Genomic DNA, 72,089 nt, shown 5'->3' with positions numbered 1-72,089 from the left:
GGAGGTAACAGAGTTTAATAGTAGAGTGACCACTTCGTAACAAAACAATAACATAACTGACTAGAATGTAATATTTCAAACATAAGTGACTAAAATATAATCTAAGGTAAACAAATGTGACTATTTTATAGTTTACACATTAACTTATTTGCTTTAAAATTAAATATAAAAATAAAATAAACTATGTAATCTTAAAACTTATAACATAGGGACTGATAAAGTCACTTCACCGAAAAAGAAAGTTGATGAACAGTCAAAGCCTTGGCTCCTTACTATATGGAATGATAGCAGTTTTGGTCCCTCCCAACTTATCAATAATTTAATTTAATCTCTTTTAAAATTGAAAATTGAAAATTTTATTTCCATCCCCATACAAAATTCCCAAAGGTGAATCGAAAGGGATGGGAAGGGGCTTAGCCTCTTGAATAAAATGGTTATATTCCATTTTTAGACCCTCATAAAATCTAGTGATTCAATCTAATCTTTTTAGCATAAAATTATAAAGAATGGTGACAAAATGCTTTCTCTCACAGAGGGAGGGGATGTTTCCTTCTTCCTTTAATTTTTTTGTTGGAATCTTCCCTTTTTGTTGTTTTCCATTCCTTATTCTCACTTAAAATCAGATTAGACTAACTCCCATTTAAATCCACCATAATCCTTCCCACCTTTATAACCCTAAAGTACCACTACCCTAAACCCTTTCAATATTCTTCTTCCCCCCACACTTTTCTTTTTCCCTATTTCAGCCTTTAACCTCCTTTTTTTTTTTTTAAATTAAAATTCATATACCTTAGGATATTTTACCTCACTTCAAACTTTAAAATTTTCACATCGCTTTCGGGTTTGATTTTCAGATTTGAGTTTTTAGGCAAATTAGTTACATGCTCAGATAATTTCTCCACTTAAATTATTAAAAAAAATTAGATTATATTAAATCAAGTTTCGATTATATTTTCAAAATCTAATAAGAATATGCTGGTTTAAAAATGATTTAATTTTTCCACTTTGATGCAATATATTTAAAATTTTACTTTCAAAACCCAAAGTTTACAAATTCCAACCTATTTTGCATAAAAGAATTTAAAAAAAATACAAAATCATTTCTGAATATGGAAAAAGAAGAAGAAGAATTATATACATCAAAACTTTATATCAAAACTTTAATTAATTATTTCTTTTGGGAGGTTCCTTTAAAATAGAATCTTATTATATATATATATATATATAATCATTTTATAAGGGCGCAGAACAATTTTCTTTTACTTTTTCGCGTGTTGGAATGAATGGTAATATTTGAAGGCTTTGAATCTATAAAGATAGAGCATGCTTATCCACTTTTGATATACCAAAAATATAAAAATAATTGATCTATCAATCTACTTCTTTTCATTGTTAATTTTGTTTTTTTTCGATTCAGTCTTTAATTCGATTAGTATGAATATTATTATCAATATAGGATGATATGAATTGATTGCATTAAAGCATATTTTCTTCCTATTTACAAATTAGAAAGGGATTATGAGTAATTTTTAAGTATTGTATTTAAAAGAACAAGTATGATACTTCTGCTAATAAATTTCAAATATTTTATGAATGAAATATATATATTTTTTGTGTAACAAAATAAAAGTAAAACAAAGAAATTAAATTAGGCCCTCAAACAGGGTCTTTCAAAAGGCGTAATCATATTCTTTTGTCACGAATTTATTTAAATAATCTATCTGTCTAACTTGTTCTCATCTCAAGGGATATGTTAAATACTCTAATGGAAAAGTTTTGATAAAAACTAATAAATTTTCCTAATAAGAGCTTATTTAGAATTTTCTACTTATATTTTCTGAATCTGAATGGCATCAACAGCTTCACAACTGTTCATTTGAATTAAAATACATTAGAACCCTTAATCTAGTGCAAGATTTAACCCATGAATGAAATATTTTTTTATATGTAAAATGCGAAAATTAGATTTAAAACAGGATGTTGGGATGTTGGTGGCATTAAATGCAAAGGTAAAGAAAAAGTTAATAGTGCCACTTCATTTGCTTCAATTAATCATTTCTCTTGTTTCATTTAATATAGTAAAATGTAGATTGGTCTTACTTTTATACTTTATTTTCAACTCACCCATTAATATATTGTTTAAAGGAATAGAATTTAATTAACAAAATCAATAAAATAAATTGATATCCCTATGTATTAATTGCATATGTAGACTTTAAAATTACATTAAAATTGTTGAATGTTTTGTTGTGTATTTTCTAGGTGAGGAGAATCGAATATTTATAAAATACAATTATTGTTAATTGAAATGACGTCTTAGGTAAGCTCCATGCATGTCAATACGTACTTATTGAATTGCCCACTTGACTTTGCATCTTCTTCCTACGCGCACCTATGAACATGCAAGCCTAGCTCAAGAGCTCATCCCGCGAATCCCTAATGTCTCTACCTTGTGGGACCCCGATTCTTCTGCATTTATTCGGGTTGTGGATCGATAGCTCGAGATAATATTCGGGTTTTGGTCAATAACATGAAATACCATAAACAAAAATAAATCAATAAAAGCTTATTTTAAACATGATTACACGATAGTAGATTTGATCATGGCCCAAACCCGAAATGTGAGAGGGTTTGGGCAAAAAATATAGGCTTGAGAAATGGGCTTAGACAAAAAAATAAAGCCCGTTTAAAAAACGCGCCGAGCCTCGAGTAAGGCATTTTTGGCCCAGGCCCGGCCCGAATTCACTAAAGGACAAAAAAATTTATTTTTTAATATTATTTTCTTATTGTTTTCTCTCTGTTTTGCTACCATTTTACTATTATGTTGCTACTATTTTGTTGTTATTGTTTGGATATTGTATACAACTTATTTTATTGTTAATTTTGTTATTATTTTAAAGATTATTATTTTAGAGGCATTTGCTTGTTAAGTTGCATCTATCTTAGTGTTATTTAAGTATACATATTTTTTTAAATTTCATTTTCAATTTGTTGGGAAATATTTATTTTAATGATTTTAGTATTTTTGATGTATTATATATATTTTAAAACAATATAAAAAAATAATATGGGCGGGCCGGGTCAGGTCTGGATTTTAACATTTTTTATCCGGATCGAACTTGGGCAAAATTTTAAGCCCATTTTTCGGGCTGGACTGGGCCCAAACCTAGCAGACAGGCCTAAAATTTTAGTTGAACTTGGCCTGAACCTGACCTGGCCCGACCCATACACACCTCTACATGATAAGAACATAAAAATCTAAAATATAATATTACAACAATATTTTAAATATTAACATAATACAAATAACAACCCTTTATAAAAAGGTGGTTAAATGAAAAAGGAGGGGAATTTTGATATTGGAAGACAAAATCTTTGACATAATGAGAGATTGTGTTGGGGTGCTTTTCTTCTTCTATACTTTATGGTTGGTATATATATATATATATATAAATGTTTTTTGAGTTGAGGGTAAAGAATTCTATTTTCTTTAAAGAAAATTTCGGATTCTAATTTTGTGAAAGGAAAATACAATTTTGAGAGAATTTTATCCTTCGTTTAAGAATCTAATTTAACTTGATTTAAAATTTAATTAGTACCCTAAATGGTTTGCTCTTATATTTTATATATAGTAATTATATAACCATTGTTGCAATGATTTTATACCCTAAGAATTTATCTATATAAATATTAATATGACTATATATTTGTTTTTATCGTCTTATATTGAATAATACATTTTAATCTATTTAGAAAAATACATACTAAACATGTTTTCACTATTTTCATTATTGAAAACAAATTTCTATTTTCATTATTGAAAACAAATTTCTATTTTCATTTACCAAACATATTTTTCAGCTTTTAAAAATTATAAAATGAAAACTATTTACATTGTTAAATAAGAAAATAATGCGCTTCAACGCACTCAAATCACGTCTTCTTACACTAATAATAATGCGCATACCAATCAAATTAAGACTCAATTAGCGATTTTCATCCAATTTAAATGTGTTATCAATTGACCTACACCTTTCGACCTTATCTTAGGCCCTGACTTACCCTCCGTGGACGAAACTTGTAGAGGAACCCTTGGGTTTTCGGGGCATTGGATTCTCACCAATATTTGCGTTACTCAAGCCGACATTCTCACTTCTGCTTTGTCTACTTCTGCTCACGCAAGTGCTTCACCATAAGGCGGAACGTTTCCCTACCGATGTATTTTTACATCCCACAGCAAATTGCTTACTCTTTAAATGCATTTGAATATTAGAACACCACATATTCAAATTCAGTGAAAATTCATTAACAATGTTATCAATTAAAATTTAATTTATAAATCAAATAAGGAGCAAATCCTTGGAATTAAAAGCAGAGGGACTTAGGGTTGAACAAAAAAATTGAGAAAATCAAAAACCGATTTGAAATGTATTGTTCGGTTCTATTTATATTTAATTTGATTCGGTTTTTATCTAATTTTTACTTAAATATATTTAGTTTAGTTTAGTTTATTTTTGGTTCACAATATTAAAAAAATAATGAATCAAATTCTATTTTCATTTAATTTTAATTAATTTTAATTTTATATTGTTTATAATATAAAAAATATTTTATATAAAATTAACGGACAAATATTTAGAAAACTATATACATTTTTTTAAAAAATCATGAATTCAGTTAAGTTTAATTACCTCATATATTCAACTTAATTTTTAAAACCAAAATATTATTCAGTAACGCTTTAAAGGGATTAAACATAAAATGTATGAAGAGAATAAAAACCGAAACACGAAATCAAACCTTTTGGACCAAAAACCCTACACAATTCTCATGTAATTTCTCGTTCCATCTGGTGTGGTTTGTATATTTTAACTTTTTGCTAACCAGCTGTAAAGTTTAGAAGGACAACAAAAGGGATGACCATATATGAAGAAGCAGTGAAAATAAAGAAAAAAACATGGCTTACTTTTTTATACTACCTTCTTCTATCTGTTCTCCATTTTTGACTCCAATCTGAATCCCCAATACAAAAACCAATTAAAATGTTATCATCCCAACCTATCAATAATGCTTTTTTTTTTCTCAACACAACATACATTTCAACGTGAGTGAGCCGTAGGAATCAACTTTTTCTCCACTCATTTGTTTGTTTTCTCTTCACACTTGTAACCCCTAACCTATGATAAAAATCTTATATGCACACACACTTTTTTTTTTGTCATAACTCTTCGATATCGGTGGTTATATTAGGTTTTGTTTTAATTTAATCTTGAGTCAGGTTAGAAGATATTTTTTCTATCTACAAGATTTGGTTTATTTAACATATACAAATTTAAAATAGGGTGCGAAGTTTAATTTGTCATACATGATTAAGGGTTGGTTCCAATCGTATTATAATTACGGGTAACCAAATAATCTTAATTCATTTGGTTTTAGTTTGATTTTATCGAACTATATGCGGTTTTTATTGGAAAACTAGGTTTGTGGTTGGACCGGTATTGTCAACTGTTTAAAAAAATTATGAAAATACTTTTATTTTAATCTTAAAACTATTTTTATATAGTTTGATTATAATTTTTAAAAAGCTATTTTAAGATATTTTATTTAAATTTGTAACCGTGAATATAAATATAAATATAAAAGAGTATGTAATATTTTAATACAGAACGGGTTGAATTTGAGAAAATTTTCATTCTTCAATGTCGAATTCAAATGTTGCAATTTCGAATTTGAGAAGAAATCAAAATAAGATGATTAAAAAAAAAAAACTCGCCCTATTGTCATACCTAATATCAGTAACGAGCTTTAATCAAGAAGTGATAACTGGGAATGAATGTGGGGAATGGGAAACTCTGACCTTAATATGAAAGTCTACCATATGCCATTGTAACATTGATGGCCTACACACAAGTGAAGAAATATGTAAAAATAGACATGGAAGTCATAAGCAAATATATGGGGTAAGGGGGACCATACCATAGAGGGAGAGCAAATGGAGGAGGAAGCAATATTTGATGGAAATGGACCCAATGAAATCAGAAATGGAGGACACCCCAAGATCACTGTCAACTTGCCTTTGGCAATGCATATCAATTGCGTGAACCAAATAATTGTGCCAAACTCCTTATTTGTTACATCCCTTTGTGTTAAATAGTTAATGCCCGATAGTACCCAATCGGCATCCAATGTTTTGGCTGTGGCCACTATCTCCACCAAATGCCAAATTTGTATACCATGTCGCCCCCTCAACCCTTTGTAATGTAACCATATCTTCAATTTGTACAACCTGCTTCATTATGGTGCGAACATGTCATCCAACTCTTTTCACTTAATATCCTTTGGCATATCAGTAGTTTAAATATGAGAAGGGAATGTATAAAATTATGATTTTACGTTATTCATATCTCTTTCCAATAAGAGAATGACAAATCAGATTAATCATTCTGATTTTCAGCTTTTTTCTCATGACAAAAATTCAAATCCAATTAAAATTGTTAAAATTTAGAAAGAAAAATCTGATTTGTTATTCAACTATCGAAAAGAGATAAGGATAACATAGAATAACAATTTCATACAATCTTTTCTCCTTACCTAATTGTTAATAACATATTTACCACTTCGAGACATTGTATTTATTTAATTTCAAGTCCCTTGCTTAAAATATTATCCACTATCTACTTTACAAATCTTACTTTCCACTATTGGATTTTACAATGACAAACCCTTGTAATTTGGACCGGAGTCAATTGGGTTCGGATCATTCAAGTTTTCTAATAATATATTTTTTAATTGGGTCATCTTTGATTTAAATCATTTTAAGTTTTTTGAAGTTGGGATAATTTAGACTTTAGAACCTTTCTAGTTTAGATCACTTTTAGATTCGAGCCGCTAACATTTATAATCAAATTGAGATTAGAAGAAGCTGTATCTTTTTTGAACAATCTCAGTATTCGTTTTAATAATATCTATTCGTTTTGACATAATGTTTAGAATTATCCATAGCCCTTCCCCAACTCATAAATAAAAGAATAATACGATTCAACATACTCAAATCTATATTGACAACAATATTCATACTAATCAAATTAAGATTAAATCGATAAAATAAGCTGCTATCATCTGATTGTGGAAATATATATAATAAAATTGAAAGAAAAAAAGAAAAAGAAAATGGGTTTATAATCAAAGAAAGGGTTGTAAATTGAGCGAGGACAGAGGAAAGGACATTGAAACTGTGTGATAAAAGCTGAGCAAGAACAGCTCATCGATTAGCTTGACTTGTCTAATTAATAAACAACCCTATCTAACACACTAAATGAACTGACGCGACTGCTTGGTTGGTTACCCATATTAGGACACCTTTGTCCTGGAATAATGCAATCCCTCCTTCATTTTCATCTAAAACTTACCCAAAATCACATTCCAAAATCTAATAATCACATTAAATTTTGATTAAATTCAAAATCTGACCTCTAAATGGGATAAAAAGTTCCCATTATAACTCAATGTAGAAAAAAAAAAGTAAAGTGGGTTATGGGGGTGGGTGGGAGCTTCTCCCTGGGTTAATGGCACTGCGTTATTACATTTTTTTATTATTAAAAAAATTCACTTCTTAAAGCAGTAAAAGATTTATTGCAATGCCAATGGCTCCTTGTAGGGTTGGCTTTTGGGCCTCAAGAGTCCCTTTTCATGGTCAGAGAAAAGGACAATTGAACTATTGGAGGTTTTTATGTCTTCCAGGGTCACCCAGACATCCACAATAACTTTGCACCTCAAATTTCACTTTGCTACCATCTACTAAGAATAATTAAGCTTTTTATACATTTCATATTAAAGGTGTGTTTGGCTTTTAAAATTTTAGCTACTTTTCTTGCAAAACATAAAATACTAAAGGAAATTTTGTTTTGTTGAAAAATTAAAATTGATTCTTGGAAAATAAAAAAGAAATTTGGTGAAGAGAAAAAAGGGTTTCGTTGTTTTACTAAAAATATTTTTTATAAAATTGGAAAAAATTAGAAACAAAGATTTTTTTTAATTTTATCAGTTTAAGTCTACAAAAATATTTTTTAGTAGTTTTAAATATCAAACCTTTGAACATAGTTTAAATCATATAAATTTAATTTTTTTATTTTATTTCTTTGGCTTTAATAGTAAATTGCTCTTAAATTTTATTCTAATTCATATATTTATCTTTAAAGTCGTGGTGGATCTAGGGAACAAGAGCGGTCGCCCCATTGGAATTTTTAATTTTTTTTAATTATATATATAAATTATTATGTATTTTAGATTTAGTGTCTACATTGTATAACATTCACTCCCCATCGACCAATTTGTAGTTCATATAATTCGCCCCTTAAGTCATAAGTTTATACTTTATATTAACAATGTATTTTTTAGTTTTTAATTATATAACTTTAATAATAATAATATAGAAAAGTTGCACATGAAGATTCAATTGGAGCATTTTCATCGTGATGCTCATCAAAGCACGGAGTAATAGAAAGCTTCAAAAGCTGTCGAGTTGTGTCAAGTGCTAGCTAAGACAAATAAGTTAAGTATTTATCCTCTTCTTGATAGAATTATTCGTCTCGTGCTAACTCTTCCCATGTCTACTACAACAATCGAATGAGCATTTTTAGTCATGAAAATTGTGAAGACAAGGCTTCTCAACAGAATGAAGTATGATTTTCTTTCAACTTACTTGGTGTCATACATAAAAGGAGAGATATCTTGAGAATTTTCAACAGATTCTATCATTGATGAATTCGATCTTATGAAAAAACAAATGGTGTAATTTAGGATGCCTAATATTGAGAAATAAGATTAAAACTAATTTTTTCAATTTAATTTTTAGAATTATAAGGATATTTATGAAAATTTTAGTATAGTATTAGTTATTCTTTTTTACATATTAGAAAGAAATATTTAATTTTATATAGTGTGATTTTTTTTAATCTTTTTACAGTTAAATTATTCATGCTTTTTAAAAAATTAAATTGATTTATATGATAAGAAAAAAAGTATCCGAGAATAATTGATACTTTTTTACTCGTTCAGATTTAAAAGTTTCACTCCTTAGAGTAAAATTTTGAATCCGTCCCTGTTTAATGTTATTTATTAAAATGGTACTTAAATGTACAACGAACTTTCAAATTTACATGTCATGTTCTTATTGACTAAGGGTGAGTTTGGATGGGTGATTAGGTGCGATGTGTTTAACTTACTTTTTGTCTTACGTTATGGTATAATTACAATAACTAATCTCACTACCACAATTGTTTTTATACTATCGCAACTAAACACATTGCTCATCTAAACCCACTTTAATATTTTTTTCGGATACAAGAAGAAAAAGCTAATAATTTTAAGATTATAAGATTCAACATGTGATATTAAAAAGTATAATTCTTGTAAACTCAGTTAATTAATAACTCGGTAGGTCATTTTAATTTTAAGACAAAATAATCCCCTCTTGAAAATTAAATTTTATAATGGCTATAAACGGTGAATATTCTCACTCCAATGTACGGAAGTGGAATTTCCCAACTTTTGAAACTTGTCTGATCTGTCCCCACCTGCATATATCTATGTATGTCTGGTTCTCAGACAAAGATTTTGAGTATCTTTTTGCAGGCAAGAGGCTACAGAATTTCAAACAGGGTCTTTGTTTGTGCAATAAAAGTTTTTTAAGTGATTGCCCCAAGTCCCAAACCCAACTTTTCGTACTGTAAGTATAGCCATTTTCATCATATTAGACCCACTCCCTCTCTTTTAATAGATATACATATACATCCTTTGCTTTTAGGCTTCAGTAAATTTGAGAGAATGGAGTTGGTTAGAATCGAACATAAATTTTATGTTTATATAATATAGAAAAATTAATTTCACTCTTTTTTAATATAATTCAGATTTTAAATTGGTTCAAACTTTTAAAAATATTTTAAAAAAAATAAATGTCTCAATTTGTAAATATATATTTACCTATTATATGAATAATTTATATTGATATACTTTTTAACATGTTAGATTCGTTTGTTATAATAGACGTCAATAATGAAATAGAATAATTGCAAAAAAAAAGAAAATATAGATTTTACGTGAAAATCTTTTTGAAAAAAAAAACTCAGGTAGAGGAGAAGAAATTCACTAATGTTGAAAAATGAAGTTTCAATTAGATCTATTTAAGAGTTGAAAAACCTTATTTTAATTAATGTTTAATAGAAGAAGTGTAGTTTTATACGGATTTTACTTGCGCGGCATGATCTATACCGCGAGGGTCTGTTACAACCCCAGTCTGGTATTATTCTTAATGGGGATCTATGGCGGGTTTCGGCTCTCGACCTTTCGCCCCCACAGACCCTTTTATTTTGTCACTGTATTTTATTTCTTTAACAATTGATGAGATTTGGGTCTAAGATATATCATTCATGCAATAAATATATATTAAATACGCTTTATGGAATACCATTTTACCTAAGGCTGGTAAAAAAGGCAAAGGCATTTGAGATGGTAATCTTCTGGTTAAAAAGGAATTGCAGTAAATAAGTATGGTAAGAAATAGAATTACCCCTAGTTTCATTGAGTTCACTGCAGTATAAGCGTCCTTTTGCTGTCCTTGCACTATTAAATCTGCAGTAGCACCGTGGTGATTGTCACACTCACAACAATCTATTAGTAGTTCATCACCACTATACTAAATTAGTTAGAATGTCAAAATCCCAACTGACCCACAATATTACAAAATAGGGTTTTGAAAGTTTTCGCCATTGTTTCAGCACAAAACCTCTCACACAGACACAAATTTGATGCTCCCAATGAAAGGAACCAACAAATAAGCCCACTCACAACACATAGTGACATACAATTGCTGCCAATACTGATGTGAACAAACCATCCAAAAAGTGGTTTAGCAATGTAGTTGGGAGACGATGGGGACATCACGTTCCTCGTTTTGTTTTATATTATTTACACTTTTGGCTATATATATGTTCCTATCTGGTTTCACAGTGAGGATGCAGCGAATCATTTTACATCCGCTAATCACATCGGGTTGCAACTAAATTTGGAGTTAAACTACAAGGTCAAAGCTCAAACTCAGTAACTCAGTAACTTCTTACCATTGGATTTGCTGACGCCATTGTTTTATCCAATACAAAGTAGATGAGCCTTTGGGCATGCCAGATTTCTAGAATGAGAAGTATCGTGGACCACTTTTTCAATTTTTCTTTTTTCTTACTAAGTTGAAGGCAAAACCCGTGACTGTGTTCCATGCTGCATAAAGAATTAATCACAGCAGGATAAACATAGTATTTGCATGGTAAGGAAAGTGATGGAAATTACTGTAATATTTCAACCGCACCATTTCACCATTCTTGAGAGAAACTCAATCATATATTTAGTTTAATTTTGTAAAAATTAATATATAAAATTTCGAGCGGTAAAAATGAAAAAAAAAAAATTCGCCCTAACCTCAATGTTGCCATTCCTTTTGACATTGGGACTTGTTCTGGCTGAGTTATAGTTGTTCATTTTCGAAGCCCAGATGCATATAAACAGCCGGTGGTTCTTGTGAACAAAATTAAACCCCCAAAAAGGAAGCTGGCCTATTATTGGAACAGCACCCATGAGCCCAACACCATACTCAATTTGGTCCAAACTTGCACTTCTTTGTTACGTTTTCTATATTGATGCTGCAAAAAGACGTGATCATATTTTCTTTGATTGCAGCTTTTCAAGGAAGGTGTGACAGTCAATTTTGCTCCTTTGCTCCATTCATAGGGTTATGGGAACTTGGAGACAAGAGTTAACTTAGGCGATATTGAAACTTAAAAGGAAAATTCTTGCTTGTTGCTATATTCTAAGTTGCTTGGAGTGCATATTTATATGTGATATGGAGATAGAGGAACAAGAGGTATTTTGGTACATCTTTCTTAACTGAAGATGCAGATTAAAGAGATTGTGCGGGCTCGATTAGGAGGAAGACCAATCAATAGAATTGATCCTGTTAATGCTTCACTTTGTGCTTCTTGAGATATCATTGGTTAACTTGGATTAATGAATTTCATCTTTCATAAAAAAAAAAAAAAGTTAAATTCTTTTTTACTAAAATAGCTTGATTTAAAATTTTACCTTTGGGAAGGATCAAATATATATATTTCCATTTAACAATGAAACTTAAAGAGTTTAAATTGAATTATTAATATTTGTTAGGGACTAATGTTATAACTTTACCATTTAAGATGACACTCTTAAAATTTAGTGTAATGGAGGATCAAAAGCGCTCATAACATAGAGAACATTTTGATGAAAGCCTCTATTTATACTAAGTTTCAAATGTTAGGTGTGTTGTATGTAAAGTATGTAATTTTTTTAATTCATTAATTAATATATTTTCTATAATCTCAAAAAATAATTTTTATTAATTAAATGAGAATTTGTTTACTTTTTTCTTAAAAATAAATATAGAAAATAAGATATCTTTTAAAAGTAGTAAAATAGTAAGTCATTAGATAAAATAATTTAAGTTAAAATGAAATCAATATTTAACCAAAAAAATCAATTAAACATTTAATTAATACATAAATCTATTAATAATAATATACAATTTTGGAAATATAAAAAACAAATTGTAATATTAATTGGTAAAAAATAAAATAGTTAAGCAACATGCACTAATTATAAACATATTTAATAATAATTATTAAGAAATAATTATTAGAATTTGACTTCCTTTTCAAAACAAATCCACGAAATGGTTTTCACCTACATTAAATAAATAACGGATAAAAAAATAATTTTAGTGTAACAATTCATTATTCGTCGATGTTGAAAAACTTGATTTTGGAGCCCGATTTCATAAACCGAGTTGTTCCAGAAAATTAAATCGAGAAGTTTACAAGATGAATAGAGAATTAGAGAATAGAATTGATTACTTAGTAATTAATGCATAAGGACAGATTAGTAAAGTAGCAAACATTAGAAAGATTAAGTGAATAATTAAGCAAAGCCTTTGAGAGTAATTAAACCATGGCTTCATTTAGTTAGTGGGAAGCCTTGATTAGTTCCATTAACCTCCACTAACCATTTCACCATTAAATATTTGCCATTAGATTAATTATATTAAAACTTGTTTAAGTTAAAATTAAAGGAAACTAAGGCCATTTCTTCTCTAGTGTCGGCAAACAAAAGAAAAACAAAAATTTGAAGGTTTCTCTCATTTTCGATCAAGTGGAGAAGGAGGAAGAAGCTCCCCAAAACCTTAAGTCCCTCTAGAATTTCTTGTAGTTTGAGTAGTTACCATGGTTGAATATTTAGAAATTTTAGAGAGGGGAAGTAAAGAACTCGAATTTAGATAGTGTTTTTGGATAGTTAGTGGTCCTTCTAATATAATCAAGTTAATGTATATCATTTTTAATTTGAATGATTTATTATTTGAATGTGAGAATCTGATATTGTTTTCATGTTTAAATTATCAAATGTAGTTAAAGAAATGATCAAAAATTCAAAAGAGAAAAGACCGACGTGTTACAATTTGTGCTAGCCTAATTCAATTGGCTTACATAGCTTATTAAGTAGTTAAGCTTGATGACTTATGATATTAACTATCATGGTTTGATGATTTTGAAAGTGGTTGGTATGTTTTAAATAATAAAATGATTTTGGTTATGTTATTATCATGATATTTATGAATGGTTCATGTTTTGATCATCTTCAAAAGAGAAAATGTCCTATTAAACTAACAGAGATGTGGTTCGGGGTATAGTTGACATGTTTGTAGCGTGTTTGAAGGGCTCTACACTTCGTGCACGACGCCTTCTAGCCGTGTACTTGATGTGTTAGATGATTATGCTCTCATGAGATCATTGGTGCTATGGAGGAATCCCATGTATCTGATCATTGAGTACGCATTTGGTTCATAGAGACAAAAATATTATTATATGGATCTGTGTATCCGATCATTAGTGTGATGGAGGAAACTCATATGATGTGCTTTGCGGTAGAAAAGGGGGTTGGCAATGCTATGGAAAATCGAATTAAAGCTCAAGCTGAGTCGTACAGACATGGTGCAGCTTGAGGGTGATCAAGCTCTAGTTCAACTGATCCGCTTTGGTAGAGATACAGAGATTGTTGGACGTATCAATTCTAAAAATTTAATACGAAATTTAGCTCCACAATCAAACTTGCCATGACTATACCTCAGTGATTATAATAAATTATGAAGGGCATTATTTAGGGATGCTGCACAAGTTTCACTTGAAGGTATATAGCAGCTTGCATATCATATTTTGCATTTTTTTTCAAATTATTAGTCGAATCAAATTCTAAATACGAACACGATACATGCATTAAACATGTCGTAGTAATGCGTTTTTAAACATATCCTCTCATGTATTAGGAGCAAAGGCATGAAAATCAGTACAACATATATGTATTCCTTACCTATGGTTTGGCAAATATCTTACTAACTTGAAATCAGCATTATTGTTTTATGCAGTGAGAATGCATCTTGTTGGGCATCCATCTGCACCAACCATCCTCAAAGGTAGGCAATGAACCGTATACTTCCCCGGCTTGATTCCATCGAGGTTTAGACCTTCGACTATAACGATTTCCTGAAGAAAATCAATCAGTTTTAGTAATGCACTCCAACACTATTCTTTGTTCATATAACTAAAAATTAACATGAGAAACCTCTTTGTTCTTACCCGACTTTTCAGCAATATATGATGAGTAGGGGCAGCATCAACATAAGCAGAAATAGATAGGTAATCGATTCCTACAATTCATAAAGACAGATCAATGGTTACTAAACACGTTCTGTTGAGGCGAGTTTTAAACTGAAATAACGACCGGACCGACATTTATGCGCCATAATTAAAGCACAATTCTCAACCCCAACATGTCTCGTTGTTAACAAAGAGAGACTGAAGTCTTACCAACAAGTTTGATGTCGGTGTTATCAACCAACCATTGCGCCCCATCCTTCTTAAACCCTGTGAAGTCTGAAGCAAACTCTCTCCTATGCATCAACCTCCTAAACACCAAAGTTGACATGTATTTCCACGACGTTTCAGCATTACTAGGATTGCTTTATGAATAGGTAAAATGCGAACGTAAGTCCGTTTATGTTTACCTGTCTGTATTAAGTGTTTTGAAAAGCACACGATGAACTCCCCGGGGAATATTCAACGACTTCATAACTTCAGCTGTAGGTTGAAAATATTTTAGGTAGTGATTACTACAACTCAACACAAACAAAAGTTTATAAAGATGATGCACAGAGATCTATTTTGTGATGTTGCACTAGAGCATCCTTGGACTCATGACCTTGTATTAGAGCTTAAGGGGGCGAATTATATGAAATACAATTTGACCAGGAGGTGAATGTTATACAATGTGGACACTAAATCTAAAATAGATAATAATTTATATATAAAATACAAAAATCTGAAAATTCCATGAGGGGCAATCGCCCCTGCGCACCCCTGGATCCATCCCTGACCTCTTCAGCCTGTTCAGGCATGGAGAGGCGCCCCTGGGCTCTTTTCATGTTATCAACATGATTCTCTAACATGTTCAGTATTCAAAACTCCAAAGCATCCCTGACTATAACTAGCAGGCAAGGTTTTATGATTAAACTAGTTATAACTGCATACAAATCCCAGAAACAGGAATGATTGTAGAGTGAGCTGAAGTGAAATTTAGAACCCCAAAAGTTATAGCAAATAAAACATGTATGATCATCAATTAAAAAGGAAAGTCCATCATACCAGTAATGTTCTTGTTTCTTGGAACATCAACTACTAGAACAGGACCTACACAAACAATAAAACATGTATGATCATCAATTAAAAAGGAAAGTCCATCATACCAGTAATGTTCTTGTTTCTTGGAACATCAACTACTAGAACAGGACCTACACAAACAATAAAACATGTATGATCATCAATAATATCTCCAGCTCTAGCAAACCATAGAGATTAATGAGCTAAGTTGCAAAGAACTACCAAATTTCCAACAATGTAAACACCAAGCTAAAGGGAAAAAAAAAAAAAAAACCAGTTTACCAGTAAGTGTTTGCAGGCTAAGTGTGGAAACATCAAAGCCCTCCTCATAATACTTTTGAAAGAAGTGGCTAGGGGCATCAACGTGAGTTCCAGTGTGGGTTCCCAGCTTAAACTCGGATTCATTAGCCATGGACCCATTTTTAATGCTGGAAACAAGCCAAATGAAGTGACCAAGTCCCTTCTGGGAGTTAAAAGTGGGCAACTGGGAAGTGATTTTGTGAGTTATATCAAAGATTTTGGCATTACCATCACTGTAAACTACAGCAGAACTGGAAAGGATACAGAATAACAGCAGGAGCGTGTTATTATTGTTCATGGTAGTAAACTAGTTTCAGATTAAAGAAGCTTTGAGGAGTGTTAGTGTGTTACAGCTGGTGAGTTCTCTATAAATGACAGATAGGAAATAGATCTTGTCCTGGGAATAGATCATGGAAGGAGTTGAACTGAATAGAAAACGTAGAAAAGAGGCCCTCCTATTTAATTTCTTTTTTTTTTTCTTTTCCATTATTTTTTATTATATTTGTCAATTAATAGAGATCTAAATTGTCAAACATGTTGATTGAGTGATAATTTTAGCTTTTATCTTATCTTTAATTTATGAGAATGGTCTATGTCAACCCTATCCTTTTATAAATTAGATTTTTTTGTTAATTTTAATATTTTTAATTAGGTTTGAATTTTGTAGGAGAAAAAAGTTAAAAATAGGAGAAAAATTTGATTTGTTATTTTTTTGAACAAGATTTGTTATTCTCTTATTAAAAGGGATAGGACACAATTTCATATAATCACTTCTCTTAATTTTATATATATTGAAATCATCGATTTAATTAAGATGAGCATCAACCAAATCGAGTCGAATCAAATGAAAAAACTTAGATTTAATTAAGTTGATGAGTCTTATTTTATCAATTTAACTCGATTTGAGGATTTTTCAAATCGAGTGAAATGAAATTCAAGTCAAATCGAATCTAATAGAATTAAATCGAGTGAAATTATTCGAGTTAAATTAAAAAATTAAACATGTCAAAATAAAATTTTGTTACAATGTTAATTAATTTAATATTAGAGCACATAAATCTGAAATCATATTTATTTGAAAACTTTTTCAAAGAAAAAAAATATATTTTAGTAGAATAAACTTAAGTCATTAATTAATTAATTTAGGTCCACAAAATTATTATTTTAGAAAAATTTTAGAGTTTTAAAAATTTATAAAATTTGAAATTTTTATAAATATATTAAAATTTAAAAATTATTTTGATTTTTTCTTTGTAATTTTGTTTACAAAGAGAACATTCTGCCTATTTTTAAAAGATAGGGACCAAAAGGGTATTTATACTAATATGTTATTCGAATTATTTAAATTGTAAAATTTAACTTGACTCGAACTCGAAACTCGAATTACTTATTTGAATTGACTCAAGTAAATTAAGTAACTTAATTCGGTTAACTTGAATTTTTTTTATTTTTTCGAATCATATAATTTTACTCTTTTCTATTTTTATTGTTAATGAATTATGTCTCCAAAATACGAAAGAATTTTAATAAAATTATGAGACTTGAAAAAGCGAGTTTATTTTAGATTTGGATTTTATGAATTAACTTTTAGTGCTAGTGTTAATGCCATGGTTTTCTTTTAGCAACCTGGTGAGGTTTGTACTTTTCTCCTGTCTTATTTTTATAATAATAATAATAATAATAATAATAATAAATAAATAAATAAATAAATAAATAAATTATCAACATCTTTATAATAAATAAATAATAATTAAAAAAAAAACAATCACATCTCCTAAAATAAATTCAACACGTTACTACAAAATATCACTCAAATGGCTTCATTTTTGTTGACTTGTGTTTTGGGCTTTGTTGGCTTAAATTTTGGTATTGAAAATTTTATACATAACCGTCAAGGGCAAATATGCATTTTGATACTTGAATTTAGTTTCAATGTTTAAATTAGTACTTAAAGTTTTCTTTGGTCCAATTAGATGCTTGAACTTAGTTTTAAGGTTCAATTTGGTACTTAAAGTTTATTTTGGTCCAATTTAAGTACCTGAAATTGGTTCCTTGGTTCAAATTGGTATTTAAACTTAACTTTTTAATCCAAATTAGTACTTAATTATTTGATCCAATTTGAATTATAAAGCCAAGTTCACACTACAATCTTAGAAGCTCAATTTATGTGTCTAACTGAATATAAAAACTTTAAGTATCAATTTAAACCTAAAGACGAAGTTAGAGAGCTAATATATATTTACTCATACAAAAAAGTTTGCAAGTGCAATCATAGTTATAAGTATAATAGATGTTTCAATAATTATCAAATTGGTACAAACCACAATTGTAAATTAAAGTTAAAATAAATCTAACCATTTATTACATGGTGGGATTTATACTTAAAATAAATATAAAAATAACTTACATGTAATTGAGCTCAAACTTAGTAATTTTGGTTGCCAAAGTTTCATCTTGTCAAACTTGGTTCCAATAAAGTTCAAAACAAACTTTTACACTAATTATAAAATTTAATTTCATTCTTTTTTGAAAAATTAATTTCATAACATAGTTATATTTATTTTAATATTATTAATTATTCAATTACCATTAAAAGTAGCCTAATAATATTTTTTGAATATAATGATGATTCAAACTTGGGATATTCGATAAAAGTTTGGTCATAACTTTATGTTTTATAATTTTTAAAATAGTTTTACATTTTAATCTTATTATAAGATACTTCACAACTCGAAATCCAACTCATCTTGCAGGATGCCTCACCATCTCGCTAAGTGATCCCATTACACCTCAACACCTCATGAAGTTATCTCGTCACACCTCACCATATTACAAGGTGATCCCGTCATGTCTCACCATCTACCTAAGTGATCCTGTCACACTTCACGAGGTGGAGCATGAAGGACATGCGAGTACTACTTGCCTCTTATAGTGATACATGGGTGCGAATTCTACCAAAGAGACACATTTAAGGGTACATGTCGAGCCTAAGGAGGAGCACGTCATATGCATGGTGCCTAGCTATCCCTTAGCACATCACATCAAGAAACTATGCCTTATAAATATGAAAGAGTTGCTCTCAATGAGAAGAGGATGGAAAAATATTAACAAATTGGTGCAGTGAGCGTGGAGGCACTTCCGGCTTTTAGATTGAGTAAAGACCTATATGACTCACCCAAATGAGAGATCCTCCACCACAAATTTTTCACACCAAAATGTGAGAGGAGAGGCTAGTAATCATTCCAATGAACTCGACCTCTTTAAGTATCAACCCAAAAAATTGGGCAACTCAGACTAGTAGGAAGCCCACTATGCTCTCAACCTTAATTTTCTGTCAAACCAATAGATTTCCAACCCATCTAACTAGGAGACTCCCTAACAGCAGCTTGTAAGCTTAGAAGCACAAATACACATCTTAAAAGAGTAGATGTCCTAACAAAACACCAAATGTGAGTAGCAACAACTTTCTATTACAAGACAAGATGAAGAGAAAGTATGAAAGATGCAATTATCTCATTTAAACCATCATGATAGTGTTGTGCCTCTACAGGGGAGGGGATATGGAACACATGCAAGGCCATGATAGCATGAGATGGATGCTTTGCATTAGGATGTCCAAGCTTTACAGCCAGATGTCTAGGATATGGATTGGATTTTTTGTTCCAACAATCCTTTGGATCTAGAAATTACAACTGTAAGTTTACCTCCAAAATTTAATGTGCCAATGGAAGTCTTTGAGGGAAGAAGGGGCACACAAGCACATTTAATGCAGTACAATGACTATATGAATGTCCTGGGAGCTTCGAATGCTAGGAGGTGTAAGGCTTTTTATATGATTTTGAGAGGAAGCGTTAAGGATTGATATTTATCTTTGTCGTAGAGCTCTATTAAGGGCTTCACTCAGCTAGGTCAGATGTTTTTAGGAAGGCTCTGCGCTCACAAGACAACTATAAGCACACCAATAGGCTTAATATCAGTCAAGCAGAGGCTTTGCAGGAGTACATAAAACATTTTCATGCAACGATATTGAATGAAAAAAACCTGGAAGAATAGTGGGTCATTGATGCTTTTATCATTGGGGTGTTGAATGAGCATGTTTAGTATTCGTTCACAGATAACAAACCGCAAAATCTGACAAACCTCTATAAAAGGGATCACAAATTCGTAGAAGCGGAAGAAATAAAAAGGTCAACTTGTAGTTCTTTTCATTAGGAGGATAGGTAAGTTAGGCAAGCAACAAATACTCAATATACAACAAGAACAAACATGGATAACCCAAATTGGTAAGGAGAGAGTAGAGAAATGAGCAAAAAAGATGTAGCTAAAGCACAACAAAAAGCAGCCAAGTATTTCACAATTTCATTATGTGATATTCAGTCTATCTTTATCTTAGTTTCAGTTAGTTAAGTTTCTTGAATTCATTTCTTTTAGATACATCCTTGCACTTGGAACATCCGCCACTTAAAGAAATGCTATGTGTAAGCACACTAAATTAATTTAATGAATTAGGCTTATTTCCATCATTTATTATAGTTTCAAGTTAGCCGATAAGCACTAGTTTAACGCCCTAAATAATTTATTTCTGTTTCTGTAAATCTTGACACAAATATGTATTTGTTTCAATGGTTAAGTGTTCTAGGTGTGTGTATGAGGTCTTGGGTTCAAGTCTTACTTTTGGCAAATTTAGTTATTTTTTACATTAGCCTTATCCTTACTAGGTAAGCTTATGTTATATTATTTGTAAACTCATATTAGAATGAGCCTACTAGTTCGAGTGGTAAAGAGTTAGCTTGCTAGAGGTATTGTGTTCGAATCCTCGTGCAAGCGTGGATGTTAATTTTTATCTTGGTTGTCTGAGAGAGTTTGGATGGGTTTGGAAGTTTGTGTAAGTAGATGAAAGAGTGGGTAGCTGGGATTGGGTTAGTAGGAGATTATGCCTAAAATTAGGGTATCAAACCCAATACCAATAAAACCATTTTACCCTCTACACGTTAAGTAAATTAGAATTCTCATTCCTGAGAGCTACTAGCCACTATGAGTCATTTATATATATAAATAGATCTTATCCGTCTACTAATTCATTTAGTAATTGAATCGAACCGCCCTTTTAACTCAGTGGTAGAGTAACACCATGGTAAGGCGTAAGTCATCGGTTCAAATCCGATAAGGGGCTTTTGACTTTTTTTTTCATAAAACTCCTATGAAATGGTAGTATTCATATTGAAACATAGGGATGTTGTTTGACGTAAAGAAAAAAAAATCGATATGCTAAAATAAAATATGAAATGAAATTGAAACAAAGCTAATGAGATAGAAATAAGGAATCATAAATAGAGTTCGGGTTCGAATTCTATAGATAATATGGATGGTGTTGCCTATAATGATGGACAAATGAAATACTCTCCCAAAATTTTATTTATCCACTTCCCATTTTAAAAATAGGTTGGTTGAACTTAAAAATTCCTTCATTGAATAAGGAAACAATCCAATTGCATGCACTTGAATTGGATTGGACCAACGAAATCGAGCGCTAACCCCTATTTTTTATTAAATTAATCGATCAACCTCCTGTCGAAGATTTATTTTGTATTAGATAATTTTGGAAAAAAATTTGACATATTTCACTTTATTATGAAAATAAATCCTACTACTTCTGTTCCTGGAGTTTCCATACTTGAAAAAGAAAAGTGAATGTTAATTTTTTGTCACGGTTGTCTGAGAGAGTTTGGATGGGTTTGGAAGTTTGTGTAAGTAGATGAAAGAGTGGATAGTTGGGATTGGGTTAGTAGGAGATTCTGCCTAAAATTAGGGAATTGTGAGATTTTATTTGATTTTAATTTTTATTTTATTACTTTTCTCTTTCTTCTCAAATTCCCAAATTAGGGAAAGAGTGAGGAGTTTATCTTTTCCTTTTCTTTTCCCTTTCTGGCATTTTTCCCCTTCTCTGTAAATCTTTGCTTCTTTCTTCTTCAATGCTGTTCATGAACCTGTCGTTCAATCGTGCTACTGGCATTTTCAGGTTCTTTAATCGGCTTAATAAGTAAAATTTCGTTTGTTGTTAACTTTTGGTTTTTCATATGTTAGCGATGTTAAATGTTAGCCATTAATTGGTGATTAATTGATGAAATTTGTGATTAGGTAAAGGTTGTGAGGTGAAAAATTACACTTTAACGGCTTACTATGCGTTAGCGGAGGTTTATCGTCGGCGATGAGTTCTTAGGCATTGTTGAATTTCTATCGTGAATTTGTATTTTGGTTGTTAAATCGGTGTTTGGGGTACTGGTTTTTAGGTTTGGAAGGGCTCGGGATTGCTTTCGCATCAAAATCGTACCAAATGTGTACCTAAAACATGAGAAATCAAGGTTCGGTGAAAGCCAAAAAAGGGCACTGTCGACGCCACACGAGCGTGTGCTCGGTCGTGTGGCTGGTCGTGTGCAACACACAGTCGTGTGACTGTCGAGGTGTGGCCATGTGTGAGACACAGTTGTATGACACCGAATGTGTGGCCCAAGGCCAATTTGGGCACATGGCCACACGAACATGTGGGCCCAAAATTCTAAAATTTTTCTTAGGATTACACAGGTCATTTCGATCGACTGTAGGCCTACCGTAAGGTCAATAAGGGCTAACCAAACCCTATTTTATATGATCTAATATTTTGACAGTCTGATCTGAGTATGTATGTCTGACTGTACTGTTTAAGTATGTATGTTATCTGTATATAAGCATGTTAAGCATGTTAAATCTGTTATTTCTGTATCTATAATATGTATCTGTGTTTAGGGTGAGATTTGTATATGCGAAAAAAGTGATCTGTACGACGACCTTTCGCCTATATTATGGCAGCTTGAATGCATATTATTTGTTATGTATCGCATTGTCACTATATGGTGTGGATGGATAGGTGAGTGTTTTTAACCCCACATTGTGTGATGGATTAAACGGAGATGGTGTGTAGAGGATGGGGGTAGGATTCTGTACATCTGTCTGAATTATTTGATTCTGATATCTGTATCTATTAAGGACTTAGGTCCGTATTTGTATTTGTTCTACATATAAGAATACTGTATACATTTGCATGTCTATCTCTGTTGGGTTACACATTAAGTTTATGAAAACTCACATCTGTTTGTCTGTTCTGTATAGGTAACCTTCGGACATAAGCGGGTCGGTGCGACAAAGGTTCAGCAGTGACCACTAGTTAAAATTGCCTTTGAGTTTTTTATTTTTTTAAAATTCTGGATTTATTTGAGAGTTTGTAAGTTTTGAGACTCTCTGGACTGTATGGTTTTAACTGTTGGTTTTGGTTTTGATTGTTTACTATCTTGCGTTGTTTGTCGAAACGATTTACCAAAATGACAGTTTTATGCAAACAAAGATTTTTCTGGAAACACGAACTAGGTTACTTAAATATAATGACTTTTAAGATTTTCGCTGCAAATTATGTTTTGACGAATGAATAAACTCACGATGGTTTTGGTATTAAACAAGTAAATTAATATGTTTTGTAAATTTTGGACACTTTATAACAAGTAGCTTTATAAGGTTTTTGTCGAAATAAAAACAGTTTCAAAACCTTTCTTCGTAACACTCTCAGATTCGACCATAACGTTTAGGACGGGTTTGGGGTGTTATAACTAACATCCTACGGTTCACTGATTTACAATCGTAACCTCTCACTTACTACATTTTTAGAATCTTACGGGTTGTTGATTTACGATGGCGACCTCCTATTTACGATATTTTAAGAATTTTATAGTTCACTAATTTACGATTTTCACCTTCTACTTACAAGATTTTAAGAATATTGCGATTCACCCATTTACGATTGTGACCTTTTACTTACAAGATTTCAAGAATCTTATGGTTCGCTGATTTACAATCACAACCTTCTATTTACAAGATTTCAAAGATTTTACGGTTGGTTGATTTACGATCGTGACCTTCTACTTATAAGATTTTAAGAATCTTATGATTCATCGATTTACAATCGCAACCATCTACTTACAAGATTTTCAGAATCTTATAATTCTTCGATTTACGATCGCGACTTCCTACTTATAAGATCTTAGAATTTCGCAGTTCATTGATTTCAGATCGCAACCTTTTACTTACAATATTTTAAAAATCTCGCAGTTTGTCGATTTGAAATTGCGACCTTTTAACTTACAATATTTTTAGAGCCCAATTTGATGATTTCATATCGTAATTTTTTAACTTACAAGATTTCAAAGTCTTGCGGTTCGTCAATTTCAGATCACAACTTTTTAATTGACAAGATCCTTAAAATCTCATAGTTCACCGATTTTATATCACAACCTTTTAAATTACAATATTTTCATAATCTCACGGTTCACTAATTTTAGATCGCGACATTTTAACTTACAATATTTTCAGAATCTCGCAATTCACCGATTTTAAATTGTAAACTTTTAACTTACCAAGTTTTCATAATCTTGTGGTTCGTCAATTTCATATCGCAACTTTTAACTTACAAGATTTTCAAAATTTTGGGGTTCGTTGATTTCAAATCTCAACTTTTTAATTTATAATATTTTCAGGGTCTTGCAGTTTGTTAATTTTATATTGATTTTTTTATCTGCCAATTTTAAATCGGATCCTCCCCACCACTCGCAAATCCCATTACCAACCAATCTAGATCACTAATACATCTCACCACCTCTCCTAATGTTGCTTGCTAAACAAAGTTGCGATTTTTAAGTTATGTGATATCTAATGCTTTGCCATACTTTAGGCATATGCCTCATCGATATAGGCCACCAGTTCTCTTTTGACAAGTTAGGTTTCATATAGGTGTATGATACTAAATATGCTTTGCGAACTTGAAGTTAATAATAGTTCACCAATCACGCAATAAAGCTTACCCAATAAGTTTGCACTTAAAACTTATATAACAAGCACCTAATTACGCGATTCACAAGTGTAAGTTTATCTCAAAAAAGTCACTTTATAACTCTTATTCTACAAAACGGTAAACAAATTGTTATAGAATGTTTCACAACTCGAAATACGACTTGTCCTTGTGACCGAGAATCTGACCTACCTCGTGAGATGCCTTACCATTTAGCACACCTCACCATCTAGCAAAATGATCCCGTCACACCTCACCACCTTGCGAGGTGGAGCACAAGGGACATGCGAGCACTGCTTGCCTCCTATGGTGATATCTGGGTGCAAATTCTACCAAAGAGACACATTTAAGGGTACGAGTTGAGCCTAGGAACGTGTCATACGCATAATGCCTAGCTATCCCCTAACATGTTACATCCTTATAAATATGAAAGAGCTGCTCCCAAGGAGAGGAATATGAAAAAAACATCAACAAATCTCAATTAAAATTTTAGACTACAAATCATTCACAAATTATTTCAATTAATTTTTGTTGATGCAATGTTTTGTTGGTGGTGGAGTAAGATGATTTTGGTTGCCAAATCATGAAGAAAATGAGTTCTCTCATAGAGAGGATGGAAGAAAGATGAAGAGAAGAATACCCCTTTTTTTCTTTCCATGTCTTTTATATAAGCCTTTGGTAATAATATATGTATAAAAATTTCAAGAAATGTTAAGATTTGAGTGAATGTATATATATATATTTATGAGTTTGTGTTTGTGTATATATTTGATACAAGTGAATAATTCAATTACAATGTAAGGAATGAATTTTACAAACACAAAATTCGAACATTAAATCTCATGTCAATCAACTTGAAATCTACACAAATTCACTATTGAGTGACATGACTTGCATATATATATAATATAAATAAAATTGTTGAATTATATCTTAAAACTAAATACTAAAAGTATAATTTGATATTAAACAAACTCAATTTTCAAAAAAAAAAAACAAACCTATAAAATTAGGTCAAGTTGGAATTCAATGAGTTTTCCAGTTATTTCACCATCCAATAAACATTTTCAAAAAATTATGTTCAGTGACTAAATCTAACAATGATATTCAAAAGAACCATCAATAATTTTATGTTTGGTGACTAGTTAAATAATATAAGAAAAAAATATATTTAATGCATATGTTTTAAAATAGTTGGATATAAAATATAAAATATAAAATAATTAGTACAAATTTAATCATGTAACTAAAAAGATGGATAAAACTTTTGTAAAAAATAAAACCTCCTCAAAATAAGTAAAAATGTTCCTCTTTACCACAGACAAGTCACATGAGTGGTTAAAAATTACTAATTATGATTAGTTTATAGTCAATTAATAATTAAAATATGTGGAAAAACTAATACTCCAACCAACCAAAAACATGGCGTAAGTGTATTATTATTTATGAAATAAAAGGGAACTTAAAAGAAATATCATAATGATATATTATACGAAAAGTGTAGTTCACTGCAACCAAATTTCTATACTGAAGCTCCCTTCTAGGATTCCTAACAGCGTCAAGTTCTAACTCATAAACCCGTTATTTGCCTTGTTCCAATCAAACACCACTCGTAATGTCACCCGCCCATTTCCTCTTTCCAAACAACATGCCTAATAAGATGACGGTGTAAGATGACGGTGTGCCATTAGCATCATCATTGCCTTGAAAACGTACCCACTTATCTCAAGTCTTTTATGGTAACTAATAGAGAAAATAATGAAAAATACAAATAGTTTGTTTTAGCTGACAATAGCAACAATGCCACGCCTTGAGCAAGAATGCAGGACTTACCAAGGACAACAACATCATTTGATGAGAATGCATCTGGTTGGTGATCCTTCAGCACCAAGCAATCTTAATGGTAAGCAATGGACTGAATATATTCCAGGTTGAACGTTATCGAGTTTTAAACCTTCCACAAGAATGATATCCTGCGGTGGATGTCAAGTATTAGAAGTGCGCAGACGCTTGCTATTTATACGACATTTCTAGCCTTCAATAATATTACTCAAAGCAAAACAACTGAGGAGACTTGCTAAGTAAGGCACATTAGAGAACGAAGTAATCCAAACATACATGATAACAAGCATACACAACGATTCATGAACGTATGAAGCAGGATATCAAATTTGACACGGCGATCATACTGGAAAGCGATAAGTTCAGTGATGAATGAAATCGTTATAGTAACCAAAACACAGCAGCTAGATAACACAAAAGATGAAGATTTCTTACCCGGTCTTCTAGGAAAACTATATGAGATGGAATCAAATCATCAAAGGCAGCAACAGATAAGTAATCAATTCCTGAATTTCAGAAAACAAACATGTCATCTAAACTACTACCAGCAAGCAAGAACCAAATTTAAAGGCAAATTTTGGAAGGCAATCATCTCACCAATAAGTTTGATGTCAGTGTGTTTAACCAACCACTCTGCTCCATCCTTCATAAATCCAACGTAGCTTGTATCAAACTCTTTCTTGAACATTAGCCGCCTGAAAATCCACAAATTTAACCTCAAAATTTTCTTTCTTACAAGATTCCGTGGCGTATTTATGTAATTACCTGTCAGTATTTAATGTTCTGAAAAGAACTCTACGTACTCCCTTTGGTATTTTCAAAGACTCCATAACCTCGGCTATAAATTTAAGAAGAAGAAAAACATGATAATAAATTTCCAAATATATAAATATATGGTCGAATTATAAATTTCATCATTCTATTTTTCAAAAAGTCCGCTCTAATTAGTGAAATTAGTTCAATTAAGTAGTATTTCAACCTGAAAACTAGCCATTCAATAATTTATATACAAGCAAATTAACAAAAACCTGCAGTTAAGTTCAAGCATTTATCAACAACTTAATCAAATTCTTAGTTCCGAAAGAAATAGGTGAACCAAATTCTAACAAATTAATTTTCATAAAGGGATGACTTTATAGATACACCTAAATATAACCAACAAAATGAAAAAGAAAAGGCAAAGATATAGATACAGACCAGTAATGTTTCTATCCCTTGGAACATCTATCAACAGGGCAGGACCTATAAGGTGAAAATTTTACCCAAAATAAAGAAGAGAAATAGAAATAAATTATATCAAATAAGTGAATTTTGTTACTATTTTATTTAAATATTAGTTACCATTAAGTACTTCCAAATCTAGGGTATCGACATCGAAGCCGGCATCGAAGTACCGATCGATGACGTGTCCGGGAGCGTCAAGGTGGGTGCCGGTGTGAGTTGGGAGTTTCATCTCCGAATTATTAGCGAGGGAACCGTTCTTCATGCTTTTAGGCAACCATAGGAACTGTCCTACGCCGTCCTTGGATTCCCAAGACGGCATGTCGACGGTGTACCTATGGCTGATGTCGAATATCTTGCCGTTACCGTAGACTTCGCGACGGATGGGAACTGGATTCTCGTCCCCTCCGGATAGGCCACAATCAGTTGTGGAATCGGTGCCCGGGATGGAAGGATATGCGGTGGTGGCGGTGGCGGCGGCCGCGGAGATTAAAGCAGCTGACGAAAGGAGGAGGAGGAGGAAGAAGTGGAGGGGAGTCATCGTGGAAGACTAGCAAATGGGAAGTGAAGTTGGTTTTTTGCGTTTAAAATCTGCGCTCCACTCATTGGCTTGCTGTGCCGCTTTTAAGGGATCGTGATACCCTATGTTATTGGATTTTTCTTTAATAAATACTTAAAAAGATGAGAAATAATGTAGTGAAAAAACTATAAAGATATTCACTTTTATTTTATTTAAATTATATTTTAGTTATTTATATTTAAAATGTTATGTTTTAGTCAGTTATGTTATTATTTTATTATAAAATAATCATTCTACCGTTAAACTCTGTTACCTCCGTGACAATCTAAATAGATTTTAAATATTAACTTGAATGTCTAATTGTTAAGATAAAATATGTTTTTAATTAAATAAATTTAATTTGAATTGCCATGTAGGATATGTATGTTGGCATTTAAAACCTATTTGACCGCCATATAGGACCATCGTTAGAGAGGTAATAGAGCTTAATGGTAGAGTGACAACTTCGTAACAAAACAATAACGTAATCGACTAAAACGTAATATTTCAAACATAAATGACTAAATTGTAATCAAGCAAATAAAAGTGACTATTTTATAATTTACCTTAATTTAATTTTTTAAATAAACAGAGTAATTTAATCCCTTTATCTCTATCTATAAAACAAACTATTAATATAACTTTTGTTGTTATCTAGATTTATGGTTTTAATTTTTAATTTTTATAAAATTTATTAATTTTAATTTTATTAAAATAATTAGTTAAAAATAATTGATAACACAAATTTATTTTATATTTATAATAAGAATTTTAATTCTATTAAAAACCTTTTATTAAATAAATTCATATAATAAAATATTTAAATGATTAGGTTTGCATTAACCAAAAAAAATCATATTACCTTTTTAAACCATAAATTCTAATTATTTATATAATAATTGACTTTATATTCCTATACATAATTTTATAAATACTACATTTTTATAATATATTATATCCTGACAGTCTACAAATTATTATAGTTAATTTATTGACCGTTAAGAAAGATAAAAATTAAATAGTGAAAATTTTTCCAATATATCATTTTACTTTTCGAAAATAATATATATTTTTACCAAATGTTTTAATAATAATTAGAAATTTTTATTAACAATATATTTGAATTATCAAAATGATTGATATATTTTAATTATGTTATTTACTTATTATTTTGAATAATATTATTTTATATTAATTATATGAAATAAAATTTTATGTTGAAAATGTTTTATTTATTCTTTCGGGTTTTTTATTATAATATTAAAATTTTCAAATAAGTTCATATATATTATCTATATTCAACAATTTGAATAAGGAACATTATTTTACACAAATTACAATAATAAGAATAAAATTAAACATGTAAAATGACATATATCAAATTAAATTTTTTATTTAGAAAATGATCAAACATAGATCATTGATAAGAGTGTTAATTATTTTTTGTTAATAATTTATAGGATAATAAACAATTTAATTCCCATCAAAATAAGCGAAATAAATTAATCTATATAGTCCTTGAACGAAATTTATCTAATGCAATTTCTAATGGAATTGTTAAATTGTAAGGAAATTTATCTAATTTCACTCCAGATAAAAATTGTAATATCCTTCGTCCAACCCAATCGTTGAGTCCAATCTACAGGACGTCACATTCATTGTCGGAACAACTACAATTAAATATGCAGTAAATAATCATTCACGCATGTAATTAGGTGTTAATCACATCCAAATCATGTTAAACAATCAATTTTGAGTCTTACTTGAGCTTATGAAAGCACTTTTTGTCAACTCGAATACGAAATAGGACCAAATTGTAAAGTTTTAAAAGTTTAGGCCGACGTCGTGACATCATCTCTTCCACGTCGTGACGTCGCCAAACAGTATGTCACCTCACGACCTCAAGCCACTTGACTCGCAACATCACATACTGTTAACCGATGACAAGGGAGGATGGTCGTCGGTATGTGGACCCTATTTTTGGTAAAAATAAACCATTTGCTAGCTATTTATAGTTTCCAACAACAACCAATCAATATATTCAAAAATCATCACATTTACTTGATTCAAAACTTACCAAATCATGTTAAACAAGCTCAAATGTTCAAATTCAACATCTTAACAAGGCATTTGACAGTTATTCATCAATTAAACTTAAACATTTCAATGTCATTACAACCTAACCTGATGTAATTATCAAACCTTACCTATTGTAATTAAACTTTCTATTATTGATAGTGCTCCGTAACCCTAATCCAACTACAGAAACAGGTTAGGGGTGTTACAGGTAACCTGACACCTCTGTATATGTTTAGCTTGAATGAGCCTCTGATGTGAAGTGTACCTGTGTTTTGAACTATTTTACGACGTTCATCGGGTAATGTGAATCGTGTGAAATGTGACACTTTAAAAATTAAGAAATAAAAGAGAAATGGAATAATTGACTATTATAATTGAAGTTTGCAATAACGAAAGGTTGGATATAGAATTGACAGGAGGAGAGTCATTGTGTTATGATTTTCAATAAATTAGGTGCACCTACCTTATTGGCAAACTGTGTTGGTGGCTAAGTAAACAAATATATATATGCACATACCTTGCTAGTGAACTGTGTTGCCGACTAAGTAAACAAATATATATATATATATATATATATATATGCACCTACCTTGCTGGCGAACTGTGTTGGTGGATAGGTAAAATTTATTTGCGTATTAAGTTCTTATATAATTGTTTTGTGAGGCAAGTAGAATATTGAATTTGTATGAGCTTATTAATTATTTTAAATACTTACTTTTAGAATTACCTTGTAGATTTTGGAATGTTCAGAATGCGTGGATCAGATCAGCAAAGATCTCACACCATCCATCGTAAACCTTGTTCAATTACTGAATAAGCCTTTTATCAAATAAAAATCTATAGCGATTAATTTTTATGCTTTTTACAATTTAGTCCTTATACCTTAATTAACTATTAATTCAAGAAAATTCCTAGACCAAAATTCAATATAATACTATAATAGGCTCGTAAATATTATTATATAATATTTACAAACTAAATCATTAGAAAATCAGCTTTCGAAATTGCCATTTCTGATACCACTGAAAAATGAATTGTTACAACCTTTTCCAGCACTATTGAAAATCGAGCTATTACAAAAATGTGGAAGGTTATGGACCAAATTGAATAAAGGTGTAAATATTCAGATAAGTTTGTTAGTTTGTCTTTATACAAAGCATTTTGTAACATAAAGAACTAAAACAAGCATTTATGTACAAATTTGATGAATGGACTATTTTATTCCTTTTATAACATAAAAGGACCAATTTGCTCATTTTTTCAAGTAAAGAGACTAAAATGCAGTTTAAGATATAGTACATCGACTTATGTTGTAGCTTCTTAGCACTTCACGGGTTCGAGCCCTACCATTAACATGATTCTCTAATGGGATGTATCTTAAAATTATATATGAATATTGATCAAATGTGCAATGCGATACATGAACTTTCATTTGATGCAATTATACACTTGATTTTTTTATTTGAGTTCAATTGTATACATAAAACTTTGATTTTAATTCAATTGTATGCATTTAAAAAATAAATAGATCAATTTATTTTCATATTTGGTAAATATAATTGTTTAGTTATGTAATAGATAAACATAAAATAATTCTACGTCACCAATAATGTTAGTTATTTGTGCAAATTAAATCAAATCAAAATTACATATATGCAGTTGTCAAAACTAAAAGTTTATGTATCATATTGCACATTGAATTAAAGTTTATGTATAGTTTTAATATTTATCCCTTTTTATATATTTTTAAAATAATCTGAATTAAATTTAGTGTCACATATTAATTCAACATCAATTATACTTGATCATATCACATTAATTAAAATATATATATATGAATCCTAAGTCAGTAACCTATTAATCGAGTTATCACCTCCCGAAATAATTTGGGTTCAAATTATTATTGTACCAAAAAATATTTATGTATAATTTTTTGAAAATTACAATTTTGTAGAGAACGATGTTTTAGAAAACTTAAAAGTGGTAGTTTTTAATAAAGTTAGATATTAAAAATAGGCTTAATGGATAGTCTGGTACATGTGTTTGATATTTTTTAATGTGATACCTATATTGTTTTTTGGTCAAATGTAGTATTTGTATTTGACAAAAGTTATAGATTTTGATATCTAAAGTTAACAACGATAACTTTTTAGTGTTTAATTCAGGTTTTAGGGTTGGTTTGATGAAAGTTAATTGTTAATATTAGAAAGTTTAGCAATTAACTTTCATCAAATCAACCTTAAAATCGAAATTAAAACACATCCAATATTAACAAAATCATGAAAAATTCAAACCTAACAATATTAGCAATTAACTTTAATCAAATTAACCCTAAAACCCAAATTAAACAATAAAAAATTAATATTGTTATCTTTAAGTACAAAAATATATAACTATCAGTAAGTTGTGGATTTGACTCATGTTTTCCAATTTGATCATTTCAATCTTTATACTTTTCGGTTTTTGAAATTTATGTCTAGTGGTCGTAAAATCCGTTAACTAGAAAGACATTATTTTCTTAGCACTCTGTAAAAATAGCAAATTAGTATAACATTTCACATGTGATAATAAATTTGTTACATAAGATTTTGAAAATAGCAAAATTTTACTTAATGAATTTAACAACTATTATTTGCCTCAATATTGAAATTTCATATTTTAGAAAATATATAAAGTTAAAAAACCAAATTAGAGTTAAATTTGTAACATCATTAATTTCTTATCAACCATTTAAAATTAACATTGAAATATATAAAATTTTTTTGGTGAATTACAATAACAAAGCAAAGTCTGAATAACTAACGTGATTAGCACAACTTAAACACGAACACACTTGGAGCAGTGAACATTCTTAACCATCGTGCCATCACATAAAGTTCTATATTTTAAAATGTAATAGTTAAAAATATATATATTATTCATACCGCACATAGTAAGTATAGGTTAATATAATAAAATGATACTAAATTTAAAACAATTCATTATGTATTCTATTAGTTAAAAGAGAATATATTTGGTACATTATTAGTGAAATTTTAGATTTTATAAGTAAGATCAAGAGGTTGACAAGTTTCCTATAAGAGTATAGTAAAATATTTTTAAAATATTTAAAAATATGAGACATATGATAATTTTTAACACTACTTGTGAAATAAAAATTTATACGGTCAATGTACTAAATGCTAACCATTAATTAAATAAAATAAAAAATTAAAAGCATAATTATGGATGAATCATTTAATGGATCGAGTGATCTTTCTAACTTGATAAATTTGATTCAACTCGACTTGAACTTAAATTTTTATTTTAAATAGCTCAAAATTAAATTAAATAATTTTAAAATATTTTATTTTATATTTTATTATTTTTAAATAAAAAATTATTTTATAAATCAAAATAAATTAAACCCAATTCAAATCCAACTCCATCTATAATAAAAAGATCCAAAATTTATTTTGTGGCTGAAATGTGGCGAAACATGGAGAGTTGGATGTGGGAGAACTGTTGAAAATATCTCAATTACGGGCCCTGTATTATTTTATTGGCATTTAATAGAGTAAAAAAAATCACAAATAAATCTTTTTATTTTATTTTATTGTTGATGAAGAAAATAATAATCCATACAATCATTCAAATTTATTAGTATCAACGTTAGAACAAGTCACTTGCATGTTTTCATGTAAAAAATCTCAATTAAAATTAAATAATTAAATTTTAATTGATTAATATAAATATTATTATTAATATAAAAATATAAATTAAATTCGAGTACGTTGTAACGTACCATTTTTTATTTGTGAATATTAATATGTATTGTGACAACTAATTTCTTCATTTATTTAATGCTGATGGTCAGGTTGCTGCAATCTTATTTCATTATATTAATTTTTATCTCCTTTAAATTATTGGATTCTCGAGCAGCGTAATTCTTAATTATATTAAATGGATTAATTTCGTCAGACCTCCTCAAACTATAGATCAAATTCTAAATTGGTCATATTCAAAACATTTCAGTTGAATCCTTAAATTAAAATTTCATTCCAATTACATTATTCTGTCAATTATCGGATTATTACTATATTGACAACTTGTATCCAACATGTTAGTGTCACTAAATTTTAAAAGACTCTTTCTTTATTTTTTAATATATCGATTTAAACTACTCAAACGATAGGAACAAATGTATCTCTAACATGTTCTCAATATGCTTTGTATCATATTTGAGCTAACATTAAATTAATATGATACAAATGTTTTGAAATTTTAATAAAAATATTTTAAAAATTAAAGACTAAACTAAAATATATATATAATTTAAGAACAATCAACCTAAATTAAACATAGTGTGTAAATATAAATAGTACAAAATTTGAGTGGTGTACAGTCCAAACCACTAACTTCCAAAAACCACATGGAAATTTCAAACTCCATAAGTTTGCATCATCGATTCACTTTCATTAAGCTCTTTTCACTTGCATTCCCACCATCTTCTTTCTTTGGCAATGGAAAACAAAAATTACACATCAAGTAAAAAGCAATGCCCTGTCGCCATGTTCAACACCCTCTGTTATCTTCTTCTTCTTCTTCTCCACTTTTCTCTATCTCAGGGCCTGACTTTCCCGCAGGATATTTCAGCTCTTAAAGCCCTCAAGGCCTCTATCAAGCCAAACTCAATCCCTTCATGGTCTTGTCTCGCTTCATGGGACTTCGCCGCCGCCGACCCTTGCGCTCTCCCTCGCCGCACTCACTTCACCTGCGGCATTATTTGCTCCATTGACTCAACTCGAGTCACCCAAATCACCCTTGATCCTGCTGGTTACTCCGGCCAACTCACCCCTCTCCTTTCCCAACTCACCCAACTCACTATTCTTGATCTCTCTGATAACGGCTTCTTCGGGTCTATACCTTCTTCCATTTCTTCCCTACGTAGTCTCCAAACTCTGATTCTCAAGTCCAACTCCTTCTCTGGTTCAATCCCTGACTCTGTTACCACCCTGAAATCACTTGAATCCTTGGACATTTCTCATAATTCACTTTCCGGACCTTTGCCCACAACCTTCAACTCGCTTTCTGGTTTGAGGAGACTCGATCTCAGTTACAACCAACTCACCGGTTTTCTACCTAAACTGCCTTATAACTTATTGGAGCTTGCTTTAAAGGGTAATTCTTTATCCGGGTACATCTCGAAATCCTCTTTCGATGGGTTAACTCAGCTGGAAGTCGTTGAACTCAGTGAAAACTCGTTCACCGGCACACTCGGAGCCTGGTTCTTTCTCTTACCGGCATTGCAACAGGCAGATTTAGCTAACAACAGCTTAACACGTGTGGAGATCTCGAAGCCATCCGGCGGTAACAGCGACGTCGTGGCCGTCGATCTCGGGTTCAACCACATCGAGGGAAACGCCCCCACCGACTTCGCCAACTACCCACAGCTGTCCTCTTTGTCGTTGCGTTACAACCGCTTACGGGGCGCCATCCCATTGGAGTACAGCAAGAAGAAGTCGTTGCGACGGTTGTTTCTGGACGGGAATTTCTTGATCGGAAGACCACCGTCGGAGTTCTTCGGCGGCGACACGTGGGTTTCCGGTAGCTTGGGGAACAATTGTCTAGTGGGATGTCCAGGATCTTCGCAGCTGTGCAGTCCTTCGCAGAAACCTTACGAAGTTTGCAAGCAAGCTTATGGTCGGAAACCGATGGCTTAATGTGAGATTTGTCGGTTCATGTTTTCCCATCATTTTTAATTATTTTATCTTAATATAGTTTATCATGTAAAAACATATACAGATGAGCCTAACCTCAATAAAATTAAGGTAATTATTTTCTTCATTATCAATAATAAAAAAATATTACCACTACTCCGATTTCACATCTTTCCCTCAAGTGTGAAAAGGGTTTAGTTCTTCAAGAAATTGGACAATTTTCCTTCAGGGTCCATGAATTTTACATGTTTTACTTTTCTATTATTTAAACTGATTGAGTTAATATAATAAATTAATTTAACATCAATTTAATTATGAAATAGCTAAAATTATTATTTTTACAAAATACATTATATTATTATGATTTTTTTTATCTTTTACTATATATTTTATATAAAATTAATAATATGAGATTTAAATATAACACCATAATTTTAATATTCAATTTTATTATTTTAACTAAAATTTAATTTACTTATTTAGTATATCTTTTATATAATTTTTCACATCCATTGTATGTGCGCTGTAATGATTAAAATAGTAAATTAATTTTTTTTAAGATTTCCTTTTAATTAGATTTTTTCGATGAAGTTGATTTGAAAAGTAAGAGGATTTAGACAAAAATAAGTCTAAAAAATGAGTTTAAAGAAAAATAAGGTCCGTTTTCTAAATGAATCAGACCTCGGATAAGTCTTTTTGACTTGGGTCCAACTTGACCCGACCTGAATTTGTTAAAAAAACTGCTGCTATTTTTTACTTTTTTTTGCCATTATTTTTCATTATTTTGCTATCATTTCATTATTATATTGCTATTATTTTATTATTATTATTATTTGGATATTGTATAATTTTTATTTTATTATTAATTTTGCTACTATTTTATAGGTATTCGCTTGCTAAGTTGAATTTATCTTATTGTTATTTAAGTATATTTAAAAAATCATTTATTGAGAAATGTTTATTTTAATATTTTTAGTGTATTTGGTGTATTATATTTTTAAATTTATTTTATATAAAAATAATATAAAAAACTTAATACTGAGCGATCGAGCTTCGGTTTTAGTATTTTTATCTAGCTGAATTTGGACAAAATTTTAAGCTTATTTTTCGAGTTAAGCTAAGCCTAGAAAGCAAACCTAAATTCTTTACTTACTCCGGCTCGGTCCATGGGCAACTTTACTTTCAACATAAAAAAAAATATATAATTTATGTAAGCATGATAAGTTAAAAACAATATTGTTATTTCTTGGTTTTTAGTTTAGTTGGCAAATGCGAAGATCTTGAGTTTTGAGTATTTATATCCGAGTCTCTCCATAGTTAATTATTTCCATCAATTTTAAAATCTCATCAAATGTGATTGTTATGTGGATTTTTGTGCAATAATTGTTTGAAAATAAAAAGATAAAAATTCTAATTTAAGCATAATAGAAGGATGAAAACCAACATTTGACCTATTTAATTATTAGCGACAAAAGGATACAGGTTACTGACAGAACTGTCAGAGATAGTTTGGTGGATAATCTGGGGAAGTTAAACGATTAAATATATTTATATATATTTTATGGATCGAGTGTGTGTATATATAAAATGAAAAGCTTTAGCTTTGTGATTGCCAATGATGCATTTCTGATTACTTATGAATGAAGCATGAAAAAGAAGGGTTCAATTTTACAGCTTGGGATGGGTGATTTAGATTCCCTCAAAAAGTAATAATTTAGGGTATAAAGTATCATTTAATTCTTTAATTTCATAAAATTTTCAATTGAATCCTTGAATTTTTTTATTCATATTAATTTTAGAATTTGATATTTTATTTAATTTAGTCTTTGAATCGACTTCATTAAAGTGCGACAAATGTCACTTTAAGTTATATCATATCATCATTTTAGAATGAAAAAAGATATTAAAATATGCTATACGTTTTTACTTTTTAAATTTTAAAATTCAAGTCCAATTATTAACACGGTTTGTTTTTGTTAAATTTATTAGTTTAACATTTTGAAGAAAAAAACTCACTTGGTAACAATGTAACTTAAAAGGAAGATGCTATAATGAACTTGGATTTAATAAAATGATTTTAACAAAGATTAATAGTAGGACTTTAATTTTAGAATCTGAAAAGTAAAGGGCTAAATTCTTAAAAATAAAATTACATAGATCAAATTTCAAAGTTTTGAAGAGTACAAAGACTTACGTCATATTTTAACCTAAAAATAGAATCTAAAAAATTATATGTATTTAAAAAATTAGATAATAATATGGTATAACCTTAGAGTACCATATAATAAATCCTAACGAATTCAATTTTTTTTAAAAAATTCAATGACCAAATTAACAAATTATTAAATTTAAGGATTAAATGTTAAAAAATTATCTGATAAATTACTAATGATCTAAATTCTGAGGAAAAAAATACCTGTTCCAACTTTAAAATATGCTTTTTGATGACTTTTTTTCACGCCAACACTTAGGGGGAAAAGGCTGTAGTGTTTTTACAAGGTGGGGTAATGGGTTGTCGGGGTGTCTAGTCCATGATAGATCATGAAATTTAAAAGTTAATCTTTATCTTTTACTTGAAATTTAAAGTAGTATAATACATTAAAAAGTCTTTAAATTACTGCAAGTTCTTATATTTATTTTGTTATTAAATAAGTTCTTTAACCTATTATTTTTATTTATTTAAACCCTTAAATTTAATTGAATTTGTCTTTTTTTAATATTTTATGCTTATGTGGAGGATGACATGGCAACATGACATGGCAAATTTTCAATTTTTATTTTTTAATTTTATTTTTATACGTGTAATGCTTTTACTATTTAGAAATTTTTATTCTAGATCTCCTATTAAATATTTGTATGTATGAGATTTGTTTGACTAGTGAGATGAATAGAGGGAAGAAGATGAAAGTTTGGCGAAGAAGGAAGGAAAGGAGGTTGGAAGGAAGTCTTAATTTTCTTTGGGGACAAAAAGATTTGATGGGTTGTCTATGAAAGTTTGTGATGAATCTTTTATAGTGGAAGACAAATTTGGCTGCGTGCCCTAAAATTGTTGACGTGGAAGTTTGATTTGATGTTTTTAGCAGTGGTAGTGATATGATGTCTTAAGATGGGACATGTTAGAGTGACTAACAATTAATTACTTTAGGTTTTCACATGGTCCTCATATAACCTTAGTGTTAATATAGATGCATAGTTTGTAAGGTTAAGGTTTGTAGACTAACCATAAGTGAGGGTGTGCATAGTGTTGGAAAAAATTCGGTTCGAAAATGGTTTTCTTGTATAGCAACAAAATAAAATTTTGAAAATCGAGTTGGTTTGTAATATTTATAGCAATAAACTTTTCTCGAAATATATCTATGCTTTGAGCGTGATGAATCCTTGTTGTTCCCGACTTTCAACCGAACCACCTTCTTCGCTATTCTCATAGCACGAATTATTTCGAGTGTGGGCTTGAACAATTATGAATCAAACATAGAACTAGAAATAATTTTCTTACTTACAGTAGGAAAGTAAATCTCTCTTATAGAAATTGGTATAATTGTTATTCCTGGAAAATATAATTTATACTTACAAATAAATTCAGACCATTTTTGGGCAGATTAATAATATCTCAAAAGTTATGTAACCTATTGTGTTTGTAGCCCTACCAGTGCCATCTATTTAGGGGGAGAAGAAGTGAAATCCTAGTTAAATTAGTAGAACACAAATAATACTTATTTAATAGAAAAACTAATCCTCTAGTTGAACTAGAAGAGAGGGGCGACTAATAGGGTATGTTTCCCCTCATATGTATTATGATAGGGATTCAGGTCTCTCCTGTATTGAGTCGAATTATATGTGCTTCTTGAACTTTTATCCCAACACTTTATAATTTAATCCAACCCAATACATTTTCTCTATTTCCTAAATAATCTAATTTTTCCAATTAAATAATTTTCTCAATCCAATTCTAATTACTAAAAAATCATGACAATCTTACCGTAAAAATAATAAGAAAATATATTTAATTTCTACATTTAACGAATTCACAATGATCAATTAATTTTATTTTATTTATGAACTTCAATTATTTAATTAAATAATAATTTAAAACTTAAATTAATTATCGGTCATTTTCATACTAAGTGAGAAACCAAATTCATTTACGAATGTAACTTATTTCTCTAATTTTAGCATTTCTATCCATTTCTGTTCATTTGATTCAACATGCAATTCATTTATTGTTTCAACGAGCTAGTGGAGAGATAAATTTGACATACGTAATTAGGGTTTAAATTATTTATAATTAAGTTCCAACTTTTCGCCTATTAATTATAAACTCATTTAGCTACGAAGTCATTCCACTATAGTATTATGACTGAGCTCTTCTTAATGACATGCCATGACGAAAGCTACTCGATCAATGCTTGTCCAATGACCTTGTCATAAGTGTGTTCCCCTCATAGGATATCCTTAAGCTTTTTGGGATAAATCCGTTCTCCCAATATGATTCTATTTTATCTCATGGTAACTATTATACCTTCCTTTATGAAAAGTCAATTACTATCAAATAATAATTAAGTCATTCATCACAAAGACGAACGATCCGTGGCCCACGTTTACTCATCATCTATTATGTAATGCCACATTATGAATTCCACTATTACGAATGATCCTACATACTACAGAAGTTATATACTCAACGCACCAGTTTTTGGTTCCTTATCTATTCAAACTTGGGCTTTTACTTACATCAAAGTATACGAGTCACACATACATAGCCTGTCATCCACCCATGATTAAAGTATGCCACACTATGAACGTCACAAGTGAATAAATCCATAAATGGATTTAGGATCTATTATACTTGGGTCTTGTCCGATGCATTGCCAGTCTAGTTAGTTACATCTATGTCTCTATCTTCTGGAAGTCATCGACTCTGATGCCCAAAACAAAGCATCTTTGCAATTGAACTTGATAGACGACATATTAGTCTTTCAATTGGTGTGCTAATTTCTGATTAAACTAATGATATTTTTAAGTTTGTTTACTAATATAAGTTGTCTTTTTGTATTATGATCCAACCACGTAATACTTGCTTTTTTTTTACTTATACATTTTTTAGGCTGGGTTTCATCTACCTTTGCATCCTTTTTTCGTAGAATTGTTGAATACATGTTGAGTGGCCCCTGGAAATTAATGGGTTCCTCATAGTGGACTTTAATGGTATATTTCTTAGATTGCTAGTTACATAGAGTAGAAGCTTCTATAAATGTGTTCAAAGGAATATTCATTGTAACCCTTCTAGTGAGAGTAATCAAAAGGGGTTTGCAATGATCGCCACTCGAAAGGGAAGAAAAGCTGTTGCAGATAACACCACCAGCAACTTGCATTTGGCAAGGGATAAATATATCAAAATTGAGCAAACTTAAGAGGAATTACCTTTTCCTTTAGACTAGGTTTAACCTTTCTACTGAAAGAAGTACTTGGGAACCTCGCTCATTAAATGTAGCAGAAAAGGCTTAATTGAAAAAGCTGCAGACAAGTGCGTCAATTAGATATGAGCAAGTTCACATCTTGAAAGATGCTTGGCGGTTTTGCTTAATGGAGAAAATTCCTAATAGTTTTGATGATGTGGACCTCAACACCTTTAACAAAGGTCAACTTGATGGGATAAAGTCATGTAATGAAGCTTAGCCATATGGGGTAATAGTGTAATAACGAATATTCTTTTGGGATTGTGTGCAGAATCTAAAAATTGGTTATCTATGTATGCCTTTTATCCTGAATGTAGATGGGAATATCGAAGCCAGAAAGGAGAAAGTAGAGGTGTTACTACGATGGTTCCAAGAGCTACAAAAGGAAAAAAAGTTGCACAGGTGATTGAAGTTTTCCGAGCTATTGAAACTATTCAAGGAGTTAAAATTATTGATGTTACTTAAAAATCATTTGAAGAGAGTAAAAGACCCAATTTGGAGGTTTGCACAAAGAGAAGAAGAGATTCATATTCACATTCTCTTCCTTCTGTTAGTGAAGGTCCCTTAATCGAAATTGTGATGGATACTGAATCTTATGCAAGCTCTGATACACAATATAGTATTGGAGGTATTACTTCGAACTTTCTAATTTGTTGTGTTTGTTTTTACAGGTTTTTGCACTTTCTAGGTAAGCGAACTATTGTAACCAAGTGACACATTCTCATTAGAAATTTGGAGCCAAGATTCATCCCTTGAGCGTTTCATCATGTTAGGAGATTCTTGATGAAGTTCTCCGTGAAATTTTTAATTGGTCTTGTAGTAGTAGCTCTGGTGTGTGTTGCTTTTAGTACTTATTTATTTGCTAAAATTTAGTATTGACTGTTTGTTTGTCATGTAGAGGACTTATACAGAGATGGAAGTTAGCATGCAGGAGATGATGAAGGTACTTCCATTAATCCTGAGGTCCTTATTGCTCCCATCATGTCCATTGCACCTACCTCAACCTTTCTTACGATTGAAGTGTTTGTTTCTCTTCCTATGTTAACAACTTTTACTTCAGTTGCTCCTGTCTCAACTGTTTCTAGTTCACCAATCTTAACCACTTTAGACTTGGTCATTAAGGAATCGGTTAATCAAAGTCTAAGTGCTTTGAGATGTGAACTAATAAATCAGTGGCCTCCTATTCCTCTGAAGGAGTAGCAACAAAAGAAGAAAGTTGGCTCCAGGGGTTCAACTACGCACCGTCAAGTTTCGTAAATAATATTATTTTAATAATTTTTCTACTAAAATGATATGGGATGATTTTTATTTACTAAAATGGTATGCTTTGGATTGTAGAAAAACTTTTTGGTTTTTCTAAGCCCAAACTGGATGTGTTAATGACAATTTGGGCCTTAGAATCAGATAAAGACTTCTTTATTAAATGGGCAGGGACGTGTCTTGTCTCTTTTAGGTGCGCAGGTTTCGAGAGGCTCAAGTCGCCACGAATGGTGCACAGGCCTCGAGGTGGCCCGATTTATAAAATTTTTAAAAATTAAAATTTGTCATTTTGTAAATGTTGAGGGCTATGATTTTTTTTTTATATTTAAATCAATTTGTTAAAATTTGTAAACATTAGAGGGCTACAGTTATTACTAGACCAATAAAAAAAAACTCACATCAACACATCTATCAAATTTCAAATGGCTGTTCGACTGCCAAAAAAATTGAATTCAAATAGTTTAATGGCTAAATCAAAAAAAATTAAAAGTTTAGTAAGTAAATAAGAAGATTACCCCTAAATAGTTTAATGTTTGTGCATGAAAATGTAGTGAAAGTAGCCCTGGTTGATTCTCAATATTTTTAAAATATATTTCCCGAATCAAAATTTATGAAAATATCCTCCAAATCCTAATAAATATATTCCCCCTATGGTTCACAATATATATACTCATATCAACCTGGAAAAAAGGAGTAGTACAAGATTTTCAAAGTAATATTACGTTTTCAATTTCAACGAGTGTTAAATCAATTTTATGTGGGCGAGAAAAAGGATTAGGAAAGTGATTATATGAGCACGAATCTGCGGTGTTTGAGATGTTGTTGGATAGCCAATGCAGGCCTTCATACAGTCCATAACCACTGCAAGCTGAAGTTTTCTGGATATACCTGCTCAAACAACATCAAACCCTTAAATTCCCTAACTAACAATCACCCATGGCATGCAATCTGAACGAGGGACAATTGAAACAGTTATTACCAGGGTCGCTGACCAAGACTGTGTAAACCAAGTTTATCAGCCATCTCAGAGGAAGACATGGCGTCTGACAGGTCTTGCTTATTGCCCAACACTAACACTGCTGCATTCTCCAGTTCCTTCTGCAATGACAACAAGAATTAATAAAGTACATGCTCATAACCAATACCTGTATTTAATTATGTGCTAGGCTTGGATGTTAAACATGGATACTTTTAAGAAAAGCAAAGGAGACAACATTAGGTGGTATTGATCAAAATTGCAATTTCTTCTATGGTGTACATTTAGGTTCTTGTAAAAATATATTTGCAATGTTCCATACGAAAAGATCATTTGCTTGTATGAATAATATTATTCTTGTCTTCCCGTTCAATTGATAGATAGTGACATAATCTCATTTTGGTGTCTAAATATGTAACATCACAACACAAATATTTTTTTAAGAAAAATGAAGAATGGGTGAAAATAAAAATATATAGAAAATGAAAAGCTTACTAACATCAGCCAAAACCCAATGGAGCTCTTTCCGAGCTTCTGAGATTCTTTCTCTATCGCTGCTATCCACCACAAACACAATAGCCTGGACGTTCAAGAAGTAATGTTTCCACAGTGGCCGAATCTGTGTTATTTACCAAATTAGTCTCTATTGTATTTCATTCACCCACTCAAATTTTATATTGACTCAAAGCTAAAACATCCCATTAAAATGATATTTTCAAAAAATTCAATTAATTCTCTTCTAATTTTTGTATTCAATTAATTTCTTAAATTAACAATTTTGATTAATGATCCACATTGACATCGATTATCAGTTTAGGGACTCAATTTAGTGTAAAAAATTGAAAAAAACTTAGGTCATTTTCTTTTAACTTCGAGAACTTTTTATACCATTAAATTTAAAATGATTTAAATTAAATTTTTTAAGAGGTTCAAAATGAATAATTCAATTTGATTAAAGTTAAAAAAAGAAAAAGGGGAAAAACAACATTTACACTACTTGACCAATTGAATTAAAGTACTCCTTCCGACCTCATTCATTTAACATATAAAAGTATATTTTTTTTTGAAGGGAAATCGATTCCTCTTAATAAGTTTTTAAAGTGTCATTCATCTAGAGTCAATGAATCCTTCAATGGATCGGTATTGTCTATTGGGGTAATGTCTCTAACTTTGGCAAGAGTCTAAGTTGAAGGTGAGGATTCACAAAATTAGAATACATTATCTAATCAAGCCATGCATGATGCATGATCACTTATTAAGGGGATGTGAGCATTGTATACTTCATAGGATTTAATCATCACGTCTTTAAATGACCTCTTCAAACATTCGAGAGACAAAATCTCAACTCAACCCAAAATAATTTAACATTTTAAAAACTTTTTTTTTTCCGAAAGAAAATAAGCTGATACAATAAATAAGATTTTCAATTAATAAAAAACATTACCTTGCTGTCCCCTCCAATATCCCATACATCGAAGCATATGCTTTTATACTGTATGGTCTCAACGTTAAACCCTGCTCAATAAGAAATGTAAACAAAAGGCCCTAAATTTCCGATATAAATTTTGGTCTTCAAAAATAAAAATTTAATCCAAATAAATAATATTATTAAATTCTTATGTTAAAATTTCTAACATAAAAATATGTAAAAATTAACAAAACCACCAATTTAACCGTATACATATAATAAAGTAGCAGAAATTAGCTGCTTCTAGAAAATTTTTCAAGTATTTAAATTAAATTATAGTTTTAGAATAGTAAAATTATAATTTTAAAAGATTAAATTAAAATTTTATCATTTTAGTCCTTTTGCTTACGGAAAAAGTGGCTCCCACATACAGAAGTTAAAATGTATCTTTATCTTTATTAAAAATTTTAAAGAATCAAACTGAATTTTTTTTGGGGGGCCTCTACGAACCCCTAGATTCGTTCTTATGTATATATCAAAAAACTAGTTTCTTAATTTTTATAACATACAAATATCATATTTTTCGATGAATTAAAATAAAGAGACTAACTTCTTAATTTTTTTTAAAACCGAACTTAAAAGATAAATATGAGATGCTTGAACCAATCGGATTAATTTCTTAATTTTCATAAAGTAAAGTAAGATGATAAAATGTTAATAAATTAAAGGAACTAACTTATCGAAAAAACAGCAATAATTTCTTAAATTCAGTAAAGTGGAAGAATATCAAATTCCGACGAATCAAAGCATTGCAAGTAACCGGAGGAAATTCAGAATTTAACTTAAAAGGAAAAGAGAAAGATAAAAGCAGGATGGGTGAAAGAAGTTAATATGAGAGAAAAGAAAGCATGATAGGCAGCAATGGAAGGAAAGATGAGTACCAATAGTGGGCTTGGTTTTAAGCAGGTCTCCAAGCTTGAGCTTATAAAGAATGGTTGTTTTGCCTGAACCATCAAGACCCACCATCACAATCCTTATTCTACACTGAGGAAGGAACCCCAACTTCTTGGCTATTTTAGCTATGGATGCCCCCATTTCCCCAATTGCTTCACCCAACTAAACCAGAATATGTTATCTATGTATGTGTGTGTTTTTCTTTCAAGTGCAAAAAAAATATTTGAGGATTGTTGTTCCAACAAGAAAACCTATGAAAGCACAAAGAGAAAACAAAAAAGGAGTGATCCCTTGTGTTGTAAGCCATATACCATTTGCCAAGTGTTGTTGGCACTGTTGGGGCTTTTAAGGCTAAACAAGAATATGTTCTGATTGAAGAAAAGAATGTTAAGTCCCAGTTGCTTTCTGTGACCTCTGGTGTCACATAGTTGTCTTAAATTCCTTTTTTTTTCTTTAAAAAAAATCATTAATGGAGTAATCAGATTCCATTGAGCTAATTGCTTAAAATGTCAGCAGAGAATGTCTGAAATGTTTTTAATCTTTTATAGGTGTTATGACCGGACACCAGTTGCAGGCTGCCTCAAACCAATTCACTGAGCATTTCCTATGCTAGAAACTGATGAAACACTGTAAAAAAACAGAAAATTTATGTGTTATAATTAAGAAACATCAACGGAGGAAGGTATTCAAGTAAGCTTAGAGCTGAAATTCTTGAACAATCTTAAGACATGTTATCCTTTAGTTGTCAGCAAGACAGATGAATTACAGTCAAAGCAACATATCTGTCAAAACACCAACTAACGCTGGCTATAGGAGGCAAAGGTGTAGGGATGCCGAAATTCTTTGGGTTAATATACTATTTGGTAATTAACTTTTGACTTCAATGTTTACTTTGGTACTTTAATGGTTTTTACAATTTGATACTTGAGTTTAGTTTCAATGTTCCATTTAGTACTTACGGGTTATTTTTGTCTCAATTAAGTACTTAATACATGTGTCAAACATTTATTAGGTCACATGATGTTGTTTGATATAAGTATCAAATTAAATATTAGAACCAAACTCAATTACCAAATGATATATTAATCAAATTCAAGGGAAACATGCGTTTAATATTGTAGTTTGCCTATACATCCAAGCTGTTGCTGTCCTGGATGCTTTGCTCACATTCAATGGAAACTGATGTTGCTTTATATGCAGGCTTCTTCGGGTGAAATGTTCGCTTTAGATGTCGAATTATTTGTCAGGTATGTAATCTGATTTGTCAAATCATTTCTAGTAGATCATTTCGGTTTAGGTTAAACAAGTTGATTTTTTACCAGCAAATGGGATTTGAGTTCAAATTTGATTAAAAAAATTGACTTTGCATTAACACTGACTCAATGTGTTGTAATGCTTTGGAAAAATTGAAAATGCCATGAAAGCTTTATATATATATGGCTATTATAATTAGCACATAAAGCAGAAAGCAGATCCTACATTTGATAGAAACCGTATGCAAATCTCCATCAGACAAATAACAAAAAGACTCTTTGTTCCACAGCTCAATTATTCCTTCTCCCCCTCTCATTACCCTAAAACCTACAACAACATAACAAGACACACTCAAACCACAATTTTTCAAAATTGTGCACTACAATACAATGTAGTATAAAAATGCCCAACCATCCCCTATCGGTACTGACACAGCCAGCCTACAACTTGAGGAAAACAAACTCTTCAATGGCAGGGACTTCACCAATCCTCTTTAAAGTTTCTTTGCTGGGTTGTTCGTCAACTCCAATGGCCATCACTGCATGCTTCCTTGGAGCAACCCTCCCAACACTCATGAAGCTCACGTTCACATTCTCCTCGCCCAAAATGCTGCCGACAGTCCCGATCATGCCTGGCTGATCAACCTGTCTGCAAAGTATAATGCTACCTTCCAAGCTCACATCCACTTCAAATGACCCTACTTTCGTCAAATGGGGAATTCCATCCTTCACCCGTCCTTCAACCTTGATCTCACCGCTCTCTGACATGGCGCTGGCAAATTTTGATTCCACATTCGCAATCTGAACTTGGATGGACTCTAGTGGACTCTCAGGTGAACCATCTAAAAGGATGCGTTCCTCTGTAATCCGCAGTCCTCTTTGTTTAGCAGTGTAATCAGCATTAACCAGGTTCACAAAAACACTGGAAATAGGCTCAATTATGCCCTTTGTGATCATTGCGCGGAGCAACCTTGTGTCAAGGTCATCTGGGGCTCTAGAGGAAGCATATGATACTTTTACAGTTTTAACACCACTTCCGCCAGCTACCAATTGGACAGCCAACCTCCCAAGTTTCTCAGCGAGTTCAACATATGGTTTCAACTCTGTTAGAACCTGTAGGGGAAGAGCAGATAAGCGAAACAGCAAACCTAAATGAATAATGAAATAAAACAGAGAGCGAGATCAATAGTAACTCATTGTACCTCAGCAGGAACCATTGGTGCATTGACTGCAGTCGCAGCAAGTTCCCCTTTCAGGGCTCCAACAACAGCCTCTGCTATTTCAATAGCCACTCCTTCCTGTAAAAACATACCAATGCTGAACTTGATATACTAAACAATTAGCTAAACAAGTGAGACAAGAATATATTCACTAAACAATTAACTAACCTGAGCCTCCATTGTACTAGCACCAAGATGTGGAGTGACAGTAACCCTCTCATGCTGCACCAACTTGCTGTCCTGTTTCGGTGGCTCCTCGCTGAAAACATCAAGAGCAGCCTGAGCTACAGTCCCAGCATCCAATGCCCTCACAAGAGCCTCTTCATCAATCACACCCCCACGAGCAACATTGACAATTCGAACACTTTTCTTCATCTTAGCAAACGTCTCATCATTGAGCATCTTATTAGTAGCAGGGGTGAGAGGCATGTGTAGAGAGATGAAATCAGCAGTCGCTATGGCCTCATCAAAGCTCACCAACTCTACACCTATAGCACGAGCACGATCAGCTGGGGCGTAAGGATCGTGTGCAATAACATGCATGCCAAGCCCCTTAGCTCTCCGAGCTACTTCGGATCCAACCTTTCCAAAACCCAAAACAGCAAGCGTTTTCCCAACAAGGGATACACCCACATATTTGTTCCTCTGCCATTTCCCTACATCATATAAAACCACATAAGCTGGATGTTTCTTAGAAATCTGGCTAACAACTAAAATATCAATGGCATTCATAGAGAATTATGATGAATGATCCCACAATCTCATATTACATCACTTTAAACTGCCAATAATTCGAATATACTTCTTACACACAGTCAAGGATTCCCCAAATATTGAATCCATGGAATTAATCACTCACAAAGTAATAAAATCTGGGATCTAAGCAATAAACATGGAATGTAAAAGTTACCCAGAAAAATTCAAAATCAATTCTCACCAGCCTTGACGGAAGCATCAGCCTGAGCGACGTTACGAGCCATGGCAGCCAAGAGCGCGATACCATGTTCAGCCGCCGCAACGGTATTAGCAGTAGGCGCATTGACGACCAAACAACCATGCTCGGTGGCGGCAGACAGATCCACATTATCGATCCCAACACCGGCTCTCCCAACGACTTTCAATCTCCCGCCTGAAGATTCAAAGACCTCTCGGTTAACTTTGGTTCCACTGCGCACAATCAAGGCATCGCAAAGCGAGATCTTGGTGCAGAGCTCTTCGGGGGAGAGGTTGTAAGAGCAGTCCACGTTGGCGAACTCCTTGAGCAGCGTTAAACCCGCCTCGCCGAGCTTCTCCGCGACGAGGACGGTGGGCTTGTTGGAGAAAGAGGAGGAGGAAGCAGTTACGATTAAGAAGCGGCGGCGTTGAGGCTGGGAGCGTGAGAAGCGGGCGGTGTTGGGGAAGGCGGCGGAGAAGGCAGAAGGGAGGCGGGGTTTAGAAGAAAGGGCAAAAGATGGGGTTTTGAGTGTTGGGGTTTTGAGAGAAGCCATCATCGAAGTGATGCAAAAGGTGAAAATATCGAATAGGTTTCAATGGGAGGGAAGGTGGGCGAAGAAGATACTGCGAGGGAAAGTAGAGGGGGAGAGTGGAATTTATATTTATTTTCAGTGGGTTTAACTCTTTCACCAGTCCTTTTTCTTTTTATACTTTTAAAATTGAGTCCATCGACTTATATTTTCATAATTTTAGTTTTTCTTCATAGTTTCCTACTTTTCTATTTCAAAATTAAAGTCTAATCAGTAATTTTTTGTTAAATTTTACTTTTAAATCATATATTATATATTATATATTATACATTTATAGTTAACAATGTTATCATTTTAATTTTTAAATCATACATTTAGAGAATTAATTTTTGTAAAAACTAAATTTTTAAGTTTAAAGAGTACAAGGGTTGACGAAAAGATTAGACCATTTTTCTGAGTTTGGTGAGATTCAATGAATGAGACCTAGAAGGATTGCACGCGCCGTAGCTTTCGACCAGGATGAGAATGGGGATTATAATTCCTTTTAAAAGAAATTATATTCAATTAGCATCTTACTATAATTAACACTCAAGTGAAGTAATCTCCACGTTTTCTTTTCCAAAGTTGATTTTTAAGATTGTAATTAAATAAAATTCTATGTTAAAATTAAAAATAAATTTGCAAAATATTAAAAATTAAAATTGGATAACACAAAAATTGAATAAATCCATGGCGATTTTGATTCCTGTTTCGAATTGATATACAACAATATATTTGATTCTATAATCGATAAATTGGTTATAGTGATCCAAATCAACTTGATCGTTAATTTCTTTGATGGATCCAATCATTCACTCAATTGATCATGTTAATTTATTATTCGATGAGATAAATACGACAATTATAGATTGTATCGACTCAACAATGATATGTCATCCAACGTCGAACCAAGAAGACCTTCTCAATTTAATGCTAAAACAATATTGTAAAATTACTGAGTTTACCTCATAAATCAAAGAATTAACGAATATTAATACAAAGTGTAAGTGTGATTTCAAATTAACAAATATCAATACGAAGAATGTAAGCATGATTTTGAATCTCACAGTTCAAACATTAAATTAATTATCGCCTAAAGCTGAACCAATATTTACTTTTTGAACCGCCATTACTTCACTATGCAGTTTTATTGGCATATGTATGACTTATCAATGTTAATAACCTCCATTTTATTCTACATTAATATAAATAGTTATTAGTTGATAAACATATTTCTTTTAGAAAATGATAAAAAAAATCACACTTTTGTAAAGTCAGTATTATTAAATATCAAATAATAATAACCAAACATATAAAATAGTGATGAAATTTATTTATTTTTTAGTGATGGAAGCAAAACTTATCAAACAATATTAAAAAGTATTTTTTCAATGATTTTCTTAATATTTAACTTTATTGGGCCTGAAAATATCAAGAGGGGTGAATTAGTTTTTTTTTTTTTGGCAAACTTTTCTAAATGATAAGGAAAGAAAAGAAAAGTTTGGACAATGCGATTTATAGTGGTCTAATCTCAATTGCCGACCTCTACTATCTTGGTATACCTCAACCAAGGATTTCCCAATCCAATATACTTGAATTAATATCTTTCAAGATGAAGGTATAACTTTTACAATCTCTATCTTTTTCACAAGGCTAAGATAGAACATTCCCCCTAGTCTTTATGGCTTAACTAAAACCTTCTAACTTTTACAAGGCTCAACTAGCAATCCTTTTAATCCTCTAAGGTTCTATACCTTAAAAACCTTAACTATACTCTTTACAATAAAGAGAGGATGAGCAAATTAATAATGAACCTCTAATAGGTGTGTGTTTGCAAATTGAAGCTCTACATACAAAGATTTGAGAGTAAGAAAAGACATTACAAGAAGCTCCTGATGAATATGTACAAGAGAAAGAAGGAAAATAAAGATTTTAAGTTGATTCTCTTGTGTTTAATGATTGGATATGTCTCTCTTATGTCTTGAAGTGCATTTATAACAAAAGAAAATTTTGCGATTGTTTATAGTCGTTGGGATGATTTCTAGCTGTTAGTAGCATTGCAGATAGACTTGTATCAATACAACTCACAAAATGTATGGGTAAAAGTAGACTTGTATGGGTAGAAGTCCCCCTAAGTATCAGTAGAAGTCTAGAGGTATGCTTAAAGTGCTCTCTTGTAATAACCCAGTTTCCATTGGTGTCGAAAAATACGGTTTCAGAATCCCATTTTCATAAACTAAGTTTGTAAATATTAAATAGGAATATTTATGGAGTTATTATAAAAATATATTGAAATTCGATTAATTAATTTAGCCAGAATGTGATTAATTAACGCGTAGCGATTAAATTGTTAAGTTCCAATCGCTATAAATTTTTAATTAAGAAAAGGCTTGGGAACTTAGGTAGGTAGCAATTATAAAGAGACTAGAATAGTTAATAAACCAATTTAAAATAGATATTAGTGGATGATGGTGGTGGGTGTCATTAGAGTTAATTAATTGATTATTAAAGAATAATTAATCAAGATTAAACTAATTAATTAAGTTTAATTACAAGTTAACTTTAGTATATAAGTAAAATTTAGTGGAAAAAAAGATGAGAATAGTCATCATCTTCAACCTTCAACAACCGTCCATTATTTCTAAAGAGAAAAGAAAGCTTCAAAACTCTTGATCTTCGACAATAATTTCAAGTAAGCCTCTAAACCATTTTTCTTTTATTTTTATAGATTTCTGATCATGAGAGCTTGATTTATCTAGCCCATGTATCAACTTGTTCAATTATTGAAATTTTGATAAGTTTCCATTGTTGAGAAATTGAAAAATCAGGCTTGAAATTGATAGAAATTAAGCTTAGCTTATGAAAGGACTAAATTGTAAAACTTATTAAGTTTAGTTGTTAAATTTGTTACATTAGAGACCAAATTGAATAAAATGAAAACTTGTCATGAAATTATGTTAGGAATAGAAAGTATAGGGTTCCAAATGAGTAAATGTAAAATCAAATTTTAATTCGAAGCTATATATCAAAAGTTATGCAAATCCCAAGTTTAGGGACTAAATGGAATAAAAAGTAAAATATGCTTCATATTTGAATGTGAATTGGATGAAATTTTATATTGCTTATTTATTGAATTATTATTCGTAGCTAAAGACGACGCTGAGTTGTTGAGAGGGAAAGGAAAAGTGAGTGCCGACGACGAGTGACACGGAATTTCGATTTGTATTTCTATGATTTGAGATCAATTTAGCTAAAGCATTTTCATGGTATTGAGGTGAGTTGATATTGTTTGTTTGAACTGAATTGCTATGATTGAGATTAAATATCAAGATAGTGGACTAAATTGAATAAAATAGAAAATAACATGACTTAATTTATATATGTTATTTGGTATGGAATTGAATTGAATTGAATCATGTTATATGATATGATGAAATGGTGAAATGATGATGAATTGAGAATGATGAAATATGAGTTGAACTATATGATGAAATTGGAAAATTGGTTACCCTATTATCTGTTCGGGCAGAGTCGGATATAATTGGCATGCCATGGGATAGATAAAGTATGGTTTACTTTGACTTTATGTCGATAAGTTCTGGGCACAATTTTTACTTCAATTATACCAATGAGCACTGGGCACAATCTATATACTTTAGACGTTCCGATGAGGCATTGGGTACCAAATTGATTTGTTGGCTGGAATCCGTGTATCCATTCAAGTCTGAGTCATATTAATAGGGAATATAACTGTAAATTGATTAAATTATTTTTTAAATGAATTGAAAATATGAGTTGGTAATACAACATATGTATGTTTGCGATATATGAATATCAATAGGATGTAAAAAACCATGCAAACTGATTATATGAGCCCAGAGGGCCTATATGGAAAACCGTGAATTAAACTACTTGATTTGGAAATGATATGTTGATATAATCAAATGTTATGAATTCAATAGAAAGGTAAACGTTATTAATACTAATATGTTAGTATGATATGTTCACTTAGATTAGTTAATTGAGACAATGTTTGGTTTGATTCATATGACATAATTTGGTACACTTAGTGACATATGCATAATTGATATGTTGATTGAGAATTGGTGTGGATGGTACATGAGTCGATTATATTAGAACTTGAATCAAATTTGTTCAAAAGAATAATTGTTATATTTAATTAACTTGAATCATGGAAGTACCATTGAGCTTTATTGTTCTGTGTACGGTTTTGTTTATTCCATGAGTCGAGCTGTTAGGCGACATCGACCTGATGGCTTGCCGCGGATGTGACCTGTTGGTCACGGGTCCAGGTTCCAATAACTGGAAATTATTATATCATTTTTTTTAATTTAATAAAATTATATTTTATTAAAAATAATAAGGTGCCGCCTGACACATTGGCGACACCAAAAAAAGTTCATGTTTTTTCGTTTTTATGCTTATACATGTAAAAAAACAATGTGCATTTTGGGTTTGAAAAATGCGGATGCAACCGATTGGTCAGACTGCACCCAAAAAAATATTTTTTTAAGAGGAAAGGGGTGCTGCCAATTGGTCAGGTGGCATTAGTTATTTACTGTAGAATTTTCCTAAATTCATGAATATTAGTGGCGTTATCCTATTCTGGTATTTATTTATTTAATATTATTTGGGTAAAAACCAATTTGATATTTATAAATTTAATTGATTAGAATGTGATTCCAATGTTTGATATATAAAAATTAATTTACTTTTCTTTAAATATAATATTTTCGAGTTACTTTCTCAAAGTAAAAGTAAAAAGAATCTACAATGATAGAATTAACCTAAATGAATCTATGTCTTTTTTATAAATAATTTTAAATTATTATCAAATTTTAATATCAAGATAATTTCAAGTTATATACACATTATATTAATACACTAAAATTTATACTCACAATGTAATGAGAAATTTTTGCAATTCTTTTTATTTTACATTTTCAAAATCTTGAGTTAATATACACATTGTTTTTAAATTTATTTATGTAATTGGATTTGAAAAATATTATTTAAAATATTAAAATACATTAATATTTTATTTTATTTAATAAGAGTAACTTTTGTAAAGTAGGGTTACACAAGAGAAAAACACTAAAAACTCTTTAAGTTGAAGTTGAGTTTAAGTTAAACTTGTATTGTTTTCATATTGGAAAATTTACTAAAATAATCATATTTTTAACTTTACAATTATTTTTATTTAATTTAATTATAATTTTATAATATTTTAATTATATATTTTTTATAAGATTTTATAATATATATTTCATTTAACATTTTGAAGTTATATATAATTTAAAAATCTATAACACTTTTAGATAGGGTTGGATTCTTTCTTTTGCTGATAAGGAAAAAAAAAAACAAATTACATCAAGTGTTCTTGAGCAAAAGTTCTACTAACTTTATCTCGTTTGAGACTTCATCAGGAGGATCCTTGTAAATTTGTAAGCTTGTCTTCCATTCTAAACTCATCTTTGTCAAACAGTCAGCCAGTGTATTAACTTCTCTAGGGACATACCAAATCCACCATTACCTTTCAGATTCTAAAAGTTGCTGAACTCTCCTAAGCACAATAATTCCCATTCTTTTATAAGGCTTTGACCACTTCCAGAAAAACAATTTGAACTCTACCTCTCTTGAATCCCTTACTCAATAAGAGAAGCATACAATCTAAAATACCCTAGAGTTTGGCCTTAAAAGGTGTGCAGCTCCCTAAAAATCGATTGAATCCCAAGATTCAATTTCCAAACCGGTCTCCAACTCCACCGCCCAAAGCCCTCTCGCTGTCCCTGGCTACCACACCATCAGTAAATAAATGAAGCCTTGAATCCATCAAGGATGCCAGAGGATCAGATATGTGGTCATTTCACTGAAATCTCATGTAGCTTATCTCATACTGCTGAGCCCATCCAAAGAAAATTTTGATGATCTCAGTAGGTGGCCAAGAAATATTTTGGAACACAAAAAGATTCCTATTTTTCCAAATGCACGAAGCAACTAACCCAAAGAGACAAGACCAAGCAGTCCCACGTCCTACTAACCTGAAATGTGAGCAAAGATTATCATTCAACCATTCATGTAAAGTTCTTGAGAAAACCTGTACTATTGATCAAAAGGGACAACAAGCGTCCAAACTTCCTTTGCTGTTGAGCAATCGCAAAGCACATGTAAGATATCTTCAGTTTCATAGCCACAGATAGGGCAGGGGCTACCAGGGCCAAATCCCCTCCGAGTACACTCTACATTAGTTAGGAGCCTTTGCTAAGTCAAAGAAAATTTTAATCTTTTGAAATAGAATGTTAAAATTGTAAATAAAATTGGGTTTACAATGATTTTGGAATGAAAAGCATGAAAAAAGTTGACAAAAAAAATGGAGAAATCCAGAGTCAAACTCGAATTCTGTCTTGGTAAGGAGAATCCTTCAAATCTTAAAGTATAATGGTCATTGGAGATTAAGATATGTTCCTAGATAAGAAATTAAAGTTGCAGATTTTTTAACAAAGATGACCTCAGACAAGAAAGAAAGTGTCCAGATTTTTGACAAAATTTCAAGAGAAATTATTGTTAGTTCTCAAAGTTTAATATAATCATGTAATGGTATTGTTTGCTTAGTTTACTTTTGCATATTTATTTAAAAAATGTAGAAATCAAAAATGGTGTTTGGATGATTTTGGTTTTGAAGTTAAAAAGAATTGTGATTACTTGTTTTTTTAATTATTTAATTTATAATTTTAATTTTACGAAGTAAAAATAAATGTTTAGATTAAATTAGTGATAACATATTAGAAATATATAAAGTTATTTTTCAAGAAGTGTTATATAACTATTATTGATTATTTAAAATGTATTTCAAATTCTAGATTAATTTATATTTTATGTATTATTATATTAAGTTATTTAAATATTATTTATTATTATATTTAAACTTTTAAAATATTTCATGTGTAATTAAATTTATAAATAATTTATTAATTTTAAAAGTATTTAAAATATATATTTTATGTGTAATTATATTTAAATTAATTAAATATTATTTAAATTAATTTATTTTAATTTTCAATGTCATATCTAAGATAATGAACATTTTAACTTTTAACTGTAATTTTCACAATAATGAAACACTTTAAATCAACAAACTATATTTTTTCATAATATTTTCCAACAACCCTTTTCACAAGTTTTTTTTTTCAAACCGAACTTTTCAAAAGCGTTTCTGAATCGCAACAAGAACCCTAAATTAACCCTAAATAGTTGACACTTTGACTTAATTAAAATATAATGGTTTTATTATGTAATGATGGAGTAATTGGGAGTAGGGTTAAGCAAAATTTGATTCAATTTGAAAAAATAAAAATAAAAATAAAAATTTGAATTACTCGAATTTAGTTAATCGAGTCAAGTTGAATTTTTTTTTTCAATTTCGAGTTCAAATTGAGTTTGGTTTTTGAATTTAAATAATTTGAATAATTCGAATAAACCGAATATCAAACTACCCAACCCCTAAACTGAATAGCAAAATTTTATCTCACTCAACTTGATTTAATAAAATTCGTCTAACTCAAAAATTTTTTTTTATTCGATTCATGTTAAATAGAAAGGAAAGTGTTAATATAGAATATCTATATATGGTTCATAAAAACAATTCAAAATATAGATTAATTTTTAATTAAGGTATTAGGGTTGGTGGGGGAGAAGGAGGAGGGATTCACCACGCGCTTTAGAAGTGGCGTGAAACAGTTGCAAGTTGAGGTAGGTGCAGTGTAGGTCACTAGAAAATAGAATTATACTAAGATCTGACCAGCATCTCATAAAAGTAGGGCAGAATCTAGGATTGGTCTACCTCCAGATAGGACCCACCCGGTTCAATGGTTGAGAGCTTTTGGTCAGACACCGGAGGACGGACGGCTACTGGACAAAACAGCTGTCTATCCCTGTGGCTATAACCGCCGCCGGATTTTATTCCATAACCGACGGCTTATGATTAGGATACTCAAAATGGTATTTTATTAAATATATTATTTTATTTTGTTTGGTTGGTTTAATCGGAATGTATTATTTTATTATTTGAGTGTAGAAAATGAAAAACTATTTAAAAAATATTTTATTAAAATTTGTAAATTTTATTATTTACTACGCAAAAGTTTATAGAGATAATATTTAGGGCAGGATGTTTTAGACAAAATATAACATAGTAGACTAAATATTAAAATTTTTCGATTTATAATAACAAATAAAAATAATTGAAATGTTATATAAAATATTAGAAAACAAAAATATCATTATAATAGTATTTATTATTTTCTTAAAAGGTAGTTTTAAATCATTTATTAATTAAACTTATATTCAATTAATCCATGATATCATATCAATTAGACATTTTAAAGTAATAAATATTGATAAATAAATTAAGGTTTGGATAAGAAATTTCATTTCTATAAATATTTGGATAAAATTTTTCAAAATCAAATATTTTTATCACCATTAGTGCTGATGTGAAATTTTTATTAGTTTAAATAAATTTAGTCCTCCAATGTTTATATTTTCTTTTAATTTGACCCAAAATATAAAATATTCAACAAATTTAATCTTCAATGTTTATAAAATTATCTATTTAGTTTTAATTTTAAAAATTTAATAAATTTAGCCATCAAAATTTACAAAATTTATTAATTTAGTTCTAATTTTTAAAAATTAATACTTTTTTAAAAAACCCACAAAATTTACAAATTTTTCCTTTTTCTAAACTGCCCATTATGTGTTTTTTTTTCCGGTTGTTCTCCTGCTTCTCATGAAAATGTCGAGATGGATTTGTCTAAACCCACCCATCTCCACAATTTGGTCATACATAAGTGTAAATCAAGATCCCTCGATCTTTGATGAAGCTCTGTATTTTTTCAATTCCATGATTTCAATTAACTAAATTGGCATTTCAATGAACTCCAAATCAAAATGTTTTTTTTTTTAGAATTTAAACCAAAATGACAAATTTTATAAACATTAAGAGCTAAATTTGTTGAATATTTTATATTTAGGACAAAATTGGTAGAATATGTAAATATTAAAAGGCTAAATTTGTTATTAGATGAATAAAAAAGCCCGCATTAACTTTTCGTCCCTCATCTATCAACAACTAACTAGAAAGTTTAATGACTAAGAAAAATTAATAGTACAGTGACCAAAATAAAACGAAAAGAATAGTTTAATGACCATTTTAGAATTTACCTTTTTTACCATATAATTAGGTACAATATGATATATATATTTTTATTACTTTTAGCGGAGGCAAAATTGTTTTTTTATATATAAAAATTCCTTAGGAAAATTGTAATTACATAATACTACTAAATTTTTTAACGAAATATTAAATTTTCTAAGAGCATAATCTTGGTATATACAAAACTTTTAAAGATAAAATTTTGTTATACAAGCCCATGCTAAATTTTCTAAGAGTATATCCTTAGATATTTTGGTGTATACCAAAATTTTGTTATACAAGCCCATATTGAATTGTGGTGTCAATAAAGACACATTGGTTAGACACTTAAGTTGAATGTTTTGGCATGTTTTAGGCTTGTTTAAATGTGTTTTTAAAGTATGGAAATGAATTATTTTGATTTGGCTTGGTACCTAAGTTTTGGATGAAATTTTGCCTTGTTTTGGAAGCTTTTTAATGTGCACGCGGCCTGAGACATGGCCTGTCACACGACCGTATGTCACACACGGCTTGACTACACGGTCCTATGCCTTATTAATTTTAAGTGCAGGATTTTTCACACAGTCACAGCTAGTTACACGGTCTAAGCACATAGACGTGTAGGGTAGCCACACGACCGTGTTTGAGGCCACACGGGTTGGTCGCTTTCATATGACCATGTGACCCCTGTTTCCAAAACTTTCCAAAATTTTCATTTTTTTCTATTTTGATTGAAATTAGTCCCTGATTGTTTCCAAACTATTTTTAGGGTCCCTTAAACTCGATTTTAAGCCCGTAGACGTATTTATGCTATGAATAATATTAGTTTTGATTATTGATATTTAAATTAATATATGAATGGTTTAATGATGTTAAATGCTTCAATATGTGTCATAATACTCCCTAACCTTAATCCGACGACAAAGACGAGTTCGAGGTGTTACAGTGTGTAGGTTGGTCAAGTATGGAAGTTGGTGTATATGTATACACCAAATATTAGGAAAGTATCTGTCAAAGATAGAAAGGAAAGCTAGAATATTCAAGATGAGAAATTCAACAACAAATGCTTCAAGGTAATCTGGGTTAAAACTCAATAAGTTTGTTTGAACCTACTAGTATTTATTTATGTTGCAGGTTATGCTTTAAGAGTGGGTACGCCAGGGACCAAACCAGGATTGCACCAAGGTAGCAGTTCGAGTTGCAATATTATGCATACAGAGGGTACCATAGGAGTATGACGTTTAGTACACTACGCCATGAAGGGTTTTTTTTTAACAAATTTTTAAGTTGTTACGTCATATTTTATTTTTGAAACTTTAATATAATTATTAAACATCTTCTTTTATTTTAAGAATAGCACAAAAAGAAATAAAAAATATGTTTTAATTTAAAATAATTTTATGCTGGTTGTAAGATTTATGCTAAGTGTTTATGTATTGTAAGATTAGATATTCGAATCCAATGATTCGGGTCGGGTAGAGAGTTTTACAAACCCAACCATTTTCCTTCAGTCTTGGACTAACTTCACTTCCTTCACCAGAGGTTAAACAAGAATCCATTTTTGGATCCCTTGGATCAGGAGGCATCATTCGAACAGATGGAGTATTGTCATTTTTCCTGTTGGACTGCATCACAAGTCTACTTTCATTTTCCTCCCTTACTGTAATGTTTAGATTGAAATTTTCATCCACACCCACAACTGTGTGTTTCAAACTATCCAAACCTATTTTCATTTTAGTAGCCTTGAAACTCAAAAAGGGTTCATTTGTTATTCCTTTATCAGTATCACTCACACATCTTAGACCTAATTAAATTAATCGTCTTCTTCATCTTTTGGCCTGAAGAGGAGCCAACATTCATGTTAATGGGTTTACGTCTAAGACGCAACTTGATTTCAGCCTTACGTTTAAAATGCACTTTTTTCTTAGACTGACATTCATAATCTCCTCATTAACTTCCATATCTTTCTTAATTGGAAACTTAATATCCTGGATATCATTAAGGATATCAAATCTTTACTTGTTTGACTACTCTTAGTTCTCGACATTACTTGAATCAATAGGACGTGATTTGTACCTTGGTTTTCATTCAATCATCTAGGGACTAAGTTTTTTGGTAGCTACCGAATAGTCCATCTTCCTCGCCGGACAAGGGTTGGTCGGCTTATCTTCCTTTATCGTCCTGTCGACATTCAAAGAACAATAGTCTTTACCATAACCATAACATCCATATTGGAAATTGATAAGCCATAAAAGTAACATGTTTTTAATCCCATTCTTAATGCATTTTTGGATGATCTATTATGTAAATTAGTGAATTTGATGATCCTAATTCCCTTAAATTCATGTTTCTATACTTAGGTAAGTATAGTGGAGCGAAAGGAGAGAATAACAAGTCAAAATCGAGCAAAAAGAGATGTTTTCAGAATCCACACTGCCTGAACATTTCCACACAGGCTGGCCACATGCCTATGTGCCAACCTGTGTTGATTTCGTACCCTATTTTCTAAACACACGGAAAAACTCAATTTTTAGGCTTTCTGAGCATTCTAAAGTTTATAAATAACAATTAGAAGAAGACCTAAATGAGCACTCAAAGAAGATTGAAGAAATTACTCGAAGAACACCATCAGAGCCAATTCAGAAGCGGATCTCCTTCAAGATTGAAGATCTCCTTTTAACTTATTTCGAAGCTTATTTGAATTTCTTTATGTCTTATAGTGTTTTTGAATTCGAGATGTTTTGGTTTCAGATTATGAACTAAATTCCTAGATACTTAATGAAGATGAAACCTATGATGAATCTTTTTATTTGATTTCTGATTTACATGATAAATACTTGATCTTATTCTCAATTATGTATGCTTATTTCTTGTTTTAATATTTTTGGGATATTAATTCATGTTTAATGTGCTTATTTCAGTGGAGCAAAAGTCCATATTTAAGAGTAGATCTAACATAATTTAGTGGAGTTGTATGCAATTCTAGAAATAGGACGATATAAATCTACCGGATTAGAGTCAAATCTAGTAGGGAAATCCATAGATCGAGTTAATGCGCAATAGGGGTTTTAATTAGAAAGAGATTTCAATTAATCAACCTAGAGTTAGTTGTTCTTACTCTCGAAAGAATAGCTGTTCTTACTCTCGAAAGAGATATTAACATAATTTAGTGATTTCTACGGACCAAGACACAAGTGAATAAATCATTTAATTCAGATTCAGAATAATAGATGAAGTCTAGGTGGACTATTTCCTGGGTATTGTCTATCTCATTGGTTATCTTCGATTATTTTCCTATTTCATTCTCTGTTGTGTTCGTAGTTAAATTAGATTAGTAAATTTAGATTAAAAACAATCACTTCAATTTATCGGCTAAATAATAGAAAAAAATGGTAATTACTAGTACTTTTAGTCCTCATGGATACGATATTCCCTTTTCACCATAGCTATACTATTATTCAATAGGTGCGCTTGCCTTTGTCATAATTATAATTAGTTTAGTGACCATCAGAAACAAACCTTTGGTAGCCTTTTATATTCGACCCTTTGTAATTTTCCATCAATGAAAAGCTTAGATATTAAAGGTCTTTTCAAATCCACAAACAACGCCATTCGTGCGAACCTACCCCTCGTACCATTCTTGGTATTATAATCTATCTTGACAACTTTACCAATGGTATTCTCAATAGCGTTGAAGATGCTATTTTTATACATCACCCTAGGAAGCCTTGGTAGTGGAATCCAAACACAAACTTCACTTGGAAATTCAATCAACGTGGTGAAGGAGAAAGACCATGGTTGTACTATAAGGTGTTGACCATATATAGTCCAAGGACCCTCCGATAGCACTTTAGTTTAATCATCCTTCAATCTAAATTTGACAAGGTAATAGTTATTCTCAATATCCATTGATCTCACCAGTGATCACACCTTCGTCCTTAATCTCAATATCATCACCTTCAACAACCTTATTGTTTCTAGCACTTGACAACCCCCAATCTTGTATGAGTTTGTCTTTGAACGACATCGACTCCATTCGTCCAACATCCATAGGGGAATCTCTATAATTTGGTGAATCATCTAATCTCAAAGACGAACTTTCTTTGTTTCCCTTCTAATGTTACATGTAGCTTGGGTGGTTCATTGTTGAGTGCCATATACTGTACTCATTTTTGTGGGTTTCAACTTTGAATGCTTTAAAAATGTAATATATTTTAAATACACATGGTGAATCTTGAACCTAAATACTCAAGACTTAAGGCTTCATTGACGAGACGAGATAAACATGATATCAAGTAAATTAATACATTACATAAGCATAACGTATGTTAACGAATGAATGAAGGTGTCAAAATATAACTAAATAATTAAAAGGTGAAAAATAAAGTGTTGGATATTCATTTTCAATATTTGATCAATATGGGTAAAACAGGTTACACCTTTTTTTTCTCTCATAATCGGGAAATTAACAATTAATCCATCCCTTTGTTTATGAAAAGCATTCAAGTTTTTAATAAAAAAAGGGAAAAAAAATCACATTAATTAAACCCACAAATAAACAAAGGACAACTTTTTCTTCTGTAAGACTTAAATGCATCATTGGTTTTAACATAAAGAGATCGAAGATGAATCTTAGGACATTTTATCCAAGATTCGAACAGCTTCTTTCATGGACGGTCTCTTATGTGGCACATACGATGCACAACTAAACCCTAATCTAAAACACCCCAGCACGGCTTCTTCCCTGCCTTCAACCTCACCCCTTATCGCCACGTCAGCCAATCGAACCGCCCGGTTCTTCTCTTCCCCTACCGAACCCGCCGGCACCGTCCACTGCCCTAATTCCCGACCCGACAACACTCTACCACTAAGAAGTTCAAGCAAAATCATGCCAAACGAGTAGACATCCCACTTGGGGCTGGGTTTGAGATTGTTTAATGACTCCGGTGCTTGATACGGGTAGAGCGAACCGTCACGAGAAGCCGTGGACCGGGCTAAGACGAGACGGTCTAGTCCTAGATCACTTATTAAAGGCTCCATGTTGGAGTTTAATAGTATCTTGGTTGGCTTGATGTTGCCATGCACTTGTTTCTTTTCGTGAATGTAGGCCAGTCCCCGACCCACTCCTTTCGCGATTTTAAGACGGGCTTCAAGAGTTAAACGGCAAGGTGAGGACGATGATAATGATGATGATGGGCCCGGTAATCTTCCTGTTTTTCATAAAACAAAACAATAAACAATCATGTCTTTTTTTTAAGTGAGTGCTATCATTTCATCAAACAGCCATGGAAACTCGAGCCTGTCGAGAATTAGGTCAATTCAATAAGGCAAACTTTGTCTTTTAAGCTTTGGTTTTTTGTTGGGTAAGAAAATACCAAAAAATTATAAAATCACATTCTTCTTAAACTACAAACCAAATTAGCAAATCCTAAAACAAAGAGAAGAGGACTATTGCTCCAAGGAGTATCAGACAAATCCCACGTAATAAATGTCTCTAAAACTAGGTCAAATGTTATAAAAGATCCCTATACTATAAGTTTGATGTAGATTTAGTCCATTTGCTATAGTTAGACAAATTGTTTTTTCGCTGTACAAAAATTGTCAAGCTATGGAGTTAAAAGTAATGATCTAATTATAGCTTTCATCCCTCGACAATGTTGAAATTTGAGATTTTACCTCATTTCAGTCCCTCTACTTTATGTATAAAAAAATGTTTATCCACATAAAGCGACAGAATGACCACATGCCATGCCCTTGGCGTTATTATGCAGTTTTCTTCATTATTATAACTTTCACTGACTCAATACTTTATATTTTTATAACAAAGATTTTTTGTCACCATTTTTTACGGGCTACCGTCCATTCCATACTCCCACAAATTTCTGCACCCTCACAGTATTGTCAGGGAGACAACTTACACTTCATTATCAAGGGGTCCTACAGGGAAAAATCCTACGGTTCATGTTTCATGGGCGTGTTTTAGCAAAATAGTAAACAGTTTAACTAAAATGTACCGATAATGCAGCTTATTTTAGCAAAACGAAACGATTTTACTCTAACGTACGCGGATAATGGAAGCACGGAGAGATATGGAGATGTGCGGTACTTACTGTAACTGGAGCAGCCGAGACTGCCATTGGAGACGAAGTCATAGATGACAAGCTTCTCATCATTTCCCCAGTAAAACCCAACCAACTTAACCAAATTTGGGTGCTTTAACTTGGCTATGCCTCTTACTTGGCTTTCGAAATCCTTTAACCTCGCCACCGAACTGTCTCCAATCCTTCTCACCGCAAATGCCGTGCCGTTCTCTAGCACCGCCTTGTACACGATGCTCGACCCGCTAGTCCCCAACACGTAAGCCGACGCCTTCAGCAACGTCTCTAATTCCAGCTGCTCGTTTCCCTCGTTCACTATCACTAGCTTGCCTCCTTTCTGGTACGCCTCAGCCGGGCTCACGTTAAAATCCTGGTTTTTCTCTTCCAACTCGCTATCCGAACTGGCAGTTTCCGACGTCTCCACCAGCTTTATCTTCATGCATGAAGAACACGATGACGGCATCAATGTGGAGACTGGATTCACGTCTGGCTTTTTCTCGAGGTTACTCGTTGTACTTTGGGTGTGAAGACCATTTCGTTTCTTGAGTTGGTACACGTAGAGAATGACCATGACGATAATTGATAAACCGGCTAAATCTGCAACAGCTATTGCTGCTATGGTGCCTGGGTTTAGACTCCTTCGAGCTTGGGCTTGAACGTTATTATTTGGTCCTCCGGGTGTTGAGTCTATCGGCTTTGGTATCACCGCAATGGCTGGCGATATGGATTGAGACATATTTGGGGGTGTTGAAAGTGTTGAAGGGATTGAGCATGGGTTCTTCAATGGTTTCCCACATAGATCAACGTTTCCGTAAAACGAATCCATTTTCTGATTAACCAAAGATTCTGGGATTGCCCCTGTTAAGTTATTGAAAGAAAGATCAATGGTGGCATTATGAGGGACTTTGTCTGCAAACTCCGGTGATATAGACCCTGAAATCTTGTTGTAAGATAAGTTCAATAAACCCAAATTACCACCACCAAAATCTAAAGGGAGAGTCCCATTGAGCAGGTTTGAGGACAAATCAAGCAGCTCCACTGAATCAAACCCACTTGGTACATCACCTGAGAAATAGTTACCCCTTAGAGATACGACAGTTAAGTTTTGCAGAAGAGTGAGATTTTGTGGTATCTTCCGAGCCAAGGCATTATCAGAGAGATTCAAGATCTGAAGACTAGCCATGCCAGCAATAGTCTCAGGCAACTCACCAGAGATGACATTACCGCCCAATGACAGTACCTGGAGCTCAGTAGAATTGAAAATGGAGCTTGGCAAAGTTCCGTTAAAAAAATTGCTTGAAAGATCCAAGTGGTGAAGGTGCTGGATATGACCAATGTCTTCTGAAATTGAACCGAGGAGTTGACTATTGGGGAGGACCAAGCTGGTTACCATTCCAATTTCATTGCAGGATACTCCATACCATTGACATGGCGTTTCTTCATCGTAGTTCCAGCTTTGCAAGACCGATAATGGGTCACTGAGGATGGAGTATTTGAAAGAAAGCAAAAGGACCCCATCATTGTTGAGAGCTATTGAAGGAAGTAATAGAAGAGGAAGAAGGAGAAAGATGAAGAAGCAACGGAAAATTTTCATGTTGAAACCCATTGATGAGCTGATTTCACAACTCAGGCAGCCTCTGCAACGGATACATATTGAGCCATGGAAGCAAAGAAAAAGAGAGAGATGGTGACCAACTGCAGTTATGCTTTGTTTTGGTTAACCAAATCTAATGGTGGAGCTGCTAAAAAAGTAAATAAACAGAAGAGTTGAGTATAATATGTTGCAGTAAAAAAGGAAGTAAAAAAAAAAAGGTATTTCATTGCAGAGAAGCAAAGAATCTCATCTCAACCAGAAGTGGAGTTGTTATAGTGATGGATGGAAGTAATGATTATATTAGCAAAGACAACAAAAAGCGGGTGACGGTGTAATATATATATATATTTCTTTAAAAATTGAACTGTGTTGCTGGTGCGGATTTAGTAGGGGAAAGGAATCTGCTGTGTGGTACTACAAGACACCAAAGTTTCCATCGGGTTGCAGACGATCCCTTTATCTCTCTGATTTTTTTATGCTGCTTTCCAACTTATTGATGGTTGAAAAGAACAGCAATTTATAATTTATAATCTCAGGTTCTCAATTAATACCGAGATATAAAAGGTAGGGAGAAACTAAGATTGTAATCAGAAATGCTTTAGGTGGTGTAACATTTCATGTAAAAAACTGTGTTTCACCCCAAAAATAATGCTAAACAGGTAAAATATATTGGCTGCTGCTCTTACAATCATAATTTGTCAAATCAAAACAAAAAGTTAAAAAGAGGATGCTTTTGGCTTTATGATGAGATGACTTTATCATCCTCTCATGTGCAAACATATTTTTTACATTTTAATTTATTTAATTTTATTTAATAGCGGAAATATATTATAAAAATTTGAAGGAGCAAAAACTTTTTGGGTTAAATTTAATTTGATTTTAAGAGCAAAGAAATATAATCAGTAATACGAAGTTGTTAGTTACCAAATATCACGTAGGCTCAATTGCTTTATCTCATCAAGTCAGAATGAATATAGGATCTATTCTGTTACGAACATTTTCGTCCTATTGAAAACATCCATTCCACACGCTCTGTAATGATGATTAAATGGAAAGTCTAATACGTTAACATCATCTTACACAGTATTTTTTTCTATAAATACTTCTAGGAATAATGAAGAAATGATTGACTCTCCAAGAATACTAAGCCTACACTCTGTCAACACTTTTTTAACCCTCAACCTTTACATATTTTCTCCGCCACTCGTCATAATCTTCAGCTTTCTGCTTCGAGTGGGTAAACTGACCTCCACAGCAACCACCACCCTCTCCTGCATACCCACTTCTTGTTGTATTATTATATCAACAATTGGTACAGTTAGCGTGGACAAAATAACTTCTCAATCTCAAAGTGGCACCCCAACTGATCAAACTAACTACACCAATAACTTAGCTGACCAAGTCAACTCTTTCGCTTCACTTAACACCTCCATCCCACCTGTCTCAAGTTTTTGTATTGGCTTGAACTTTATACAGACCTCTCATTTTGCCTTCATTCCTGCTAGAGCTCATTTGTAATATGCAATCGTCCTCCTTTCCACCTTAGAGCAATTGGCAAAGGCTCTGAAAGATTTTTTGGCCACTAACCTTGCCACTCTTGTTGACCAACAGGAACTACTCCTCCAATCACCTCGATTCCCTTGGTATAAACGTATACCAATATTATACGGGGTGAAAAAATATACAAGGGTGATGGTCATCTAGTCCCCAACACTTAAAAAATTATTTTTTTAACACCTGATAATGATTGTGTTAGAAAAATAGGTGATGCCGACCATCAAATCCCCCTACCCAATTTTATTATTCATTTCAATTCATTTGGGTGATTATTTTTGAACCAGTGTTATTTACGTAAATAATAATTTTTTTGTGGTCATTTAGGTAAAATAACCTACCTATGTTGAGTCAATTTTTGATCTAATATGCTATATTGTGAATGTTTGAAGTTAGAATTGGTAATTTGAAAATGGTTAATGGAGCAAATATAATGAGCATATTAGTTGAATTGCTAAGTTTCTTATGCATCTATATAAGGGCTATGGTTTGAGTGATTCAAATGATAGAAATGGAGATCGGAGACAATGAAGGTCGAGGCTCAAGGATGAATTTTGAAGTTTTCAAAGAGTTTTTTTTTTTTTTTTAAAAGGAGAATATTTTGGAGCAAGGCGACTTGAACAATGTTAGACAATAATGACAGTGAACAGAGGCGGTGATGATGATGGTGAACAATGGAAAGAAACAATGGGGAAGAAGAAACCTTTTCCAGGTAATGCTAAACTAACCTTAAAAGAGCATTAGAATTTGAAATAGCTAAAATTACAGGGAGTAAAGTGCAAAAAAAAAAAGGAAAGAAAAAGATCAAATTCCAACCATCAGTTCGTCCCCACATAAAACTTCTCAGTAAAAATTTGAGTAACCGACTTTGTGTCACGGGTGATTCTTGGCAAAGCTAGTGCTTTGGTTCACCTATGCTCTCATCAACTACTCCAATTTCTCACCCAATCTAACCCTCTTTCTCCCTCCCCCCTTCATTTCAACTAATCTTACTTCTTTATTACTATTATTATTATTATTATTATAAATCAACTCAAAATTTTATAAAAATTCCTTTATTATTCCACTCAACAAATAGTATGATGCTTGATTTATAAAAAAAGAAGTGGATGTATGAATTATGATTAAGCCCACTGTGTTAAAACCATAATTAAAAGTGGAAGCCTAATCTTATAAAGAAAATTAAAGGTTAAACAAATGAAGTTGGAATCTCTAGGATCACAATCACGAGCTGCTTGTTTTTTTTTCCTTGATAGTTAAGGTATAAACCTTTTGTTTGCTCTCTAATTTGTTTAATTAAAGCATAATTCGGAAGTATTCACTCTTCCAACTTTTTTATATATATAAAAATATAGGTCGAAGAAACTGTAATGTAAAACCATATTAAATGAATAAAATCCACATATAATGAGATTAGAGATCTACGTATCGTAATAATTTAATCAGTTATTATTAGTAATGTTGAATATAATTTATAAATTTTAATGGTAAACTTAATCAATGAATGAAATTAACTTTTATTATATTCATAATAAATTTAGAGACAGTCATGAAATAATTTATAAAAGCACCAACTTAATTAAAAATTATAAAAATATCCTTTCATATTTAAAATAAATTATATCATTCAAGGGTATTTTAGTATTTTTATTTAAAAAGAATAAAAATATACATATGGAGGATTTGAACTCCATCAATTGTATATATTGATAATATTGTTAATTGAGCTGGTGCCACGAGTCAACTCGACGTTAACTCAGAATTGATGATAAGCACCATGATAAACAATTGTAATGCATTTAATTTTTTTAATCTGATGTTGTTAGGATTTCAACCCGATTAAGCAACGAACAAGAAAATAGCGGAATAAATTGAGAAATTGAACACACAAATTTAACGTGGAAAAACCCCTCCAAAGAGGATAAAAAACCACGGGCAAAGATAATTTTACTATAATGGCAAAAGAACGAAGAGTACAAAAGATGAAGATAAAAACTAAACCCCGAAAACCCGAAAAAAAAACCCACAAAACATAAACACAAAATTCTCTAAATGTGTTATGAGTTCTAATCTCTAATGGGTGTATTTTCTAAGGTTGTAAAAGAGCTTAATTATAGGCTAAATTCATAGATCAAATAATAATAAAATAATCTAAACTAATCAGTGTTTGATTGAAACAAGTAAACAGAGTTTAACTAAAAGACTATTTTTCAAATTTGACTGAAAATAGGAGTCATATTTAACAAATCTCCACCTTGACTCATATTTCCACAACGCCATCTTTGCCAAAGCCCGCCACGAGCCTATCTTGAACTATGCAGGGAATTAACCGAGTCGAATTTGTGCTTAGAAACTGGAAGACTTCTAGCTTTCGACTTGTACACTGCCAAATCAAAACTAACCCGGGTCTGATTTTCAAGAACAAAGCGCCCTAACTTTTCAAAACCTGCATCCAAAAGAGAACCTCTCTTCAACGAAACAGTCATACCTTTTTCCCTCCTATGACCAAGTTGCCTCCGCTCCAAACAAGTTGACTTCAACTCCGTAACGGACGAGGGACGTCCAATTTCACCGGTCACTGTATAACCTTCCAAAATATAAAGACTGTCGGTTATTTTACCTTTTAACAAAATGAGAGCTCCACGAGATACTTTAATACCGCTCGACTCGATGTTGATTTTGCATCCTTTCAAGTCTAAAATACTTAAAGAGATGAGATTCTTTCGTAAATCAGGTACATACCTGACATCTGAGAGTGTCCTAATCGTCCCATCGTGCATCTTAATTTTAACAGTACCAATAACAATTACCTTTAGATGAATCGTTTCCCATGCGCACAACTCCACCTTCAATCGAACTGTATGTGGAGAACCATTCTCTATTGGGACACATGTGGAAAGAACATCCTGAATCTAGGATTTACTCAAACGTGAGCTTGGTGTTATCACTTGTTGACACTAACAAGAAATCATCCCCATTTTCATCGGCCAAATTAGCACCAGCTACATCTTCCTCGTTACTCTCAACAGTTTTTTTATTTCGCAGTTTATAACAATCTGCTTTGACGTGACCTAACTTTTTACAATAGCGACACCTTTTATCTCGTTTCTTTGATGCTACCAAAACGAAAGCTTGCCTATCTGTCTTGCTATCCAAATGAAGCTCATTGTCGAGTTTGTCTCTACTCAACAAATGACCCTTCACATCTTCGAACTAGAGTTTGTCTCTGCCATAAATCAGGGT

General features: G+C 31.5%; 6 protein-coding genes and 1 long non-coding RNA gene across 11 annotated transcripts; 1 reads left to right on the top strand and 6 right to left on the bottom strand.

Annotated features, from left to right (window-relative positions):
• Positions 1-3,802: 3,802 nt before the first annotated feature.
• LOC128286454 (uncharacterized) lies at positions 3,803-5,230 on the bottom strand. Its single transcript, XR_008277019.1, has 2 exons — positions 4,967-5,230; positions 3,803-4,210 (listed from the first exon to the last, which is right to left on the bottom strand). It is a non-coding gene; the product is annotated as an uncharacterized LOC128286454 (long non-coding RNA).
• A 9,089-nt stretch (positions 5,231-14,319) lies between these two features.
• On the bottom strand, positions 14,320-16,539 carry LOC108485568 (cyclase-like protein 2). 2 transcript variants are annotated; one of them, XM_053024316.1, is made up of 6 exons: positions 16,068-16,539; positions 15,872-15,916; positions 15,134-15,206; positions 14,937-15,034; positions 14,706-14,776; positions 14,320-14,612 (listed from the first exon to the last, which is right to left on the bottom strand). In XM_053024316.1, the coding sequence occupies exons 1-6, from the start codon at positions 16,381-16,383 to the stop codon at positions 14,487-14,489; spliced, it is 729 nt and encodes a 242-aa protein (XP_052880276.1). In that variant the 5' UTR covers positions 16,384-16,539; the 3' UTR covers positions 14,320-14,486. The 2 variants fall into 2 exon arrangements, with proteins under 2 accessions (XP_052880276.1, XP_052880277.1); XM_053024317.1 differs by having other exon boundaries at positions 16,314-16,535.
• Positions 16,540-25,033: 8,494 nt separating this feature from the next.
• LOC108484069 (cyclase-like protein 2) lies at positions 25,034-28,671 on the bottom strand. Of its 4 annotated transcripts, none has more exons than XM_017787704.2 (7): positions 28,141-28,671; positions 27,997-28,041; positions 27,565-27,637; positions 27,397-27,494; positions 27,235-27,305; positions 26,791-26,930; positions 25,034-25,286 (listed from the first exon to the last, which is right to left on the bottom strand). In XM_017787704.2, exons 1-6 carry the CDS (start codon positions 28,559-28,561, stop codon positions 26,805-26,807), a joined length of 834 nt encoding a protein of 277 aa, XP_017643193.1. In that variant the 5' UTR covers positions 28,562-28,671; the 3' UTR covers positions 25,034-25,286; positions 26,791-26,804. The 4 variants fall into 4 exon arrangements, with proteins under 4 accessions (XP_017643193.1, XP_017643191.1, XP_017643192.1 ...); XM_017787702.2 differs by lacking the exon at positions 25,034-25,286 and adding an exon at positions 26,420-26,700 and having other exon boundaries at positions 28,141-28,670; XM_017787703.2 differs by lacking the exon at positions 25,034-25,286 and adding an exon at positions 26,420-26,609 and having other exon boundaries at positions 28,141-28,670.
• A 6,363-nt stretch (positions 28,672-35,034) lies between these two features.
• Positions 35,035-36,567, top strand: LOC108484674 (LRR receptor-like serine/threonine-protein kinase GHR1). Its single transcript, XM_017788549.2, has one exon. The coding sequence runs from the start codon at positions 35,161-35,163 to the stop codon at positions 36,358-36,360; it is 1,200 nt and encodes a 399-aa protein (XP_017644038.2). The 5' UTR covers positions 35,035-35,160; the 3' UTR covers positions 36,361-36,567.
• Positions 36,568-43,639: 7,072 nt separating this feature from the next.
• Positions 43,640-46,809, bottom strand: LOC108485502 (ADP-ribosylation factor 2-like). The gene is made up of 5 exons (XM_017789354.2): positions 46,399-46,809; positions 45,494-45,564; positions 44,549-44,668; positions 44,053-44,171; positions 43,640-43,961 (listed from the first exon to the last, which is right to left on the bottom strand). The coding sequence occupies exons 1-5, from the start codon at positions 46,550-46,552 to the stop codon at positions 43,781-43,783; spliced, it is 645 nt and encodes a 214-aa protein (XP_017644843.1). The 5' UTR covers positions 46,553-46,809; the 3' UTR covers positions 43,640-43,780.
• A 1,027-nt stretch (positions 46,810-47,836) lies between these two features.
• LOC108486367 (D-3-phosphoglycerate dehydrogenase 1, chloroplastic-like) lies at positions 47,837-50,490 on the bottom strand. Its single transcript, XM_017790395.2, has 4 exons — positions 49,822-50,490; positions 49,053-49,540; positions 48,867-48,962; positions 47,837-48,777 (listed from the first exon to the last, which is right to left on the bottom strand). Exons 1-4 carry the CDS (start codon positions 50,372-50,374, stop codon positions 48,106-48,108), a joined length of 1,809 nt encoding a protein of 602 aa, XP_017645884.1. The 5' UTR covers positions 50,375-50,490; the 3' UTR covers positions 47,837-48,105.
• Positions 50,491-63,996: 13,506 nt separating this feature from the next.
• LOC108483976 (receptor protein kinase-like protein At4g34220) lies at positions 63,997-67,927 on the bottom strand. The gene is made up of 2 exons (XM_017787556.2): positions 65,711-67,927; positions 63,997-64,810 (listed from the first exon to the last, which is right to left on the bottom strand). Exons 1-2 carry the CDS (start codon positions 67,302-67,304, stop codon positions 64,233-64,235), a joined length of 2,172 nt encoding a protein of 723 aa, XP_017643045.1. The 5' UTR covers positions 67,305-67,927; the 3' UTR covers positions 63,997-64,232.
• Between the last annotated feature and the right edge of the window lie 4,162 nt (positions 67,928-72,089).

This window comes from Gossypium arboreum, chromosome 13 (genome assembly GCF_025698485.1).
Source record: "Gossypium arboreum isolate Shixiya-1 chromosome 13, ASM2569848v2, whole genome shotgun sequence".
Classification (NCBI taxonomy): Eukaryota; Viridiplantae; Streptophyta; class Magnoliopsida; order Malvales; family Malvaceae; genus Gossypium; species Gossypium arboreum.
The sequence above is the reverse complement of the archived record's forward strand: the minus strand, read 5'-3'. Positions and strand labels throughout refer to the sequence as shown.

Bases quoted from the DNA above. Each gene is read 5' to 3' on its own strand.
- LOC108485568 (XM_053024316.1), bottom strand. From the start codon at position 16,383: ATGAACAATAATAACACGCTCCTGCTGTTATTCTGTATCCTTTCCAGT. The intron at 15,917-16,067 runs GTAAACTGGTTT...TTGTTTGTGTAG, and splicing joins TAGCCTGCAAACACTTACTG to GTCCTGTTCTAGTAGTTGAT. The intron at 15,207-15,871 runs GTATGATGGACT...TTCAACCTACAG, and splicing joins AAGAAACAAGAACATTACTG to CTGAAGTTATGAAGTCGTTG.
- LOC108484069 (XM_017787704.2), bottom strand. From the start codon at position 28,561: ATGACTCCCCTCCACTTCTTCCTCCTCCTCCTCCTTTCGTCAGCTGCT. The intron at 27,306-27,396 runs GTGAGATGATTG...TCTGAAATTCAG, and splicing joins CACTGACATCAAACTTATTG to GAATTGATTACTTATCTGTT. The intron at 26,931-27,234 runs GTAAGAAATCTT...CATCCACCGCAG, and splicing joins TAGTTTTCCTAGAAGACCGG to GATATCATTCTTGTGGAAGG.
- LOC108484674 (XM_017788549.2), top strand. From the start codon at position 35,161: ATGGAAAACAAAAATTACACATCAAGTAAAAAGCAATGCCCTGTCGCC.
- LOC108485502 (XM_017789354.2), bottom strand. From the start codon at position 46,552: ATGGGGGCATCCATAGCTAAAATAGCCAAGAAGTTGGGGTTCCTTCCT. The intron at 45,565-46,398 runs GTACTCATCTTT...CTTATTGAGCAG, and splicing joins TAAAACCAAGCCCACTATTG to GGTTTAACGTTGAGACCATA. The intron at 44,669-45,493 runs GTAATGTTTTTT...TAAATAACACAG, and splicing joins ATATTGGAGGGGACAGCAAG to ATTCGGCCACTGTGGAAACA.
- LOC108486367 (XM_017790395.2), bottom strand. From the start codon at position 50,374: ATGATGGCTTCTCTCAAAACCCCAACACTCAAAACCCCATCTTTTGCC. The intron at 48,963-49,052 runs GTTAGTTAATTG...ATGTTTTTACAG, and splicing joins CTAGTACAATGGAGGCTCAG to GAAGGAGTGGCTATTGAAAT. The intron at 48,778-48,866 runs GTACAATGAGTT...CTTCCCCTACAG, and splicing joins CACCAATGGTTCCTGCTGAG to GTTCTAACAGAGTTGAAACC.
- LOC108483976 (XM_017787556.2), bottom strand. From the start codon at position 67,304: ATGGGTTTCAACATGAAAATTTTCCGTTGCTTCTTCATCTTTCTCCTT. The intron at 64,811-65,710 runs GTAAGTACCGCA...TATGAAAAACAG, and splicing joins TCTCGGCTGCTCCAGTTACA to GAAGATTACCGGGCCCATCA.